The sequence below is a fragment of the Lepidothrix coronata genome, unplaced genomic scaffold, assembly GCF_001604755.1.
Source record: "Lepidothrix coronata isolate B3197 unplaced genomic scaffold, Lepidothrix_coronata-1.0 Scaffold2, whole genome shotgun sequence".
Classification (NCBI taxonomy): Eukaryota; Metazoa; Chordata; class Aves; order Passeriformes; family Pipridae; genus Lepidothrix; species Lepidothrix coronata.
Genome location: NW_016690182.1, coordinates 176833 through 248738, shown reverse-complemented (window position 1 = coordinate 248738; position 71906 = coordinate 176833). Strand labels below are relative to the sequence as shown.

The window sequence follows — 71906 nt, the reverse complement described above, 5'->3', positions numbered from 1 at the left end:
TAACTCTATTCTGCCATTATCAGCAAAGCTGAAGGGGGCAGATAAAGCAGGGGAGAGAAGCATAAAGAAGGCCATACCATTAACTCAGTTATAATGAAAAGTCACTTATGGCACTTTAAACAGTTCTTAAAATTCATGAAAACTTTGGTTATGTGAAGTTTCACTCCTACACAGTCTTCTCTGAATTACACTTCAGTGGGATCTCTTCTGTGATCAGCAGCTCTAATAATCAGGCACCACAAAAAGGTTCCGCTCTACTTGTGCTGGGGTGGTCACGCAGATGCCTGACAGACTGTGTACAGATGAGAGTATGTATGTAATACTGAAAAGGGGCAGGAGATTATTAATCTCTTTTCCATAACCTTTTTGTCCTTTTGCTCCCAATGGGACGATTTTGCAGTGGCATAATGCAGGGTTTGCACACCCCATTATACGAGTCTGGAAGGAGCTCATGGGTTGTTGGGCACCTAATCAGCTTCTCCCAGAGGCAAACAACAGACTTCAAAGGAGGAACAAAAAAGGAAGAGCCCTGCTTAATTAGTGCTCAGCTAAGAAGAGGAGCAGACTTGGGGGAAGACACAAGGGTAACTGCTCCCTGTCAAGAGTCCCCTGGTAGAGAGGCAGGCCTGGCAAAAGCTGTTCCCTTCTTTGGCTGCCAGGGTGCAGCTTCAGCTTGCCTGAGTCATGGCAGCACGGACACTTCTGTGTGAGGGTTGTTCAGAGAGGAGAACAAAGACTCTGCTGTCAATACAACCCAGAAGCAAAACAAAAATAGAACTCTTCTGTATGTTTAGGTCTAATTTTACATACACCAAAAGAAACAGAGGCTGCACAAATCTTAAGCAGAGGGATACATCTGTTCAGTCTGTGGAGCAGGGGAATGACCAAGAGGGAATGCAGGCAGGGAGCAGGTTGCTGCCCACTGGGGGAAGGGAAGGAGGACACAGTCCCAGGCACACTCACTCCCTGCCCAGCTTTAGGGAACAGGGACAACGCAAGAGGCATTTTCATAAATTAACTGTAAGTTGCAAAGGGCTTTTAAGCATTAACTTCATACAGCTTTTGTACTTTTTACTATAAAAGGCATGAAAAGATTTCGTTTTGTCATGACATGTTTTTAGGTTTTTTCCTTTCTTTTTACCAAAGAAATGTCAGAAACTACATCTGGTCTTCAGTGACTTGCCTGTGAGAGTGGACAGTAACCGAGAATAGAACAATGTTCTAAGAGAAACATATGTTCATAATGAGCTCATAAATAAATACTTAATAAAGGACAAACAAAACCTGAATTTCTCTCGCAGAATTCCTACTTCTCAGAATTGTGAATCACAGATACCTCATTTGGCTCTTGGCATGTTATCAATATATTATTCAAAACAATAAACTTAAAAAATTAATAATTTGAGTAATAAAAAAGATAACCAAGATAAATTTTAATTGATTTTTATACCTGCATCTTAACTGCCTTCAGCAGAAAGAGATTACAAGAAAATATTGTTCCATAAAAAAAAGTTTCATAAACAATTTCACTGTCAAACTAGATAGATTTTTTTGCTTAAATGTTTTATGTCTGCATTTGTATACATTAATATATTTAAATAAAAAATTCTGTCCTTTTTTTGTTATGATTAATTTTAAACGTTCTTTCTCAATTTAATTTTTCCCTCTCCAACTGCATCTTGGATCAAAGTTAGGATAAGTAGGTACATGGATATTAACAGAATATACCATTTGAGTATAGAGACCTCCAACATGAATATTTTCTCTCAGAAACCTTTTAATTTCTTGCTTGCATCTTGCTGTGTTGGCAACAAAGTAGATTGATTTCTCATAATACCCAGGAGAATACAAGGCATTGACAGCTGAGGAAAGGGACACAGAAGCTTTGGAGACATTAAAATAACAGAGACAAGAGCTTAAAAACAGCATCCATACAAACTGCTTCACATCCTGTATTATGAAACCTACTCACGTCTAGAGGATACCACTTTGTTTTCAAAGACCAAATGAAGTGCACAGTCAGATTTATTATATGCTTCAAAAAAAGAGAGATATGGTCCCTGAATAAGGAATCCATGCTCTAATGCACAGCAAAACAAATGTACAATTTTCCTACTTCTCATTCTTCATATTGAGTATCATAGAGGTGCACAAGCCTTTCCATGCAGGTTAATTCATGGATGGGAAAATAAAACTCGTGTTAATAACAGAAATCTATAAAAGCTCAAGTCCTTAGAACAGAGGCTTTAAAACCAAGCAGAATTAAGAGTGTCTGTTCACCACAGGGTAACTGAGAGAAAAAAATGTTAGGAATGGATAAACTGTGGTGACAGTGTCTGTTTCTTCTTTATTTTAAGATTAACCAAGTAGGGCATAAGCAAAATATTATAAAGAAATAAAGAATGTGATAGACAATTCTTGAAGTGGAAAGATTAACTGCTAACTCTCCTAATATTTACTATAAGCTCTTGACAATCAAGGACCTTCTGTAAAAATACCCAACTCTTGGTTTTTAAAGCACAATGGATAAATTCTAATTTAGAAACATCTGGGTTTTGTGTAAAAAAAAAAAAACCTAACCAGAAAGTAAGTAGAAAAACATCGTAATCTAAAGAGGTTAAAGAAAGACAGCATGAGGGAAGTACACTAAAACTGAACAATTTACTATCTTTTCATTTAATGAAGATCTAAGTCCATTGTGAAGACTGTCACTAAAACGTTGCCTGAAAGTAAGGGGGAAAGGCAATCTATTATTGTGTTAACTTCAGCTGTTTCAAAGGATGAGGTATCTTTATCATGAAGCTATTAACCAGTATCTATTTTGTATTAACTTTTCACCTTAATCATTGCTTGTATTACATATGTAGCAGCGAAAAATTAGTGATAATATAAAAAATAAAGGTGTTAATTTAACATCTTCTTCTGAAACAGTCTTGTGAATAAGCACATGCAATGCAAAGCTAAAATCTCTGAATTTAAGAATGTCTTTGTTTTGCCACTTAAACAAGATGAGTACAACATCCATAAGGTTATTTCAAGAGATTTCATTAAAAACTAGTACTTTGCTTTCCTAGCTCCGTATTAAGAAGAAACTCATACATTATCACTACTTCAGAACTTGATATAGGGCTAATAAATCAGCTGGAAGAACCTTTAACAGTGAAAATTTTGGCTGCTTTCCTGGCAAGTCCTGCTGGCATTTGACTTCCCTGTATTCCTTGAAATGGACATCCATAAACACAAGAACAAAATGAATAAATATACAGGCAGAAAGAAACACAAAACAGACACAAACCACCCCGCCAAGAACATATGCAATTCTCATTTGGTTGAAACACTCAGACCAATGGGAAATTTCTTTTAACAACTTTTAGATGCATATTACTTCACAGAGGTCACAGAATATTCTGAGTTGGAAGCGACCCACAAGGATCATCAAGTCCAACTCTTAAGTGAGTGGCCCATACAGAGACCTGCAACCTTGGCATTATTAGCACCATGCTTTTAGATTTCAAATGCTATAAGACTGTTGGACCGTTTTCTTTTACACAAAAGTATATTTAAATTCATTCAGAACATCTATTCAAAGGTTTGACATGCTAGATCTACAGTCTGCCTAACCATCAGGAATAATTATTACAACGCAACAACAAATAAAACTCTTTATTGGGAAGGATTCTTATCATACAATTCATTTGATGCCATGGCCTGCTTATAAATAACAAAACGTCCAGTAACTTTAATAGAACCCACCAGAAACACTGTCATTTCACAGCTTTCAACTCCAAATCTTGCCTTTGAAAATCTGGGACAATAAACATTGCAATATGCCTTTATAAAGAACAAAGGCAGTCTCCAGTTTCAGAGCTTGGAACCTTCAGCCATATCACAGCTCAAGTGTCCTCTCTCCTACAAATCACTGCTGCCTAGGGAAATTAAATATTTCAGGTATTGAGTTCAAAATACTCAGAAATCCTAGTCCAAGAGCTCACCAGGTTACACTTCACTAGAACTTAGAGAGAACAAAGGGAACAAAAGGCATCCTTGGCCTCCTGTTGCTGCATGAGTATAATCTTACATAACTAAATGCAACCCAGTAACAAACTGGCAGACCCCCAACTTTTTTTTTCAGAGGAAATTATTATTCAGTTATTTCTTTTGGTTGCTTTCTCCACACAAGGAATATTTCTTCAGGCTTTTCTGAGTGGAAGTTCAATTAGCTCTCCTCTAAATCTCATTATCATTTATAGATCTGTTAATGTGTTAGTCAGGTTGGCTGTCATGAAGACACAGATGTGAACAACAGTTTACTGGGGATATTTTGACACATCCTCTGATTTCTTTTACTACTAATCTGTGGCTATGGAAAGGGAGGGGTGGTAGAAGTGGTTTTATGTTATTATCCAATCTGTAGGCTTTGGGAACAGGTCTGTAACTGTTCAGTAGAATTCTGTGTGATTTCACAGACAAAAAGAAATGAGTCACTCCAAAAAATTTTTCCTGATCCTTTCAAAGGAACAGCAGTGCTACTGGACGTGACAGCACTCAGGCACTACGAGGGGAATAACACATGCCCAGTATCTACAGGAACTGTGCTATGGCTAGTACAGCACCTACATCATGAAAAGATGAAAGAATGAAAGAAATATGAAGACTCCAGGCATTGCCATCTACTCACAAAATCATGTTACTCCCATGCGTGCCACTTCCCAGAGACAATAATCACATAAATCCTCCATCACCAACCAGCAGGGGAAAGCCCTATGGGATTCATCACCCCATCAAAGCAGCACTGCAGGTGTCTGTCACAGCTTCCCTCCATTGATGGTCACATACTTTTAGTCCTTCACAAATCTTAATGCAATATCTTCAACGCAGTTCTCAGATTCTAGGAACCTTTTTCCACCTGCTTTACAATATTGAAAAGCCTTTTGTGACCTTACTACCCTATTACCCTACATTTACTCAAAAATCCAGAAAATTAGTTGAAGTTCAACTTTCCAAGTGACAAAAATGAGGAAGGCAATTAAGGAAGTCATTCTGTGCCACTGTAATTACTACTGGAGCTGGGTGAACACTAGTAAAACGAAAACAGGCTGTTGAGGGATATGATATATAACATAACAACTGAAAGAGCTGTCCAAAGTGCACAAGATGACAACAGTTTCCTACTGTAGCAAAGTACATGGTTTGAAGGCATTCACAGTGGTTCTGCTGCTTGAGCACAAATATTCTTATGCATGTGTGTATCAATTTTCATTGCTGCAAAACCAAGAGCACTTATGTGCTGGTTTTGGCTGGGATCAACAAAATGGTATCCCTTCACAATATGCTTTAGTGTGCAGGCTGGTATTGTGTTGAAGGTTGGACTTGATCCTGGAGGTCTTTTCCAACCTTAATGACTCTGTGCTTCTATAGAATTCATTTTTTTCATAGCAGCTGGTAAGGAACTGTGGTTTGGATCTAGGCTGAAAACAGTGCTGGTAACTCAGGGCTGTTTTCGTCAGCACTGAGCAGTTCTTATGCAGAGCCAAGGCCTTTCCTGCTCCTCATCCCACCCCACCAGCACCCAGGCTAGGGGTGCACAAGGAGTTGGGAGGGGACACGGCCAGGAGAGTTGACCCCAACTGACCCAAGGGATATCCCAGGCCATATGGAATCCTGCTCAGCATATACAGCTGGGGAGAAGGAGAAAGTGGGGGATGTTTGGAGCGATGGTGTTTGCCTTCCCAAGTCACTGCTGTCCTGGGGATGGCTGAACACCTGCCTGCCCTTGGGAAGTGGGCAACGAATTCGGTGGTTTGCTTTGCTTGTGTTTTTTGTGCATGTGTTTTCTGCTTTACCTATTAAACTGCCTTCACCTCAACCCACAAGTTTTCTCATTTTTACCCTTTTGATTCTCTCCTCCAGCAAGCAGCTGCACGGGGCTGAGTTGCCTGCTGGGGTTAAAGCACGACAAGTTACAAATTTATCTAGCTGAGGGTCCTCAGAATTTAATGGTAAGTGATATTATCAGACAATAGTAGCACAGACACTAGAGGCACCATTCTGTGGAAGTTACTATTTACTTAAGAAGCACTGTATGGGACACATAGATCAATAAGCAAAGATGTGAAATATTATTATAATAATACTTCCTCATTATATACTAGAAGACATCTCCCCTCCACATTCAAAATAGCCCCTATTTCCCAAGGATAACTGTAATTCTTAATTATAAAATGATGACTTAGTCAGCACAACTGCCTTTTAAGCATAAAATACCTCCTTTACAAAGTATGTGCCTCTTTTGTGATTTCAAAGAAACTGTAAATGTAGAAGAGTGTGAAGATCAACAGTCAGCAAACAGTCAAAAAGCTTTGTGATGATGAATAACCACCTTTGAAGTGCTCTACTTCAATATTGTTATTTCTGGAATTTCAAGCACGAGCTCTACAAGCAGCCAGACCACACATTTCTATTCAGTAGTAAGAGAAGTCAGCTAATTTGGTACCAAGTACGACAGGATATTATTGTTTATGCATGGCCTTTATCTCATAGTTAAGGACAAATCTGCCAAATTCCACAAGTTATTTCCTTATTAAAGGGAAGTTTAGAAATAGAGGGAGCCACAGTGTTAGCGTGCAGTTCTCTAATTTTTTTTCCATTGACATGAAAATTTCATCCTTGAAAAATAGACTTCAGTACTGAATGTATTTATTAGCCTTTTGTAATTGATCTTGATAACAAAGACATTAAATGGATGTCATAATACAGTAAATGCAGTTTTGACAATGGGTTCACTCATCCATTGTAGTAAATAATAAAAGGTCCTTGTATCAAAACAGCTTAAAATTTTCAAAGAATCATCTCAAGAGGTGATTAACGTACATGATAGCTTAAAAAAAATCCTGTCATGTTCATTTTTATTTTTTTTATTTTTTTCCTTAAAAAGTAATCAAAACACATTTGCATGCTGCAACACCATTGGGTGGCCCCCCTGCAAAATCACAGTGCATAAATTACAATGAAAGCTTTTTCACAGCAAACACAGAGCTGTGCACAAATTATAATAACATCCTCTTAATCCCTAAAGCAGAGCGGAGCTAAATGCATCTTTAATAAGAGCTGTTACTTTTTCCTTTTTTTTTAACCATAGTGCAATGCTATGAGCTTAAATTTCTCTCATTGCATTGCTCCCGGCGGTGATCTCTGAACACACGTGCTTTTATCCTGTGAATATAGGTGAGAGAATAAACCAGTGCCTGTTTTCCACTCTTCAACATAAAGGCATTTGTAGTTACATGAGAATTGTGAGATATCAAACAGGCTAATGAAACCTGACTGCTCTGAAAGGGACTGGCTGAGAGCTTGGCATTCGTTTGTTAAATAAACATCTGAAGTTGTTATCTACTGCAAATGCTTTCACTTGGGGGCCAACAGTAACTTTCTTGTTATAACACTAATATTTAAAGTAATGCCAGAATGCATTGCATGTTAGCTGAGTCATAGTATTTGACTGTCATAACTATGTTAATATTAATTTCAGAAACTTCTAGGCATGGAAAATATAAGCTTCTATAAATCTGTTAGAAAAATATAGGTATAATTCAATGCTTGAATAAAATTTCCTAATAGATGTTCCAATGTCCTACCACACAGCCTAACTAGAAACTGATTATCATCAATGAGAAATGTCTTCCATCCCTTAATAAAATACGTATTTATCTTTCAGTGAAAATGGAGGTGGATTATAAAATACTAAAAGTATTTTTCAGCTGCATTTTGCTTAGGATATCGTCAATGTCTAAGGAAGAAGTAAGGTAAAAAACTTGCTAGAAAGAAGAGGGTTGTCTCCCGTGGCATGTTTCAGAACACATGACTGAGGATGGACCAAGAGGCCACTGTAATACTTTCCATACAATTATTGGTTTCACTGATGTCAATAAGGAAAGAAAGTTGAACTTTCATCTAAACTCCTGTCTCTCAAATATCCTTTCTCACTTTTGAGATACTAGAGGCTTCCAAGGTGGTATCCTCACTGTTACACCTCAGGCAATATAATAATGGAGAGCCACTTCTTCAGACACACTGGCACCTGACTAGGCTGGGAAAAGCCCCCAACACTCCTAACAACATCAGCACGTGCATATAGCAAGAGTAAGGTTCCATGGTAGAATGGCATTTTGAAATTTTCTGGTTTCAACCCATAGCTGAAAAGAACTAGAGAACGTGGAAGTCATCTGCACCTGGGCAACTGGACAGAATTTGAACAGCACACTTGTATACACAGCCTGGGCAGAACTGCTAAGCATCAAGCAGATTCAAGTTTCTGCTTTGGGATTAAGGCCAAACAGCAAATACAAATAGCGTGAGCACAATCAAGAACAAGTGCTTTTTAAAAAAAACAGAACATGAATCCTTTCCTGAATAAAAGATTATAAATTTGTATTTATAAATCATATATTTATTTTTTCAGGTGTTTTCTGAGGCTCATATTGAATCATATACCAACATGAAATCACAGTTTAAAAAAAAAAATCTTATTTTTAAACATGATATAAAATGAATAACAATTCCCAAGAAGAATGCCACAATATAAGTGGAACACCCACATAACTTCTTTTTTTCCATGTACACAGAGACCTATGATTAAAGTCTGAGCTCCCATGGTTTTGATGCATACAAGTATGTGTTACACACACTGTCTCAGCAGGCACTCATTATGCAGTCACAGCAAAGAAACAGTAAATGCCTCACTGAACAAGAAGGAAGGAGGAGATTTTCCACTAGTTCTGTCAAAAGGCAACGACAACTTAGAGAAAAGAGCAATTATGGCATACCCCCTTTTCATCCGTGATTTGGGATAAAACTATTTACTGATAATAAATAGCTAAAACAGTACTTCAGCTAAAAATCATTTCTGGAAGCTATAAGCCTCAAGAATTCCCCACCATTCAAAGAGTAACTACACAAGTATATAAGATTAACTAAGTAATGTAAAACCTGAGTAAATTATTAATTCAACTTAAGCCAGAAACAATAACCTGCCCTTTAATATTTTGGAGGCAAACGATATATGTTCAGTTAGTCAGATGCACACTCACTGAAAGCTCCAGGAGTTACTCCAGGAGATGTGGTGTCATTCTTTATAGTATTTTTGTTCTACAGTGGATGTCAATTAACCCATTGGTTTCAGATACATTAAATAATACAGATTATGTCAATATGCACACTTAAAGAAGGTTACTTCTAAAGTGTGTCCTCAATTCTTTGTGCAAAGCCCACTGCATACACTGCCTTTAAGACATTGTCCCAAAGTCATTATCCCATCTCTCTTGTAGCCCTTTTAGGCACTGGAAGGGGCTATAAGGTCTCACTGGAGCCTTCACTCTAGGCTGAACAACCCCAGCTCTCTCAGCCTGTCTTCTCAGGAGAGGTGCTCCAGCCCTCTGAGCATCTTTATGGACTCTAGACTCAATTCAACAGGTCCACATCCTTCCTGTACTGGGGGCCCCAGAGCTGGGTGCAGTGCTCCAGGTGGGGTGTCAGGAACATGGAGCAGAGGGGGAGAATCATCTCCCTCGACCTGCTGGTCACACATTCTTGTGATGCAGCCCAGGGCACGTTTGGCTTTCTGAAGGGCTGCAAGTGCACATGGCTGGCTCATGTCCAGCCCCTCATCCACCAACACACTCAGATACTTCCCCTCAGGGTTGCTCTCAATCCATTATCTGCCTATCCTGTACTTTTGCCTGGGATTGCTCCGACCCAGGTGCAGCTGCTTACCAAGGAGAGACTGAGGGTGCATTTTCAAAGAGTTGCCCTCTCTCATTTTAACCAGAAATTTCAAACTTGACAAAAAAGTCCCTTACCGGCCTACAATGAGTTCTGGTTTGAAGAAATCTGGCCAATAAAATACCTGGAGTAGTTTTAAAAAGACATTATGGTGACATACTATGGTTAGGACTGTACATCACGCTTTGGTATCTACAGGCAAACCCTACTGACATAAGTGAATGTCATTGATCTATACCTGAGGGAAGAATTTATTTTTAAGAATGCAAATACAGGTTACATATTTAAATTAATGAAGCATGTAATGTAGGTCAAAGACAAATTGGACAGAATTTTTTTTAGTAGTTTTAATGCTATCTGTAGCAGTTTTCACACATACTTAAATTAGTCTGTAGGCATTTTGAAGGTTAAAGAACAATGAACTTTGAGAACATAATCATGAAGTTCAACATGAAGAACAACTTAAATCATATGCTGGAAGGGTGGCATTTCAATTTTGCCAGAGGCAAGGCAAAAAGCATAAAAACAACTGTGTTAAATGGAAACTTGTTAAGTAAAAATGCAGGTAAGAAAGAAATGCACCCCAGAAATGTCCTCTGCAGTTATTATTACACACTGATTGTTCCGTAAGTTCTTCCACTTCTATCTCAACATTACTAGAGGCTTATAGGCAGAACTAAGACGAATACTCCCTCAGAAAAAATAGAAACTGGAATTGCACTACTGTGTCACTGAGCCAAATTCTGAAACTCCAACTACTAAGTTTTAGACTGGTATATAGCCAGCCTTCAGCCCAGCCATGGGAAAGAGGCCCCATATTCAGTGTACAGCCAGTGTGATACCAGAGGTGCCAAAACTCATGTAAAGTTTGTACTCTGAACATGTACATTGAGTCAAGCTTTTAAATAACTTCACTAGTAGTTTTAGGATAACATTTTTTTTTTTTTAACAGATTCAGCTAGATAGAAAATATCTAGCATATCTAATTCCCCTCTAGCCTTTTCTTCCTTGTGGAGGTTGAAATTTTCCCACTTTGTTGCTAGAAGGATTTGTACAGCCAGTCTAAGGCAAAAAACCCTCACCCATCAGAACTATGGGCTTTTTGCTGACTGTTGTTGATGGCTTAAATTTTCTGTTGACTAGAAAACCCAAGTCTTCCTCTTATTACCAGTATAATTGCAGAATTATTTCCTATTATCAGGAAGTTTTGACTCAACCTAGCAAACACTATGGCAGGCACATAGTCTTAAGCCCTTGAGTAACTTCACTGATCTTCATTTATTTAGATTAAGGACTTTACTAAATGTGGATGGATCATAGTCACAGACTAGTTCACAGTTTCAGGATCAATTTGGGCCACATCTATACAACAACATGACATCAGATTTTTTTGGTCAGACTGTACAACACCTAGAGTTGAATGTTAGTGTGTACACATACAAAGACAAGGAATATTCCTCAAAACAGGGATTTGTCCTACTATTTCTTCAGTATTATGGATATGTAACAGATATGTATTTTTACCACACAAATTTGATTATGTATATAGGTAGACATACAAAAGAAATTTAGCCAGTATTGGACTAAATACTACAAAGCTTGCTCATGTAGACTACTTGCAAGAATAAATCAAGGAAGACTTGGCTCATTATTTGTAAACATATTCAATACTACAGTAGAGAAAGACCAGAAATACTGAGTATCCTAAAGCAAATCTATCCTAGCTCTGTAATGAAATTTTAAATTTCTAAGCAGCTAAGGACTGTCAAATGGAAAGAACATAATAAAATTATTAGTTTGTTTCAAGGTGATTAAATTTACATAAAGACTGTGGCTTTGATTAAATGCTAGGGGGAGGGAAGAATAGTGCAAAATACAGAAAGACCTAAGTCTCATCTGATTTTGTCAGTTTTAGACTTCATCCTTACACACTCAGTTATAGTAGTAGTAAAACCTTGGTGTTTTTCATCACTGAAATATGGAACAGCTGTAAATGAAATATATTTGGACTCTGACTGTGTACAAGTTTAATTTTGAAAATCAAATCAGGAAAAAAATTAAATAGAAACAGTAGCTTTAGAAGTGCATTTTTTTGTCTACTGTTTTGTAGGTGGCTTGCTCAAATAACATCACTACCAACAGACAAAATTCCAAGAACTGGAAGACTGCTTTCATGGTCCACATACTATTCATTAACATGGCTGAGGCTTTCTTATGAAGTATGTTTCTCAAAGAATTTCAGTTTACAAACTGCAGGAGAACTCTAACATTCTGAATTTAAGTGAGTAAAAAGAAGGGAGTGGAGCACAATCTAAGAAAAATACACCAATAATATGTAAAATCTATAATACTATGAAATCACAAATTATTATCAAAATAAGGAATCTGAAAATCTTGTTTTGATTAAACAAAGCAAAACCTTCTGAATTATTTGGCTCAATGAGGAGAAAAATGTTTCAAAGAACTTAAGTCCCTTGAAAGGTACTAATAAAACCCATTCTTACCACTTAGGAATGAAACTGGAAGAGAAGAGGATGCAGCATCAGCATATTATCCACCTATTAGTCTAGGTTGCTTTATTCACTGTGAAAGTACTAATTTTGCTGCCATGTTCGAAAAAGAGTGTTTTACTATATGTACTTATGGAAATATGCAGCCTAAGTCCCACCAAGTGCCTTGCATAGATTCCCACCAAAATATGAGCCCTGCTAATGCTCTGCAGGTTTTGCAAGGTAACATCACATCCACTCATCTCCCAAAGACATCCCACTGCTCACTTCCCGACATTCCAAATTTACTGTGAGCCATTTACAGAGATCAAAGGTGGCTGCATCATGCCAAAAGAACTGTATTTTCACATTAAGGAAAATCTCTCACCAGAAACTGTGACTGGTATATCAATGATGTACTTAAAGTGCCTTATTAGTCAGCTATAAGCACTTGCCTACTTGCAATTCAGTAGCTACTTCAGGTAATTTATTAGGACAATACTGAATAGATTCTGTTTCTCTTTCCACTGAAACATCTAAACTTCGAATTTTGAATTTAAATGCTGACTTACCAATTCATGATCTTCAAATCATGACAGAGATGCTTTAAAATGATTTTATTAAAACACATTTTACAAGATAGCCTGCTTTGATTTGTGAGATAGATAACCTAAAAAGTGCTTTCTGTGTTTCCAAACGGTGTAAAACAAGATGATCTTAATTCTTTGATGCTGTCACAAAGAACATAAAGAAAATTCCACTAAGATACTATAATTAAACAAATATGAGCAAGTAAATCTCTACAGTGACTTGTATAAAACCAACAGTATTTCCTTTTTGCTGCAGTCACAGCTTCTAGCAAGGCCACCATTCATCAGCTGAAGGTCTCTCCAACAAGAATCTCAGCTAACAAATTATTAAAACACTGGACCTTGTTTTCATACAATATGAGGGTAATGAGAGCAGTATCAGTTATTTTTTCCTTTTTACCCTTACAGGCACAAACAGCATTGGAAGCACCAGTCAGATTTAGACCACATGTTGGTTCCACAACTGCCACCAATAAATACTTGATTCCAAAACCCCTAATATTAACTTGCTGGTATGAGCAGCTCCAGATCTTCAACTGGGGGCCATATGTGCAGGATGTCTTAGTACTAAAAAAGCTTCAACAGAGTCTGTTGAACCAGCACGTTTTGATTACTATTACAGCTGGATCTTTATGTGCTAATTAGTTTCACAAATTCAACATTTGCCCATTACAGCAGATTCCTACATAGAACAAACAACAAAAGTCACAGGCAGAACAATTAGTTTTGGTTTTCTTGGCTTTTTACTACTGGACTACCCACAATCTCTTTTTCTTGTTCTCAGATAAGTCTATTGTCTTTGAACAGATTATTTTTAAGAATTTGGTAAAAAATCATAAGAATTAATTAAACTTTAATACTTTGACACACCATTCCATGTTACAAATGCTACACACAACTGTATGGCTGGATGGCTACATGCACCACTGCTTAATGAGTTATACACAGCTGTACCAAAGGCCAAAGCATTGACAGCCTCTCGAGGGTGCAGCCAGCTCAGACAGACCCACCGTGCCTGACCAGCACACTGATCTCATCCAGGTGGGCCCCTCTCACTTCTCAGTTCCAAAGATGGGACTTCATGCTGGCTGGATGCAAGGCAGAAGCAAAGAACACAGCTTTGCTTGCTTGGAAACATACTTAACTAGCAAATCCTACTTAAACAAACAAACCAACCTCCTCAAAAACCCCACAACTTCATGTGACTAAGACACTGCGTTAGGAAGATGCACCCCAAGACCTTCTTTTCCTGTGTTTTTGTACCTCCCTTGGGACAAAAGGCCATCATTTCTGGGATAAAGCCACTTGTCTTCTAGTGCCCTCCTTTTCTATCTGTATATTAGCATAGGTCATCTCAGACAAATATGAGTGTTGAAAATATGTTAATTAATGCTTATACCACAGTTTCATAATTAGGTGTTGAAGGATATCTAAGGACTGTGAGAGACCCTGTTATCATTTTTCAGTTAGATCTAATTTCTGTTATCTCCTTTCTTGTGTTTAGTCACCAGGTTATAGCCCCAAAACTATTCTGCTGAGCACTGCTATCTACTTTTTTTGCTCTGTGTTTTAAAATAATCCACTTCAGCTCAGGTCTAGACTGCCACCATCAGCATTGCTACATCTCCCATTAGGAAGCTACAGCAATGATTTATTATTCAATGACAGCAATGTGGCAGAAGTGCTGGCGTTATGCTTCTTAATATCTATTAAGAGTTCAATAAAACAATCTGCTGAAGATCTTTTTGTTTCTCTGATGTGCTAAGACATTTTCTACAGACAACACAGCAGATCACACAGGAGAAAGTATGAATCTCAGTAGGAAACTTGTATGCTTTATTTCAGATCTGTCAACATTTTTCATGTATCTCCAAAGAAACTATTCATTGCAGTTTCCTCCCGCAAATTCTCCAAATTAAATATGCTTAATACAGAAAATACATTCTAAAGACTTTGAATGGAAAAAAAAAATGCAAGTATTAACAAAGTTAGAAAAGCACGTAAGGTTTGTCTACATCTTCTTTCACTCTGCATAAAATAGTGTGCTAAGCTAAGGACATAATTCCAATGGAAGTACATAAACACTGGCATATCAGTTTGCATTCTATATACAGCTCATATACTGTACATGGGTCTAGGAGGCTTCTACCCTCAGGACATATATATTCATAGTCTGCAGCAGCATAAAACACATTAATCAGGTACTACAGACAACATACTCTGATCTAGAAGCCACAGAAGTACTCATGAGGAAATGCACGTTTCTGTCATCCAGGCAGTAACTATAAAAGATGAAATTATCATTCAGCAGTAGGGAAATTCACGATCACAGAACTTAGGACTTCACAGGAGTAAGAGCTACAGCTTTGAACTCAAAGCTGTCTGTCAGCTTTACTACACTCAGAAAAAAAAAATGCAAGAAATACAAGAAAGCCAGTGAAAATAAAAAAACTTAAGCTCCAAATTCTACCCTTTTTAGGTCCAGCTATAATTTTCATGCATCCCAATCAGCCATATGAAAAGAACCCACAACAATCCCAGGAATGAGAATTTTTCTTTGAATATTCATCAGATGTTTGTCATCATAGAAAGCATCTGTGCTTTCTCATTAAAGGAACATCTTTTTACTTACAGATATGTCTTCAAAATGAAAGGGAATTTTCAGATACAAGTGACTTACAATATAGTGCTATTATTCTGTTTTGTGACTTGCAGAGTCACAGTTTTCTGTACCTCAACTTTCCCATGTGTGAAATGAAACCAGTAAAAGATATTCTGCCCAGATAGCAGAAGTGTTATCCTATGAATAACCTGTAATTTAGAATTCTCAAATTCAGAATTCTAAACACAACTTGAGCTCTTGGACAAGGACTGCAATCTAAATAAAAGAGCACTATAATATTCTAAATTTTTAGCAATGACCAGCCAACCCACAAATATAACAGTTACCATGCAAGTTTTGTTCAAAAAATTAAGAGTAAAAGTCCCTCTTTAGGTATGAGAGCATCATTAAAGACTACCAGCAGTTCAGTGAGGAATTAGTCACAATACAAGTCAGTTGTATCAATTGTTTCAATTTTAAAGAAATCCTCAAGATTTGTAGGGAATCAACCATAATATTTCTTTATTCTTTGGCTATTTTAACATAAGAATTTTTAAAACATTTTAGTAACGTGTTTCTCCTTGATTATTTATTCTGACTGCCCTATCCCTTAGCTCACGCATCTTCAAAGAGGGCTATGCACCACTCTGTATTTATATTTTACACATTTAAGTGCACTGTGACAGGCAAAACTTGGTGGGAATTGGGAGATTCTCCCTCTCACACAGGCAAGATGCTGGTGATCACCAGGATCTTGCTTATGTGCAAGGCAGGAGCTTCCAGCTCCAAGCAGGATCAGAGCTCAGCAGGAGCTGGCAGCAGCTGCTTCTCACAGATGCCTCTTCCCAAGGAGCCACAGCCCCCAGCTCTGAGCTGCTGGCCCTCAGCAGGCTCTGCCCTGTGCCCCTCACACAGCACCTGCTTACACAGCACCTCTCATACCTGTGTGGGAGGCTGCTAATCCCTGCTGTACTGCTTTGCACTGGAAATTATATTTTAGGCTTAATTTCCTTGTGACCAGCAATTATAACTACAAGTCAGGAGACAAGCAGAGAACTCTTTTAATCTAAGATTTAGCAACCCTGAAACCATCACAGCTCCCTCTCATGCAACCTCCTCTCCTCTTTCAATATAATACTTCTAACTTAGTGATGAACCATCCAGAAGAAAACACTTCATTCTCTTCTTATTCCTAGTAACCCAGTAACCACAATGCTTTTCTTTCCCTTTTTTTTTTTTTTTTTTTTAATTATTATTATTTTTTTAAGGTACCTACAGCTCTACAGGCAACACAAAAATCATTTCTGGAACTCTGACACCAGGAATTTTCAGCTGAGAGATCCTGGATAAAGCACAGTTTGCCAACAGCTAAGCCATTTTTCTTTATTTGATCATCACTTTTCACAGTAACAGCCAATTTGTCACTAAACAAACAAAGTACCTGTGCACTGAGTTTTGCAGTGACAGCAGTGATGTTCTGAATCCAGAAACAGAGAGTCCCTTGAACTGCAGTATTTTTTTCAGTTTAAATCCTTTTTTAAATTATTATTTTACACTTTGCTTGACTACAACCACATGGGAATAGCTCAGTGCAGTAGCTGATGTTTAGCTTAATAAATTGATTTGGGATATTTCTCTCTCTTTCACATGTACATACATAATAAATGAAAAGACTTGAGAATGATGATTGGGTGGGACAAAAATATTTGAAAAGGGCTCATAAATTTACTTTTTTCTTAATTTGCACTTACTTTCCAAGGGAACATAGCATAGCAGGGTTCTTAAAAAAATCATCCACCGTTGTTATACATTTTAGCGGATTCGTGATGTGAAATACAACTAAACAGTTCACACTAAGGCTGACTCAGATGGCTCAGACATACTGAGCACAGTATTTTACAAACAGTTTTCCAGACTGTGATACACACACATGTAGATTATACACGAGATGTGCTTTTAAAACCTTCTGTTACTGGCGGCTTTCTTTTAATGGCCATCAGGTTTCTCATTCTTTCCATTTTCAATAGCAACTTTAACTACCCAAGGCCAGCTATGTTGTGCCAAATAGTTACCCAGATGAGCATGAAACCAAAATGACAACACTGCACACAGAATATAATAGGGAAGTTGCAATCACAAGGAATTAATAAGTATTTAAATTGCTGAAAATTATGGTTTCTAACATAGCTAAGACAGATATTCAGAAAATAGATAAGCAATCAAGATTTCTTAAGTTGTTTTTGTGTTTGTTTTTTTTTTTAATTTCTTTAGAAAACTTGAAATATTTTGACCAATTTCTTCAGAGCTGTCAGAAGCTCAGCAGCACATAGACTGATCACTGCACAGAGTCTCTCATCTTCAGCTTATGGAACAACTTCAATTCAGGTTGCAAGAATTAGAAAAAAATACTAGAGAGCATGATACACGTTAATAAAAATGTGAAGACTCACTCAGATGAAGAACTGAAAAATCACCCCCGCCTAAAGAAAAGGAAATGTATGTGATCCTACAACAGTGAAGTAAAAAAATTTTCCCAGTGATTCTGAAAAAAAATTGCAAAGGTAAGAGCTCATTATTAACAAGCTGAAGATTACTTATGGTTTGTTGCTCCTCCAGATTGGCTAAAAATTGATGTGTTGCAGAATAAGTTTGGAGTGGGGAAGCATCTACTCTGTAAAAACATACCAGTACTCAGCAGCTATTTGTTTATTCTCTTGTTTCTGAAGCTGCAGAGGAAATTACTACCTGCCTGTGGTAACTGGCAATTAGAAGCAAAAAACCCCAAATTAGCTAAAATAACTGTTACCTTACTAAAATGGAAGGAGGCATTTAACAAAACAAATAGAATAAACTACAGCAATGAGTTCCTTAGGATGCCCAGTTTCTTTATGCAGAACACACTGTATGGGTGACAATGTTTCTGGTAGCTTGTGATATATTGTACAACCATTTTAAACAGAGATACAATATTTCACAGATGATAAATAAGTAAATGCTGTGGTGGCTTCACAGTCCCGCTCTTTCTCATCAACATGATTCCATAGTTCCTGAAGTTAAAAACTGTTGTGGCTTTAGATTTTAAGCACTGGACATAGAAATAATTTATATGTGGGAATCAAAGTTGCAAAACTTTTTTACATTTCATTTGCCCCGTGCCCTTTTCACAGGCACTAACAACACAGGAGGCTCTACTGTCTTCAACACTGCCAAAATTGATATATCAGACTTCAAGTAGGTTTAAATATTTATATCTAGAACTGCTATTTTCAGGCTTTGAACAGATTTAACTGCATTTATTTTTAACTCTGGTGAATTCTATGCACACTTTGAATTCAAGTACGCCAGATGTTTAAATGCCACAGAGGATTATTATTACTCATTTACTTACATATTCCTCATGTAAGCAGATGCTAACAAGAAAGTAAAGACACTTCCAGAGAGGGGCCACACCGTCCTGACTCCCTCTTTCTTTACAAATAATCTGTAGGATTGGGACAGTGGGTATCACGCTGCCTTTCAATTTAACCTTTACTCTCAATAAAACACTAACTGCAAAAGATTCACAACTCCTCTTTATCCAGAACACCTGCTCCTCCTTTGCTATCAGGTATCTCAGAGACATAAGGTTTCTTTTCCCTTTAACAAAACCAGCTTTTCTCTGTTTTCCTCATGATTAAATCCCTATTGCCCTCTACCCCAAAGAAGAACTGGCATGTGTTCTTGATTTTGGGTATGAAGACAAAACGTTTATCGAATGATCACACAGTGTAGTGCTCCACATTAATTATGTGGCTCTTCAGACCATCTGGTTAAATTCTTTTTGCTCAATCTCAGCATGCTTGAGAAGCAGGACTTGCCGTTAGCCCCACAGGTGTTTGAACTTATGGGCTAACGAAACAGTGCAGGAGCTGCAGCAGAGTTGTTGTAATGGTAGTAAAGCGGGACTAAGATTGGAGCTGGGAGAAGGAAACCAAATTAGATCTGAATTAAGCATGTAGTAAATGAAGCTCTATACACACAACCGCAGCTCTTTGTTACCTAAATAAAACACAACTGTGCCACAGACTATTGCAGTGCACAGCATGTCAGCATCTTCCCTCCCTTTAATGTAAAGTAATTCAGTTACCTACATGAGATACTTCCAAGTTGATTTTTCAATTAAATGACAGCTCGTGCTACTAACATAATCTGTTGTCCCTGTTCTAATCGTCAGTATTTCTGACCTGGTATGGAAACAACGCCGTCTCCCAGAAGAAGAACAAGTAGTTAAAGGCAGGCCGAAGGAGGGTTTTTGGAAAGCCGCAGTGCCGGTGTCAGCCCCGGGCTCGGGACCCGCGGGACTGTTCGGTGGGTCCGGGCGCCACCCAGGGACAGCCGGGACAGGCTACAGGGTGTTTTACTGAGTTTATTTGCAACGAAGGGGATATAAGCCCTCAGTTCACACCTACTTTGATAATTAAGATATGCTCAGATTGGGCATAAAATCGATTCAAATTATATTTTTCATATTTCTGCTTGCTGATGGATTAGAAATAAGGCTCGTTTGACATCTTTATTAATGATTAAAACACAATATGGAGTACTGCAGGGTACACTTAGATTAACACTGTAGAAATAACTGATGGCAGACTGCTTTCTCTTGGCAAGTATGCCTATGGAAATGTTACCCTTCATCTAAGTAGGCACATGTGAATAAAATATACTGTATTTGCTAATGGGGATAATAAGGAAGTGGAAAATCAAGACACTTGACAATCAAGAGAGCATTTAAGTCTAAAATATGCAAAAAGTTCCTGAAAACAACCAAACCAAACAAACAAAAAAAACCAAAACAAAAACCCCAAACAAACAAACAAAAATGGAGAAAGTATGAGATAGTGTACCTCAAAACATATGGTGTACCTAAAATTTCAATACATACATATATAAGAAAAAAATATATAAAACTAATAATAACACACAGTTATTACTGCAGTGAAACCCACAAAAGTCACTAAAGTAATATTAGGAATATTAGTATTACTAGGAAGAGCAAGCCAGAAGTTAACTATTTTTAAATCTTATGCAGAATGCCAAAAGCAGTTTTAACAACCTGTATCAGCTAGAAGCGACATCTTTCTTAAGTTCTTTAATAATATTCTTCCCAGTAATATAACAACCTATTTATTGGTACCTTCTCTAACACAGACTATACAGACACTAAGAATCTGAAAACAATCAAACAAAAATGACAAAAAAATGCCCCAAAACACAACTCAAAAAAACCTTCCCACTGAAAAGCACCAACCAAAAAAGCCAAGAAGAAACAGAACTGAACTGACCCCTGATATGGAGGCATTTCTCTCAGGGAAGATGCTCAGAGAGGAAGATAATTCAGAGGAAAACTGCTAGTGTTTTATCAATAGTCAAAAAGTAATGTTTTAGTTATAAAAGAACATAAGGTTAGAAAATGCATTTGCTTCTGCACATGAATCCTTTTTTGTAGTTCTTGTCAGGAATATCTTTTGTGGCTAAATTCAAAATGGTGAGGCAATTCATTTTCTCTTCTTCCTTTAAGTGTCTCCTGATTAGATGGAATGAAAAGGTACTTAGCCAAACACAGTAGAAATTTTTGAAGAATTCCTAAGCATTGTAACTGTCATATCAAGTAGATTTTACTAAGGAAATTAAGGAAGTTGTCCATATTTTACTTTAGTAGTGCAAACTTTCCATCTATTAGAAACAGCTCTAAATGATTTTTTAAAACTTGCAGTAACACCTTGCATCTGAAAACAGATTAAAACCTGAAATAATTATAAAACTGGACAGACAGCATCAATTAGATGAAGTAATAAAACCTACTCCCTTTATAGCAGGAGTGCAGATTAATTTAAAAGTAGTTTTCAGCATTTCAGAGGGCATGAACCCTGCTTATGGACTCATGGCCATAAAAAGGTGTTGATCAGTCTTATCTTTAAAAATGTTTTATGCAGCCACATACTGCAGAGTTGCCTGTGGATTGGACATAATAATCAGCAGGGGAAGGAGAGCTCATTACTACAAGCTCTCCTTCCCCTGCAGATTACCTCAGCATGGAGCCACGTATCTCAATCAAAAAAGATTGCTACAGAGAGCTACACAAGATGTTTCTAAATCAGCTAGCTTGGTGTTCAGCCTATAGCTACAACCTTCTTTTAACCTTCAGAAAAGCAGAAAGACCAGGATGGTCTCTGAATATTAGTAACCTATAAGTTTGGAAATGAATCACTAAGCAGATAAAAACTCACCAGCAGACCTGGCCTGTCCCATGCTCACACAACCAATGCCCAGTTCAAATACATGGAAAATTCAGCAGCAAGATCTAATGGAAAAGGGACAAGGCAGGATATTGCATGTGTTGGGAGTAATAAAGGTTTAGGGATGTCCAGCACATTGTGTAGTACCAAGAACATTTACTGGGGGAAAAAAAATGCACATATTGTTTCCTTATATACATATTTAGCTGCTTTAAATAACACAGAAAAATAAGCATAGCTGCAGGAAGCATAAATATTTGCCTATCAGAAAATTTTGGACCCTACTCACATAAGAGCTCCAACTCATAACATCAGTGTTTAGAAAACCCTTTAATTGCAATGTAATATTCTGGAAAGAAGCAACAACGTTTGCTCCTTGTCCCCAACAAGTAAGAAAATCAGGCACTTGTGGCAATTTTAGAGGACTAAAGGTGCCATAAATGTAGAGACTGGAATGCAACATGAATATCACCGAAATAATGTTCTAAATACACAGACTCATCCAGGTATTACGTACGTCCTATTTATTTCTGAGATAAATTATCATAAATAAATTATTCAAAAAGCCCAGTAATTGGCAATGAAAGGGAAGACAAAAACTCATCTATGATGGAAGCTTAGGAGTTCAGCTCCCCTGTTAATAAGATCCCTGTTGCTACTTTGCATCACATCTTGTCTGTCTGGGTGCATGGGAATTGCTGACTCTTTATTCCACTGCACACCTGCAAAGCTGTACAGACCAGGTGTGCAGCCTCAGGTGCATCCTCAGTGCAATGGGACTAAACACTTGTCCCTTTACCAAAAACTCATACCTATATGCTTCAAAGAAGTTAATGTCTCCAAAAATTAGAAGCTCTTTCACTTGGCTATAAGAACAATATGAGGCTGGTTTTCCAGCATGTACTGAAGCTTCACAAATTATAATATTAGAATGAGAGGCAGAGTAAAATTAAGGCAAAGGAGGCAAAACACAGAAGGCTGGTAGAAGTCCTTAAGATGGAACTCTTGCCAAAAGAATAGAGTCACAGCATCACATTTCGCAGTTTGATATTCTAAAATGTAGTAAAATGCAATGTATGTTCATTTGTCAACACAGTCCAGCTTCTTGTGAATGTAAACTATTAAACAGTGACCACTCACTACAAATAATTGTATTGAATTGTATTTCGTGGCTTATTACCAGCCGAAATTTCAGTTTTGACCTCCATATCGTGGAACATCCTGCACTGCATCTGTCCCTGCTTCTGAAATGAACTGCAGCTGATCAAGTCCCTTGACCTGATTTTGACCCAAGATATCCCAGCCCCTATTGCTGTGCACTGAGTCCTGTAAAATCAGCTACTAAGTGGATGTGACAAGCAACACAGCAATGCTTGCCTATCTAGATGAGATCAGACCTGCCTCCTTAAAAACAGTGTACCAGGCATTGTTTTAGCTCCCCAGAAAGCAGTAACACGTTCTGTAATGGGAATTACGCAGTCTTTATTCTATCAAAATTAAACTTAGGGACGTGCTAAGAAGAGCTAATACAGAAACACAGAAAGGAAGAATATGTTACAGGAGTAGATACACAAATTGCAGAATTTCCTGTTGCTGAGATTATAATCATGTGAGGTACTGCACCAAGAGTAGATAATTTGGGATTGGTGTTAGCACTTGAAAGCCACAATGACTAAGAAACAATGATGTGCATCTAAGATGTTAAGCATAAGCCAATCACCTGCTAAGATCAGAATGAATTTTCTTCATCATATTCAGTGCTGTACACCTCAAATCATTATCTTCTATCCTGAGAAAACCTACGAAAGTCAGTTTACCACGCATCACACAAAAGGCTGAACACAAACACAAAGACTGCTAATTTTAGGACCTTTTTTAGGTGCTGCTAGAAATTGTTTTTAAGTCTCCCGGTGAGTATCACAATATGTGGGACAAGGTTTCTACAAACCAAGTAAGCTAGTTTTGTGACAGGAGATTTTAAGCATAATATTTATACACTTTGGCAGAAGCAAACAAGTCTTCTGCTATTTACATTTTATTTAGAACTCTGAGATTTGAGATTTTAAGCACCTTGGAGATTTTTCCTTAAATCAAGAAAAAAAAAATCTATTTTTTTTCATGTGATGAAACATGATACAAAATCCTGCTGTAAGTTACATGAGCATAAAACAAAGCTACTTATACAACATGAAAACATTTTGGCCTATATTTTCCCCAAAATAAATAAACCTCACATAAACTAGAATTATATAGTGGAAAAATACCCAAAGCAAATACCAAAACCCCCATGAAAGCTTATTACTTACTTGCAACTCTAAACAAATTCAACAGGTTCTTCAACTAACCATGAACATCTAGTAAGATGGGAATAGCTTAAAGCAAAAAAAAACCCCATTCAAAATAATAACCCTGTAAAAGCTACAGTGACTTCAAATTCAGGTCATCTATTAATTTATCTATTTATTATGGCATTATATAAAGGACTGGAATTACTCCATTTGGAACATTTTGAACAAAATATTGGAAATATTCAGGGGAAAAAGGGATAATGAAGCAGAAATTTCAGAAAATGGTAATAAGAAAAACTATGTCTCAACAGTTAAAGTCTATCAGCCATAAAACACTTCAGAACACAAAACATTCACTGAATGTATACTTAAAGTGTACACCAAAACTGGCTCTCAGAAAAGCAATGTGAAGGTCTTATCGTCAGAAAAGAATCATCTAACCCTGCCGTTATAAAATACCTGTTATTCACAATGTCACAGATCTGGACAAAAAACATCATTAATCTTACCTTTTGCTGTATGAAGTTTCTCTGCCCTTCTTAAAGGAACAGCCCACCTCTCTCCCAGTGGAATTCCAGCACGTCACTTTTGTCTTTCCATCTCTGAGTTCCTGTTAAAGTAATTTTGAGATTTCTCATGGTTGAAAAATGTGGTTCAACAGAGCAAAAGACAAAACAAAGGTCATCATCACCCATCCCTTTGTAAATACTACCATTTTTTCTTTTCCTTCTCTCCTAGTTTTCCTCTTTTTTTCCTCTTGCCTGTCTCTCCTAACTTCTACTGCAAACTCACTCCTTTTGGTCAATGTTCTCCCCTCCCTGCTTTCTTACTTGCAGATGCTGCGTGTGTGGAAAAGCTCCCCAAATACTTCTCACATTTATAGCCCTCAGCTGTTATATATGGCTCTCCAGGAAAGATGGCATCTCCTGTGATTTCTATTTCGATACAGATATATCTGGGGGTTTTTTTATCTTCTATACCTGCAGAAATTCAAGCAGGACTCAACTCTTCAACTTGTTGCATCAGTAGCCATTGTCAGTATTAGTGTCTGCCTGAATGAGGTCACTTTTATTTATATACACTGGAAACTGACTTTGTAAAAACACGTGTTTACTGACATAGAATATATCTGTATTGGTTGCCCATTAAAACTGAGCACACAGAGAATAGCAAATCTATTTTAACTCCCTATATATCCAAATTATCCTTTACTGTAAGGTCACTGATTTTTACTGTGCTCACTAGGCCTTCACACATCGCTCCCTGCTGCCACGGTCCACAACGGGACCGGCACAGACAAAACCTGATGTCAGTAAGTATCCTCTTTGCTCAAAATATTTGTATTAGAAAGGCAAAGCCTTGATGCCGAACACAGGACTGAACAGCCGCAGGACACAGACGAGATGCTCCCCAAGCAGCAGGGCCGGATGAGAGCACTTGGGAAAATTCTCTCCCAAACCAACCAGTGGCTAAAGAAAGCGGGGAGGAAAGCGGCCGGCCCGTGACCCCACCCGGCCTCCAGGGACGGCCGAGAGCCCGCAGGGACCGAGAACACGCGGTGCCCCGGGCGGGACCCGCAGCACCGCCGGGCCCGGCAACCCGCCCCCGGGGCCGCCACCGCCTCCCGCCCGCCCCGCCCCGCCGCCCGCCCGCACCCACCGTCCCGCCGCGGCCCCGGCGAGCGCAGCGGAGGGCGCGGAGCCGCTGCCTCAGGTAAGCGGCGGCCCCGGGGCCTCCATGGCCGTGCGGCGGCCGAGCGCTCCCCGCGGGAGGCGGCGGGGCCGGGCCGGGCCGTGGGGCTCGGCAGCTCCCGCCGCGGTGCCGGGGCGGTGCCGGGGCCGTGCTCGGGTTCGGGCGGCGCGGGCAGAGCGCGGCCCGCGGTGCGGACCCGCCCCCGGGGGAGGCCGCGCAGCTCCGGGCCCGGGAGCTCGTCACGGGCATCGGCCGCTCGCAGGGACTCATCTCCGGCTGTCTGTGTGTTTACAGGAAATAAACACACAGGGCTCTGATGCGGGCAACGCGATGAAATTCGGGTGCCTTTCCTTCCGACAGCCCTACGCGGGGTTGCTTCTGAACCAGATCAAAACAGTGGAGACTCGCTGGCGTCCCTTGCTAGCAGGCTACAAGAACTGCACCATTGCTATTCATATCGCTGTTAAGGACTGGGAAGATCAATCATGGAGAGACATTCTTTTGAATAGGTTTGGTATGACAGAAAAACAAGTGCAGGATTTGTTGGATGAAGGGGAAAAATTCGGCAGAGGAGTTATTGCAGGTAAGCAACCTGAGGTTTTATTTTCCTAGCAAGCTTTCAGTTTGTTAACATTCAAATACACATGTGCTTCACGTGGTTCTCATTATGACTTTTTTTAGCAGTCTGAAGGAGTGGAGCCTGAATTGTGATGGGGGGGTCTATTTCAGTTCCTGTAGGCTGAGTACAGCAAGGGAAGTTGTCAGTAAAATTTGTACTATTTCATTGTGTTGGAAATGTGAGGTATTTTTGACCTTTAGGTTGAAGAATTTTAGTCAGGCCTCTGTCTTCTAAAAACACTCGCTCTACTTAAAACTTCAGGCTACAAAGTCAGTACAAGAAATAAATGGATTTGTGCTAACTCATCACAGTAGGATAACATAGGCTGCACGTTATTTTGTTTCAAGATAATAAATGTCAATTCCACACTTTTTGCATTTTGAGCTGAAGAACTCTTGCAGTACTCATGTTCAAGTGAAGTCATGACATTGCAGCGCTTTACATGTCATTTTAGAGTATTACATAAGTAATTACATAAATCCTATTTCAGTTTTACTGACACACAGTGTTTGGGCAGCGAAGAAGTTTGTTTCTGTAACAGTCAGGATGGAGTGGTGTTTCATTGTGTACATTGTGCTGACATACAGTGGATGTTGCTGCACTGTACACTTACAAAGTTTTTATCCAGCAGTCATTTTGCACTGTTTCTGTGTAGGTATATTTGTTAAACCATCTGTCTTTCATTGTCATTTGAATATTTGTAGCTATTCCGGTACAACAGATTACTTCTATCACACTGAAAAATTGTTGTGGTTCTTCGGTGCTGAAAACTGTAGGTCCTACATTATATGCAGATTTGGAGCCTTGGCATAAATTGCACACTCAGTTGCAGAATAGGTATCAAAGCTTCTTTGATCTTTATTTAACATTTTTAATCATTAAGCAATATAGAAATTCCCTTTTGTGACATGAAGATGTTTCCAGACAGCAGGAATTTCCGTATAGTTTAATGATTTTAAAATGTTAATAGAATAGTGCCCTGAGAGGGGCAGAGAGGTTTTTTTTTTATGCTTTAATGAATCTGCTTCAAGGCCAAATGTAGCTCAGGAGTTTTGGTAGCAGGTGTATCTCCTTAGCTGCAGGCTGCTTTTCACAGAATTCTCTGTCACTGAGTTGTGGTGATTATAACTGGGTGCTTCTCCTGTTCTTCACCCATCTGAGGTCAGTCACCTGGGCCATCTTCTGCAGCAAAAGGCACAGGCTGGAGGTGTGCATCCCTCTGACTGTGTGCCTCTGGTAACAAAGTGGCTGTTCTGTGTGTCCTCAGGGAGGGTAACTCCTGGAAAACTTTTCTCTTGGAGATCAAACAGGCAACTAATTTTGTATTTTAATTTTACAATACAGGATTAATTGACGTTGGAGAAACATCACTCTATCCAGAAAACCTGCCTCCTGAAGAGATTCTGGAGCTGGAAAACAAAGCTGTCCTCAGTAATCTAGAAGAGAAATACTTGACTGTTGTTTCAAATCCAAGATGGCTCCTGGAACCAATTCCTGCCAGAGGGAGGACAGGTGTGTGGCAGGTGGACATCCCTGAAGAACTGATCCCTTCAGAAGCATAGGTGTTGCCCCTTACTACTGTCTTTCCTGCCCCCCAAAAAAATTGTAATTCACAAGTCAGCATCTTGTTTAGGATTCCCTTCCAAAACTGAAATGGCAAATACCTTTGAAGAAGTGCTCTTTTGAGGCAAAACAAATGTGATTTTTATGACTATTACTGGAAATTATTAATGTTTTTTTCTAGATTTTTCCTATATATAAACAACTAAGTAAATGCCATTTTTTTAAACACATCGTTTTGTATTGTGTGCCAATTTAAAATGTGAGTAAATAAAACCGTATTAAATGATGCTTGCATCACTGATTATAGGAAAATAGTGCTTAAAAGCAGGCTGCCATCATTAATAGGGTATCTGTGTCACAGCCCACTCCTAATCCTACTTTAAGGATAGATTGTTTTCACTCACAGGGAAGTACACAAGATACACATCTAAAGGATACAGCTCTGTGACCTGACAGAAGTTGTAAGAAGGCCATTATGAGAAAGAAGGTGCTTGTTAAAAATGAAATGAAGCAAGTATTACATTTCTTTCTCTCATTTAAGATGAAAAATACCAGTAATCTTTCAAAAACATACAAACTGATCTAGAAACCCAACCACCATTGTCAGCCACTTTAGCATGGAATGATATGATGCTGACACATACCTTCTCAGCCACAAGAAAACTGCGCATCAGGTACAGCAAGACTCACAGCAAATTTTAAAAAATCCCATTGAGAATATTCTTTTCATTTTATGCGTTTAAAGTACTTGGAAATAACCAATGTATATTCTGTCAGCATTTCTGTTACTCAGAAATGGTACCTCAGGAGTAGAGAAACAAATGACAGAAAGTTTACTGCCATGCTCATCTCCCATGTAGTAAAGGCTTATTTCACTGGACCAATAACCTGTCCCATCAGAATATTCTGAGTTAGTTTGCACATAGAGGACCCAACGTACCTCCCTAGCTGTTCCTCCTGCTGGCAAGTCATTGCACCACCATTCCTTTGAACTATTCTTCATGAATCACTACACACATCCCCTTGTCACCCCACCAAAGGGACTCAAACCAATTGCTCTCAACACCATCCCAGAGCTGCTTTGGAAAGCTGAGGAATGTGGAGGCATTGCTTTGGCTAGAGCTCTCCTCAGGTGAATTCAGATGCTCTCTTCTTCACCAGTGTTGCTCAGTTGGTTTGTAGAGACTTTCCTTCTATTGGAGATCCAAAGGCAGAGTCACTAGCTGTTCTTTTATCACATGCTGGATGAAGTCAAGCTTGACTCAAATCCATTGGCCAGAATCACATGAAGTTTCCAATGAGGAAAGCTCCATTTTAAATTCTTTTTTCTTGGTTTGAGCAAATTTTTCAGTTGAAGCCATTTACCTTAGCAGTCAGATGGCCCTGCAGACAGCCAGCTGAAAGGAAGTGACCAGCTTGACTGAGAATCCCAAGGGAAAGTTCTCAGTCATCACTAGGACACCCAAGCTGTGCTGCTGGGACATCAGAGCAGCATCCAGTGTCCCAGTGACATGAAACAGCAGCAGCAAACGTTAAATACCACTTGTTGGTTTTCATTTACAGATTTTTTTTTTACTTGAGCCACAAAACAAATAAAACTGCAACAAAATAAGGTATGGGATAGGACAGTGCTGGGCTGGGTTTCAGCCAGTAGCTGCTCCACAGGCAGGAAGAGGGAGCTCTGCAGCATCAAGGATGGAAGCACCATATCCAAGTTTTAAGGTGTGCACTTTGCACACATGCAGAAATGTCCATACACTCCCTTCTCTTATTGCCATGCTAACACTAGGGAAACATAACCTATGGTATTTCAACTACCAAAACTGGGGGTTACTTAAACACAGAGAGCAGCTGCAAGGATCTGGGAATACCAGACATCCATTTTTGTAAGCTACAGGACTACAGATTTCATAGACTCAGTTTCTCCAAAGCACCTGTAAGTCCAAGATGCTGTCAAAGCAGGTCTTTCTTCAGACAAGAAAATGCTATAGCAACACCAGTGAGTTCCTGTCTTGAAAAGTTTAATCATTTACACCAACCAACACAAAGTTGGTAACAAAGACCAAGGTATGATATTTATACCTAACCAACAGCTGTGAGACCTACAACAAACGTTTCTGGCACAGACTGCACACAATGCAATGGGGAACAGCTTATTAAACAGCCAGTCTAGTGGGAGAATGGTGTACATGCTGCTCAGGAAGTATCAAAATGTGAAACTGGTAAAACAACAAAAGCAACATGTGACTCCCAAGACAGTGCAAAAGTTGAAATACTTACATGAAAATTTACATGGCTAACTCAAAAGCATCATGGAAGTTGCCATATATTCTACTTCTCCCCCCCAAAAAAGCTTTCCAGTGTTGCATGAGAAGAGCAACACTCTTGTGCCTCTGTGGTTGAGACAATGATTGTGGCTGAACAGAAAAAGCAGTAAAGAGGTACTATGCTAAGGCATCCCCAAAGCATTTAAAGGAGACACAAAAATCAAGTGTATATTTAGGACCTAAAAGACACCTGGAATAGCATAGGCATTTCATACAGGGTTTTTAAAAAAATACTTTTAGATAATACTTATACTGTACACAACAAGACTTTTAAACAATATATTACACTGCTAAAAATGTTCATATAAATACTATACAGGCAAGCGTGCAACCAACCCGTTAGGAAGGTTCACAAATTAGACAACCACAATCCTCTGGAAAAACTCTCAGATTATCTTCGAGATCTCTGATTTGTGTAATCCAAGCCACTGATTCAGCAATACCTATTTTAAAGGAATTTGGACAAGGCATGAGATGAAATACATTTGTCTGCTGATGACCAGTTCAAGTTTAATATGCTACTGTCATCTTAATCTGGCATATCAATGTTTAACTTGGGAGGTGGAATCACATATTTTCCAGGACTCTGTGTAATGACCACTCCAGTCTTTTTTCGAAACATTGGTGCAATTTTTGGCGGTTCAGGCAGTGGTGTTTCTTCTGTCTCTTCATTATCTTCATGATGAAGATCATAAGAAATATTTCCATATTCTCGTAGGAATGGGAAAATTTCAAGTAGGAACTGGCAAAAGTCTTTGCGAATTCCAAACCACCCTAAAGAAAAAGGGAAAATTATTTCATGTTACTGCAGAACAGAATGAACACATAATTAAGCAGGCAGACTATGCAATCTCATTTAAGTTCTCTTGATTGTTTGCATGTGAATAATATAAAATTTGTTAGTGCTGCTTCTCAGTGTTTCTTACCCTTGCAGTTCAGGTTACATACACATAGATATACATCCAGAATAGGGACATGCATTTGCACACGTTACACAGTGTCAGGCCACATCAGTACAGAGAAAGAACACAAAAGGACTTTGCATCTCAACCAAAGCAAGTAGTGCCACATGGGATGACACTGTAAGCACAGAAAACTTACTGCAGTCACCTGAAAACAACAGTCTAACAAATATGTGAATTATTTCATGAGAATATACATAGAAAAGCCCTTTTTCAAAATACAAATCTTAATAGAATACATTTTAGCATTGATTTTCGATCTGTTTCCAGGATTTTGAAAATACTTACAGTGATTTCCACCTTTCTGACCAAATGTTGTTGCCATTAACGTTATCAGTGAAAGCCAGAGAGGAACAAATATGGGTATGAAGGAAAAAGAATTATGTCCATCCAGTCTGTGTACTAGCAAGATCTAAATGGAAAAAAAAATATAGTGTCAGTTTAATTGCAATACTCACTTTCAAACTGCTTAAAGCATAGGCTGATTTCAGATCTTTAACTTCACACATCTGTGGGGGAAAAATGGTCTCCACAGAAGCATGTAGTTACAGTTCCAATGCAATGCAGATTTTACTAAAAAAAACTTTAAAGAACACATTTGCTGTTAATATTTTATTCCAAACCAAAAAGTAGCATTCTCATTTCAGTAAGTTAAAAAACCCAGTATTCATCACTCCCTGAAAAAAAGAACAAGACACAAACTCATTATGCTTTTCCAACCTCAAATGTGAGCAGTGGAACCACAATTGTCATCCAGCTGACAGCCATCGTGATGTGTGTCCTCCTCTGCTCAGCAATCACATCCATAGAGCGCAGGAACAGAACGGACCACACAATGTAATAGAGCACTACCAGGCACAGGAAGGACATCAAGATCCACAGTGGAACACAAACAACCTGAGGGAGAGAGAGATTTGATTTGTTTCAGGTGTGGTTCTTTCAAATGAAGCATGTCTACATATTAAGTCTAAACAAGAAAAAGAAATTTAAGTCTTTAACTATAATCTCTAACAGGAGAGCATCAATTCAAGCATGCTGTTATGAGCCATATCAGCTCTCTGAGGTTCCCCAGCTTTTTAAACCCCATGAAGATGAAACAATTTAAAATTAGGTCAATGTAGTTCAACTTTAGTAAGACATTCATGATTTTACATGGGCTCAAATTGTACTTGAAATTGATTTTAGCAAGTATTTCCTACAGTGGACACCTTATTTGGAAGGGTTTCAATCCTTTCTCAAAATTTTAGGAAAAGAGAAAGGACAGACATAACCACGCCAGATTGTCAGTTTTATGGCAGTTTGCAAAAATCCAGACACAGAAAGAGCACTTTTGTATTCTAAAGGCATTTGGGACAGGACATCTCAGCAGTTTACAGTGACCAGTTGTACAATAAATGGACTTACACGCATGGTAACACAACAAATAAAACTAGTTATTTACCACACCATGTTTACCAACACATTCTCTAACTCACCAATCATTTTCATGGCTAGTTTACTGTTCCCATTGGAAACTTTGGTTAAGATTTCTCTTTCAACTACTGCTCAGGGATTAACTGCAGTTGGTGGCACATTCCTCTCCCTCAAAGGGTGAAATGCCCAAAGAACAGCCTCCAATTACCACTGAATGAAATGCCAGACCCTCAGTGAAGGATTGCTAAGCAAGCAAGAATGTTATCATGGACTAATCACATATTAACTGTTCCCTAGAGTAAATATCTTTATGAAATTCAGCATTTAAACAAAGAAGAAAACACTTGTTACGTACAAGCCATGGCCATCTGATGATCTCGTCTAGTCTGAGTGCAATAAATATGAACTGTAGAATATTGACTGAACACAAGATTTCCAGCTAGAAAAAGAAAAAACATTAGTTAACTCTTAGCATAATAAAGCTATTACCAAGATAACCAAGTCAAAGGACTTCTCTGACTCCATGTTCATCACTGCAATGAGCAGGCAATAGTTCAGATTAAATACTTCTGAAAATAATAATAAATTAACAACTACTTTGATTACTCATGTCAAAAATTAATGTCCCGGATTAAAGACAGGCCCCTCTTATGTTTCTAGCAAATCAAAGGGAAATAATGAAATCTTCATGGAATAAAAAGAAAAGAAAGTAGAACAGCACTAACTGAAGATGATAAAAGACTAAAAAAAAAAAACATTATAAAAGTGAGTAGAGACAGCTGTTGCCTTTTATGGATTCCACTTTCTTCTGCCAGTACTTAGCAGCTGTGCAGTCATCTGTAAATCAATGGGCAATCAAGCATCATCCAGTAGAAGGCAAATACTTCTACACAAGTTTTACTTTTAGGAATGGTTAACTGTGAATAGAATCCTGCAAAATAAAATTCTATAGCCAACTGTTTTAAAATGAGCAACTTAAAATATCAGTTTACCAGCCATCCTAACAATCACTTACTATTAATGTTTCTCTCTCTAGTGATAAACTCACCCTAGGCTACTGTTAGAGAAACAGTCCCTTAAAATTAAAATACCTTAAAAAGCTGAACCTCATCTAAAAATCAGATTTTTAATGGGGTAGTTCAAGGACATAGCAAAACAAAAAATTCCTTAAACAAAATAAATTCAGGAAGAATTCTAAGTTCATTGCAAAACGCCAGAACCATGGGAATATCTTGAGAATCCTTCCAAAACCAAAAGGAGTTAGAGAAGATAGAGGCAGAAAGCAAAACCTTACTGTTTTATGCCTACCATCCACACTCCCAAATTAAAGATTAAACACAGAGATTGGGATATTAAGACATTTTCAGCCCTGATTACCAAGAGCTCTGGAAGTTCAGTTCTGCCTAGGGACTGGGCTTGCTATCAGTGGAATTGTTTTCAGTTGTTTTCATGTAAATGTCCAGTGTTAGTCCGTATTGCAGAGTTCCTGGTGAGTTCTTTTAACATACAATAATAAAAAAGCAGGTTCAACACATGCTGCAATTTGGTAGTTGAAAAAAATTAGAAGATACTAGAAAAAGTTATATTATTCCTGATCATGATTTTCATTCACACTTGCAGGTGAGTGCAAACAATTAACTGGATTGATGCAGTCCTCCATATCACACTTTCTTGAGAGTCAAACTGTCACAGAATTGGTCCTGCACTGCCACGAGTTTGACACACCACAAATGAAGCCTCACCTCCAGGGACCTGTCGTGTCGGAATCCCCACACACACGCTGCGACTGACACCGGAGACACAAAGAACAAGGGCATGAAGACCAGAAGCCAGAAATGGGTTCCTCTTTCGATCCTGTCACACACCAGGACTTCAAACATCAGCAGTAGCAGGTGGATGCCTACTGCAATTAACATAGCTTTGAACTCCACACAGGTTTCTCCTTCTGCTCTGAAGAGAGGATAAGGAAGCATTCAATTTACTTGCCAAAAAGAAAACACACTATCTTGCAATCATTCCAAGACACTTGGTAAGTTGATGATAATTATTTTTAAAATGTTGGAAACAAATGTTCTAGATGCTCTTATGCTGTTAAAAAACCCATTTGTGAACTGAATTCAGTACAGAGCATACATCCTATTCCCTTTGTTCTGCCAAATAAACATCCTCAACTTACCGGTACTGCGGGTTCCGAGCCCATACTCCTGTTCCCACTGAGGCACCAACAATCACCATCAACTTCCACAGCCATATCGGAGCAAACACAGCCCAGTAACTCCACTGAATCTTGTCATCCAGACGTAGAGACAGCAACACAGAGAAGAGCAGCAGGCAGGCATAAATAAGGAATTTGCTATTGAATAAAACAAGCAAACAAACAAAAAAAAGAGTCAGAAATCACGGCAGGCAACTTCCCATGAACTTTGTACAGAACAAAATCAGTCATAGCTGAAATTTAACTGGGATACTTCCTAACAGAAAACGTGTGTCAAACTTCTTTGCAAGGAATCCAGTATTTCATTATAAATATAGCACCTCTTTCACTTATAAAACCATTGCTTCGAGGGAATGCATCAAAAGCATTCTTGCATGACAATCTCAATGAATGGACAGCTATAAATAGTTCCCTCCCACAAGGATCCAGTCGGGAGCTGTATTATTCGAGGCTCAGAAATATACCAGCTGTACGTGTTTGTAGACAATGTGTTCTGTCCCACGAATCAAATAACATGGTTTCGAACATCAAAAACTAAATTATGTAATTTACGAAATTTTATCCTCACCGCTTTTAACTAGAGGTTATAAGCTACTACAAACTGTAATAGGGCAGACTCCAGATATTTTTTCTTAATATTTACATTCAGTTAGAAAAGCAACACTATGGAAAAAAACAACAGGTTAAACTTTGTTAAAAGTTATTGATTGCAGACTTAAGTTTCTAACTGGAATACTGATGATGGTGCTTATTAGTTTTAAGTAGCTATATTGACATATTTTATGATTTAGTCAATTTAAGAAGGAATAAATGTATCTGGAATACATGAGCAGTGGTACAGCAATTGATTTCACCATCAAATATCAAACAAAATAATTACATAGTAGGCAATTTCCTCACCAGACAGGAAGGGAAAAGTAACCCACCCATTCACCAAAAGCTCACAGACTGCCTTATAAAAAACGTAATTAGGCTTCAACACCACTTTAGTGAAGTAATTATATGTATTTTAAAACATGGATAACCTAAGGAACAGAGTAAAGCAGCAACAGTCAGGGATACAACCCTCTCTCCACCAGCACAACTCCAACTATCCACTTCCCATTCTCATCAAATAACAAAGCCTTCCTCAGAACAGCATTCCTACCCTTATATCAAGCTGTTTTGTCTCTACTCAGGACAAGTGTCTCATCTGCCCCTTCATAAGGAAAAGCAGATTTATTGTGTCAGCATTTCTTCACGTGCTTGATAAAGCTACCTCGGGATGGGATGATATAAACCAGTCACTCTTTACAGCAACAGAGAGATGTCTCAGCTTCCTCAACTAGTCATCCTTTAATATTCAATATTCGTGTAATTTGTATCTTCCCTGGCTCCTCAATAAATACAGCAGTAAAATGCCATGTGATAAAGCACCACTGCTCCCCGAGTGTTCCAGCAGCATCAAAACACTCGAGATGAAGATTTCTGCAGAAGTGCAACATTCAGCTTGCTCATTCACCACTCAGCACCCAAATAAGCTGCAAGCATCGCTCTCATAACAAAACTTCATAAAGCTTCTGGGACTTCTGCTCCTACTTTTCCATTACTTCCAACCACACATATTTCAATAGTTTACTTCAGCCTCTACAACAATGCGTTTCCCGGAGCGCTGGTTACCCTTTTGTTTGTCTAAACAACCGACTGAACACAGCTCGCTGTAACTGCCATCACGTAAGGCCTCTTTCACATGCAAGGCTTTTCCAGGACTCTCAGCGTCTCAAGCCACCTTGCACAAGTTACTTGGACAGCTTTATTCCGTGGTCTTAAAAATACCCGGTAACAGCAAAAAATTCAACTCATTCTCTCAGTTTAACAGTTTCATGTGTGAGTACTCGCTTGGCGAGCCAGCCAGAATCCCAGGCAGCAGTGACTTGATAATTTTAGGAGAGCCAGGATGCAGACTTGCCCCCTGGGATGCTCCCTGTCCATCCCAGGACTGCTCAGCCTGCCAACACCGAGCCTGAGGGGGGGGCGTGGGGCAGCTCCGCACCCCAGAGCACCACGGCGAGCACTCAAACACCACAACGAGCCTTGGAATCATTTGAAAAAGTTACACAATAAACAAAAAAAAAAGAAGACTGGAAATCGGGCTGGGAACCAGGTGAGGAGCGCCGGGGAGCATACACCGACCCCCGCGGCGCCGGGAGGGCTGGACTCCATGATCTCAGAGGTCTCTTCCACCCTGGCTGATCCCGTGAAGGAAACCGGGAACGGCGTGTTCCCGGCGCCGCCCGAGCCCGCGGTGCGGAAGCGCCGCCCGAGGCCGCGCTCCGCTCGGACGCTGAGGGTCCCGCACCCTGCGCCTCTCCTGGCCGGGCTGACCCTGCCGGGCCGGCCGTGCCCGCGCCGCCCTCACCTGGGGTTGAAGTCCTGGAAGAAGCCGCGCAGGTTCATCGCGGCCGCTCTACCAGGCGCTCATGGCGCGGCCACCGCTCTCGGGCCTGGCCGGGCCGGGCCTCGCCGCTTTCGCGCGTGCGCACGACCCGCCGCCGGGAACCGGGCGGTGCGCGCCGCCGGCCTTCCCGGGAGGGCACCGCGCATGCGCGGGGCGGGGCCGGGGCGGGGCTATGAGGGGCGGGGCTATGAGGGCGGGGCTATGAGGGGCGGTCCCGCCGGTCCCGCCTCAGAGCAGGATTCCTTCCTCATCTGAGCAAAATCAGCCGGATTCCAGCGGGAAGCCCTTCCCTCTTGTCCTGTCACTCCATGCCCTCGTAGAAAGTCCCTCACCGGCTCTCCTGGAGCCCCTTGGGATACTGGAAGTTGCTATAGGGTCTCCCTTCAGTCTCTTCTCCAGGCTGAATAGAATTTGGTTGACTATTACACCTCTCTGGGCAACTCTGAGGCATTTAAATCTCTGGGACAATTAAATCACTGAGCATTTAGGGTCAGCTCTACGAAAATTTGTCATAATCCAGTATTCACTGAGAAATGTTTCAAATACAAATTCAAACAAACAAACAAAACCCCAAACCAACCAACCATCCAACCAACCCTGTTAACTTTGTTTTAGGGAATCAGGATGGTCTTTTTCAACGTCTGTTAAAATTTTTTCGATGGCCTAGCACAATTCTGCAGCCTTTGCTGCAATAAATCCCCCACCCATACACTTGGTCACTACACGGTGGTGTTCCCCCCTTTTCCTTTGTAGGCTGGAGCTTGTGTTTCCTTTGTGCCTCCAAAGCCTGGCTGCTCATTCCCCTTGTCAGGGGACTTTCTGCAGGGACATGTAAAGGAACACCCTCCTCTTGCAGCCCCAGAGTCATGCCAGCAGCATTTGCCTCAAGTTGTGTTATTTCTGCTTAAATATGCGACTGCTTTTCAGAAGTTATGCACAGAGCTTGGTTATTTTAAAAATATGGGCTTAGATCACTTGTTCTAAATCTGTTCAAAATGTCTTATGTGTTACCTGTTCATTTGTGTTTCATCTCACACTTGGGTAAGCTTATAATGCCTTGTATGTGTTAATGGAAATCCTCATCAGACATTCTTCAAACTATTAGTGAAGATGAGCCCAGAGGATCTGGAGATAGGTTTTGTTTCTCATTTGGTCACTTAGTTTCTGCTGCAATTTGTGACATGGCTGTTTTCATATTCTGCCCAATATATTCATCTGATAAAGCAAGGCTACAAGAAAGCAAGGACATGTCAGCACAAATAACGGCAATGGGGAGGCGTGAGGAGATTGGTGAGAATTCAGGATAAGAGAGAAACAAGAAAACACAATAGAAGAAAGGGAAAGAAAGGAAAGGATGAGGGTTAGGCAGTCTTCAGAGACTGATAAGATGGAAAGTGCCCGTATGATAGGACCTGTGCCAGGGCAGTACGAAAACTTGTAAGGAATCAAAGAATTAACAGGCTTAAAAAATTGGAAACTAGAACCTTGATCTTCATTTGGCTTTTGAAAAAGTTGAGCTTCATCAGTTTTAGAAAGAGAACAATTATGCATAATGTATTTATCCAAGATAAAATACATCTACTGCAACACATAAAGAAGGTACTAGACAAGACAGTACCTGTAAGAATTATCTGCAGCCAGATGCAAACATAAAACAAAGTCAAAATATTAATAACAAGGAATTAACTTGAGAACTTTTAATAATTCAGAAGGCTAATAAAGCAGCTTGCCATTTCTAAGAATAGTCATGAAGGTCTGTAGAAGTAAATCAAGAAAGATTTCTTCTGCAGCTACAATGTTTGGCTGACTGCCCAGGCAGCAAAATAGTTCCTACAAGGGAAAGAACTAGGAAAGAAATCCCTAGTTACAGAAATGAAATCTCAGGGGACATACTTTCTACTGGTACCTCAGGAAAGCTACAGCTAAATTTTTTGTCTTGAAGTCAAGTAACTGGGAATTTTAGGAGCTTTCTTAGATCTTTTGGTGGTCTCAGGTTTCTTGAATGCTATGGTTTGATACTACACATGTGAGGGTGATACTGAGGAGAGTTGGACAGCAAAGAAAACCCAAACTGTTTTCTGAACTTAAAAGACTTAAAAGATTTATCTTCAGTTTACATTTTATAGTGCTGATGGAGACTTGAAAACTGGGAATTCCCTGAGACAGTTTATGCTACAGACCAAACACACATTTTGGTTTTATTCCATTTATCTATTTCCTCAAATTAGTTCAAAAAGTCATGTATAGTGTCTTTATTACAGTGACTGCCATGACTGCTCTCATAAGCCATCTTGTATTCTTATTCTGCTTAAAAAGCACAAACCAGGAGGATCTCTATCCTTGACAGGCCAACGTTAAGTGCAGGAAACAAAACCTGAACCAGCTTTTTAATTTGTGAAGATTGCTTTTCTGTTGACAGTCAGCCTTGACTCCTTTCTAACATACCATATAATCCATGTTTGCTTTACAGACTCTCAAAGTGTCACTGTTAGATGACTGGAACGTTTAAAGGGAGGACAGCAGTTCAGTAATAACAGACTGATGTGGCTGACAGCACAGCCATGAACTGTTTCTAGGATCATCTGTCATGGTTTATGACAGAACATCAAATTGTTTACAAACCCAAATCTCCAGGTTTGAAAATCCCCATTTGAATTTCATCTGATTTCACTGTAGGCCTTACTATGAACATTTATTCACAGAATAAACAGAGATTGACTGGTAATTGACAAAGAAGGGATTGTTCCATCCGTTTTAGAATCTTTAGACCAGCCAGTAATTTTGCACAGTTAAAAACAGTAGTGATCTGATATCCACACAGATGTGTTGTCATTGGCATTACACAGCTGCTTGGTTTTGAAATTAGGGCCTCCAGTTTCAATGAAAATGTCAATAATTTCTGCAATAATATTGTTTTGTGTCCCATTTGGGAAGTTAGTTCAAGGGCAACAGCTCTAAATCATTCTATTTGCTTCTGTATACTGGATGCTAAAATAATATCCTCCAGCCTGAAACCTATTTGTAGAGTTGTATTTCTGCAAGCTGCTGTTTATATTAATGCCAACTATGATTGTGATGTGAAGCAAATTATACTACTAAGCCACTATGAATTTCATAGGCTGTTCTGCCAGTTGGACTCTAGAAAATGCATTGTTGCACAGCTGCTTGGCCAAAGCAGGATTTGACATAATGATCTGCTATCACCTGCAAAAGCTGTGTCTAGTTATACTTTACTTTTCCATCTGTTCAGCTGGTTTTACTCATTACTTGTTTTCCTGTTGAAAAGAAGCTCATTTAAACGAGTCATGTTCCATGCCTCTTTTCTTAGGGAATCTGTTTTATTCCTGCCTCCCCACAGCTTCAAATTATTCATTTTTTATGTTGCTCTATGCCTGAGCTTTCTTGCACAACTTTCCCTTCCACTGTGTTTAGGAGCTGTTGAAGATAAACCATGAAAAGAAGGCATTGGGTCATTGCTCTATAAATAAATTCTACCAATTTCCTAGTTGTAATGATTCATCAGAGCTGATGCTTTCCTTCAAGGTCTTCTTAATTCCTTCTTAATTTCTTCCTTTTTAATATCCTCCAATATTTTGGTAAAAATAAGTGGTGGTGGCATCCTTATTGACTCAGGTGAAGTCAAAGTGAGGTCTGTTTTGTGTTAACTGGAAGACACAGGTCAACCTGACCCAGGTTTAGATTTCCTTATTTTGACCAGTGTGCTATATTCATCAAGTATTTTAGGTAAAATTTTCTTTATTAATTAAAAGCAAACAGATCCAAAACTAGTGAGGTTTGGTTTTTGTTTCCCTTAATGGCTTTTTCAAACACTGTTACTATGTGACTTCTTCATTGAAATTCCTGTCACATCCCTGGGATATTTTGGGGGTTTTTTAATAGTCACTGAACTTTGTTCAAGTTAGTACAGTGCTGATTTTCATATTTTCTTTCAGCTCATACTTTGTTCTTGTTTAATTGCCAAAAGTAATAGTCATCCAGATTCTAAACACAACTCACCAAAGTGCAAATTTTCAGCCCTGCAGTAGTTTATTCTTTGACTAAAGTTTACCAAATAGGGTTTTTAAAATAGCAAAGCATCACATTTCTTTGTTATTTTTAAAAGTTTTTTCATGCTTGTCATTAACCAGAAGAATATCTGCAGCATAAATGTCCTTATATAAATAGAAAATAACAATTAATTTACATTAATTATTAAAAAGAGATTGTATGAATTTAAAAATTGGGAAAAAGTGCATTAAGTAGTTTATATAATGGAAATACAGCATCTCTTTGGTTTACCTTTAAATGTTAATTTAAATAATTAACAATTTATTTTCAATAAATTTATTTTCAATACAGTAAAGTAAGACTGAAGGTAGAATATTTGATACCAAATTCCCATGGTTTTGCTATAAAATTCATTATGTGTTGACTAATACCTTAGTCCAACCCAAAGTAATTTAATTCTGATTTGTGTTCGTATTACTGAAAAATATAGAGGTGTTTAATGTGAGGTTTCTAAGGAATTCAAAAATTGCAGTACAATTCTCCTTGTGTTTTTGCTAAATTTGCTATGATTTTTGTTAACTTCACCTCTACTTGATCAGTCCTGCCCATTATGAAGGGAAGGCAGTTTGAGCTTTCCCTTGACCTGGTAATTCATGTGAAAAGACCGACCTGTCAGCTGTTATGAAAAATAGGAACTCTTGTCTTCACTAAACATTTGTATTTTACTGAAGGAAATTGCAGTAGGAATGGGACCTTTCACCAAGGACAGACTGTGAGTTAAAGGAACTGATTGTGCCTATCATGTCATGGCTTGAAAGGGATGGGAGTTCTGCATGAAACACGAAGCTTCCAACTATTTAAGTTCCTCCTTTTTGTAAGTAAAGGCACCTCGTAATTTTACCTAAAGCGTCATTCAGATTAAGAACTTTAGTGCTGGCACAGGTCAGGCATTCCAAGAGTCTCAAGGATCTGCGTGTCTGGATAACACAGACTTCAAATGAGATTGCTGTCCATGACTCCTCTGGGCTGCTCTCAGAAGTCAAGCGAGATAGCACAAGATAAATGCTTAAATGCCACCAAATCAAATAACAGGTTTCAGATGTTGGACACAAGAAGTGAGTTCCACATGCCTTGCAGCAGTGAAATAATTTGCAGCAGTGTAGCACGTGGGCTACTATACTGCACCCTGATGTACTAACACTGTGCAACATATACTTTAGCCAGTGATGCAGGACAGTGATAAATCAGGTTTCACCTTATCAGTAATTGGATATAAAACAGCTCCTTTTGCAATGCATTCAAGGAAGAGAGACAGGTTAAATGTCAATATGATTGTTGCAAATTTACATAGCTTTTACAGAGATAAAACACTTAACCAAATACTTGCTGCATTTTATTCTGTGACAAGGACTTACTTATATCTCACCATGCTGAAAAGGCACACAAAGATACCTAAAAATAATACAGCTCACTTGGGTCTCTGATGTTTCAGCCATGAAGTAAAAAAAACAATTGCTAACAAAACTGGATGGGAGACAGGGAATAAAAGTGAAAAAGATCAAAGGGGGTTAGCTTCTTTTTTTTACCTTGGCTTCAGGACTGAGGTTTAGCAAGATGACATTTTGGAATCATCTAGGAGCTGTCAAAATTAAACATAAGAGAAAATCAGAAAGCTTAAGCTCAGTGGTCCAACAGGAGCGTTGGATTACCAACTCCGAGCTCACAAAGAAGAGACAAAACACACTTCTGTGCTCAAAGTATTGAAATAGCGTGGTACCTTCACCCCCAGTTGGCTCCCCTCTCCCTGGCCTGCTTCCAAAGGCAGATGGGACCATGGCCCATGAGGCAGCACTGCAGAAGGTGTAACCAGATCACAACTGCTCACTTCTTACCAGCTTGGTACCGTGCCTCCCTTGTGATTGCCTGGACCAGTGGAAAATACTGCTCAGCTGAGGCTGGAGTTTCTGCTGAGCATGGGCAAAGTGGTTTCTATTTATTTATTTTTAAAAGAAGGCTTATAATATTATCATGTTCATGAAAGTTGACAGCAAGATCAATACTTATTTTTGGTTGCTCATGTTATAAAGTTACAATTTATGTTCAGTTTCACCTTTTAAGACCTGCAAGGGCTTTGTCTTTATTTTACTCCCCTTGTTTTCCATTTAATTTCTGATAGATATTTGGAGTTTTCATATCCTGCTGCTCTCTGCTATCACTATGGCTACCTCCTCCCAGCAAATCTGTTTTCCAAAGCTTGTTGCCACTAGAGCATTTCACGGTACATGTGAAAGTCCTTTGTTTTAAAAGTGATCAGAGATATTATTTGACTTGAACCAACACATACTAGAACACCTTTGTGCCTTTGTGGTTTTTACCTGAACCTTTTGAACCATAGAATACTGTTGACAAATTATGGGAAAAAGAATGTTTGGAAAGGGCAAACAGCTCCTGAAAAACACTTTGAGTCTCACTGACTCAAGGGAAAAGATGGTATCCAGAACAGATAAGTTACTTTGCTGAAGTGTCATGCTTAAAAGCACTGAGTAAACTCAGCACGGGGCCTTTGGGATCCAGTACACTACAGCTATTGTAGGAGATCAAGGAACACATTACACAGAAATAATCTTTGCGTTTTTCTGCTTTTACACTAACAAAAAGAATGAAATGCACAATAACTATTTCAGTAACCACACAGAAGCTATTCCATCCTACAGTCGTCCTCAGGGTAGTACCAATTCCCGAATACATTGTGGATTGTATCTTGATCTGTTACATATTGAATTGGGAAAATGTGGTGGAAATGTGCTTCTCAAGAACCAGAAGGCCTGCTGTGGAGCTTACTGTGTGCTGGGATCATACCTGGCAGGCTGATGGGATGCTCCTGGAGGTATTTTTCAGCACATGAACCAGCATTACTCGTGGGTAGCTGTATGGTCTTGTGAAATAGAATTTGGAACCTACTGGTGTAGTAAGAGAACCAGTCTCCTACTGCGTACACAGTAAACTCAGAGCAGTGCCAGAAATGTCTACAATGGCTGTGGGAAAAAATGCTTTTGTAGTTCTTAATCTTCTACGTCAAGGATTAGTTCCCTAAGGTGAACTGTGAAGAAAGGAGACAGTAGATAGTCTGATCTTCTCAAAAGACACTGTTACACACTATTACAATTGTTAGTGCTATGTCTCTTGGTCTTACTACTGTTGTTTTAGTGAAGAATGTTATCATGTGTCATTAAAGGAATTCTAAGGAGTCCTTGCTAATTTCTAAAAGACTTTATCCTAACCTTGAGCAATCTTTAATTCTACCTTGCTCTGCCTAATTACAGATCCCTGTTTATCCTCTCCTGTGCTTCCACCTTCATGACGCTTCCTTTGTATCCCACAGTTTGCACATATATGAGAGGCAGGATCTGCCCCTTCGCAGGAATCACTCCTCTTATGCTTTGTAAGTAGAATTACAATACAGAAAACATCACCTTAGTCAGAGCAAAGTAGTCATGTACTTTGGTGTCCTTGTCAAATTACTAATTGCAAGGTTTTAATGTTTGAAATGGAGAGTTGCTTAACAGAAGAAGGTGACCTTCCTGTTAGCAATACCTGAATACTGATGAGCTTATTCACTTCCCCTCTAAGGGAGTTGTAGAAAGGGGAATAGAGGGTCGGTTAGATTTTATTATTAACAATAAATGGGAGCCAGATTATTTTGGGGTTTTTAACAACTGTATGTTGTAACTACACTGTGAATGCCATTCCAAACACCCTCTAAAATCTGCAGCAACTATTAATCTCAAATAAAAACAAAACACAGTGTGCAGATGTTTAAGTAATAGACCAGCCCTTGACAGCCATCCACATTAAAGAATTCAGTAGCCTTATATGACATCTTGTTTACACAGGCTTTCCTGTTTGGAGGCCTTATCTCCTTATTGTATTTACCCTGTAACTTGAGGAATTGTCTGTGTCAATGCTCATGTGCATGAAAGTTATTTCTTAGGGGCAACATTGCACTGTTCTTATCTGCCCTCACTAAGCACTTGGAACAGTGTGATTTCTTTGAGCAGTACCTCAGCTGTAGGCACATTTCCTAAAATGGGCGAAGGGAGGGTCAGGAAGAACTCCAGTTCCTCAATCCACCCATCTCTTTTCTGGCCAGCACATCAGAGATGGAGGTGCCAGTGTCTAATTTGCCATGTTTATAGGCCAAACAGGAAATGGGAGAAACCATGACTGAGGTGTGCCTTTGATTCATTGCTTTTGGTGGTGATAACAGCACCTGCCTTACCTATTGCCCAGTACTCTGAAGTCAGTCTAAATAGTATCTTAGAAATGGCTCTCATGTGCACCACATGTGCTTGGGAGAACTCATGGTGTGAGATCACTGACTCAGGGCTTGGGGAGAGAGGGAGCGTGCTGCAGGTGAACAGATCTGCTTGACTCACTTCAGCCATAGAGAAATGACTGTATATGAAATGAAGGCTTATAATGAGCATTTTTGGATTAGGAATATTTTTAACTAAGATCTACAATGTATTTTCTAGTGCACAGCTCTGCAGGTCAGACTGCAAGGATGGACTACAGTGGCATCTTATCATTTATCATAACAATGTTAACAAACTGAAAGTCTGTGCAGATGCCTCTGAATGATGTTTAGCTTACCCTTGAGTGCTAATGTTCACAGATGATTTAAAAGTATGATTGCTTTGATTCTGAAAGTACAACTATGAAATTCTTTAAGAATAAAAATGCTGTTTAGAGATTTGTCAGCAGTATGACTCAGGGGCTCATGTTTGCTATAGGTATTTCACTTATCACCATATGTGCCATAGGAGGCTACAGATATTAATGCAGGTGTTAATATTTTTAACAGGTCTCTCTCATTTTCTTCATAGCAGCTTGTACAGGAATAAATTTAATCTGTCCATAAAATAAAAAGGAAAACAGTGCTTTTTTGATATGATCTGTTTAGGGATAAATAAAATTGCCAATCAGAAGCTTCCTGTAATGATTAGTCACTTTCTATAATGCGTGAGAAATAAATGATAGTGGACTTGGGATTAGTTTTATTGATTCATTGAAAACTGCTTTGCTCTTTTTGAGTTTGAGTAAACTGATCACAGTGCCCAACCAATTGTTTGTGAAAACATGGTTTGTTAGAATCACAGAGTGATGCACAAAAATTCCTTAGATTGGCTTTTGTGCCAAATGCAACTTCTGATGTAATCCCTGGAGGTCATGTGCAAGGGCAGGTTACATATATGAAGTCAAGACATCCTTCCCAGGCAGAGCTCAACACCTGGGGTATTTTATATTGCCTGATCATATTCACTTAGTCGTAAAAGCACACTTTATCTTCCTTCTCAGAGGAAACTTTCTTGGAGACCATACCCAGGCATGGAAATGCTACTTTATGAGATCTGCTATGGGTCTGATAGTACAGCCATTTCTTACAGAGTCCCATGAATAGTATTTTTCCCACTAAAAATATTGCTGTGCTGAATTTTTACCATGCCCTAATGTGAGTCTGTCATAGAAAATAGTTGACTTTAAGATATTTAGCTGTTATGTTGGTGGCCTCATCTACATTACTAACACTTGTGCAAGCACTGCTGTGGACCTCCAAACCTTCAGCATATGCCTCAGCATATTGCTAAGCTATCAAACTGACAGATTTGGTGCTCAGTTGTAGGTGGGGGAGACTGATATTCATAGAGGCTGCCGGGACTTCTAGCAGAGTGACTAAGGAGGAGTGTTGTACAAGGTATCACCAGTTCAGCCAAGGTTTAGGTTTAACTCTTCCTGTGACATCCTTGACTCATCACAGCTAATACAGCAGTGGTTTAGTTCAGGAGCTGAACGACAGGCTGCTCAAAGGCCCATAGACATCCGGGGTGGAGTGGACATCTGAGCTGTGAGACCAGTTTGTCCAAGATACACTATTAGGGCTGTGATTTCAGTGTCTGCAATCATTCATTGGCATCATCCCAACTTGCTTTTTAGCTTCAGAATTTGTGTGCTGTTTGAAAAAGAACTTTACTTGTGTCATTTGTTCTTCTAGTGGACTGAACTTAAGATGATTGCTACATACTCATGTTAGGCAAACCAGGAAATCCATATCAAGTACCACTTAATGTATTTGCATTTGAAAGAGGCAAGCGTTATGGTAATTAAATGCATGTGCAATAGCAAAATAATTCCTTGGCTTTTTGCATAAAAAGTCTCCAGATGAAGAGAAGTGTCACTTGGGGATTCAATGTTCAATACTTTTCCAGCAGCTGATCTGTGCTAGGAGAGTTGCTAATACCTGTGAGATACACTGCTTATGCACAACATTAATTCCAAAATATGCAGTCATCAAATACACTGAATAGCATTCATGAGCTGCTTGCATATCCTGTGTTCTGTAGTAACTGAACTCATAGTAACAGTGTTCTTGATTTGATTCAAGCTTTTCCAGCATGTGCAGAAAGGAAGTACAAGACCCACATAAAAATAAACTTCACTGTAATAGTTTAGAGAAAGTACATGTGGTTGAATGTGTATGCACACACTGTGTAATACACAATATACTGGACTTTTGAGTCACACGTCCCATGGAACAGTAGGGTTGTCACAGGTCATTTTAGCTAATGTTCCTGGTAAGCTTATGGTGAGTGCATACACAGTGTATTTGAGGTCACAGGTATGATTCCTTATAGAGCAAAGCAAAGCAGTTATGGGAAACTAAGGCATTCTGTACTGTTTGAAGACATCTGAAAATGCTTAACTCTGATGAATTGTATGTTTAATTGGCTTACCCTTCCTCAGCCCTATAGTTTTTTTCCAGTAAATCTGCTCTCTTCTGAAGTATTCCTACAGATATTTTAACAAAATAGCTATCATGCATTGCAAAAATTTTTAGATTGAATTCAGTTTTATAGTTTTGTCAGCTTTTCCAGTGATGAGAAAAAAGTTCTTCTGGCTCTGAGGTGGGTCTGTTTTAGCATTGGTACCCTCTCCAGTGAAAGAAGCCAGCAATTTGGGGAACACTGATAGGAATTCCTTGGCGGTTTTAGGGCAAAGTTGCTATATTTCAGTTTCAGATTCTCCAGACACACAGTTTCCTACATTTCTGCCTCCTGTTTTCCATCGCACGTGTAGTTTAATGCCTGGTCAGAACACCATTGACTGTTCCCTTTCCCAGGGGAGCTGCGGCGAGTGCAAGGAGTAAACGTGGGCAAGGAACCCGCAGGAGCAGCGCTGCGAGCTCAACGCCCCGCGGGTGCGGCGGGTCCCGCTTCTCCCGGCCGGGCCGAGCCCGCCGATCGCGGGGCCGCGGCGCCACCGCGCGGGGTGCGGGGGAACGGCGGCACCGGGCGGGGTTACGGCTCGGGAACGCCCCGGGACCGCCCCGGGACCGCCCCGGGACGCCTCGCCGGGACATGGCGGCGGCTGCCCGGCCCTACTTGGGCCTGCTCCTGTCCCTGTTCCTGCTGCAGCTGCCCCCAGGAGCCGTCGCGGCCGCCCGGGCGGGGCCCGGAGGTGGGCGCGGCCGCGGGGGGCTCGTTCTCGGGGGGAGCCGGCGATGCTCCGGGGGGAGCCGGCGATGCTCCGTGGGGAGCCGGGGATGCTCCGGGAGAAGCCGGGGATGCTCCGGGAGAAGCCGGGGATGCTCCGGGAGAAGCCTGGGATGCTCCGAGGGGAGCCTGGGATGCTCCGGGGGGAGCCGGGGATGCTCCGGGGGGAGCCGGCGATGCTCCAGCTGAGCCGGGGTTGCTCCGGGGGAGCCGCGGGTGCAGCGGGACGGAGGGAAGCGGCCGGCGGGCGCTGCAGGGCTGGGCTGGGCTGGGGGCTCCATGTATCCGGGAGGGCGGTTTAAGAAATACGCATGTAATTAATTTAAGAAAAAAAAAAAAAAAGTGATTTTTATCTCTTCGGAGCAACATTATACGGCATGAGACTGTTTTTTTACCTGTGGCTTAACACCCCCTCTCAGAGCTTGCAGGCTGTAGTAGGGGTTAAACCATAAAGTACGCTCTTTATTTTGCACCACCTTTCTGTAGCCAGCTGAAGAAAATATCTGTAGCAGCTAGAGAAAACGGGAATAAGCAATGAAACGGGAAGGGAAATGAAAACCACTGTAGTTCTGTCTAGGCCAAATAAGAGTTTCTACCTGTAGAAGAATTAATCCTGTTGTTTACATTTCCTTACAAAGATACTGATTCTATGATATTCAATATTCTTGCCCATCTAATTAATTTTTTTTTTCTTATATGCACTTCAGGGTTAAAACCAGCATAAAGTACCCTCTGCTTACTGCAGCTCAAGTTAATTTATTCTTAATTGTGTTTCTTCATAGATGGCATGAATATCCTGTTTATTGTTGTGGATGATCTCCGTCCTGTTTTGGGCTGTTATGGAGATAAGCTTGTTAAATCTCCCAACATTGATCAGCTTGCTTCTCGAAGTATTGTGTTCAGCAATGCATATGCCCAGGTGAGATAAATTACTTAAGCATATTTTCTCTATGCAAAATAATTAATGGTTTTGTCACAGTAGGTGTTAGTCAGACCAGTGGAAAAAGCAAGTATTTAATAACTTTAAGTATTTACAGTAGGAAATAAATGGTTAGCCTGAACTGTGGTATGTGAACCTATCTTTACTAAGGTTAAAAAAATGAAAACAGGACATTTAAATTACAGTACTTATGTAGCCCTTGGAGGAGTGTAATGCCACTCAAGCATTTTCACTGTTACCAGTCAAGTGTTGCTTAGAAATGCTGTTTTACTAAATTAGAATTATTTTTTTCTACTGCTTATAAAAGAGTATATTTTACTTTTTAATCTTTTGAGGAAATTGATTGAATAGGCTGCTGTGGAGGGGCAGCTTGTGTGGTAAGCATGACTTAGATAGAAGACAAAAAATCTCACTAATTGCTCTTCACTTGGATGCTCTGCATAGGATGCCTACAGTCCCACGTTTTGCTCTGCTGAGAAATTAGAAGTTTGAGTCTAATTCTGGCTGGGGAATAGGACTTCAAAGCAATAACTCTTGGTTCTTGTCAGTCTGAAGCAGAATTGGTGAGGCCTTTGGACCGTAACCCAGACCTTATGTGTTTATCCTTTCATTATTCTTAAGGCAGTCCAGATCAACTAGACTTTGGGTTTTTATCAGCACAGTCCACCTGCCACTGCTGCTTAATTCCAGGTGATGTGAGCAACCAGATTTCAAAAGCACTGCCTTTATGGAACCTGACTTTTTTTTTTTTTTTCCTCTTTTGTGCTACTAGCTCCATAACCAAAGTTTTTAGTGCTTAGGAATTGGCTATTTGATATGATGAAAAATTATAGATAGTTAGGTGTCTACCTTGGTAAAAGTTTGCAATTGGGAATTGATGTGGTTAATAAGGATGCTGTTCATTCCAGCCTGAAGTGGATTGAAACATTCTCCCTGCAGTTCCGGAGCCTTCTCAGATGTTCTGCCCAGCCAGGCCTCAGTCAGTTTGTACTTGTGTTTTGCTTTCTGTTCCAAACTGATTCTCTCTTTGGCTGGCTCTCTCCCCAGCAAGCCCTGTGTGCTCCCAGCAGGGTGTCCTTTCTCACTGGCCGCAGACCTGACACCACCCGGCTGTATGATTTCTACTCCTACTGGAGGGTACACGCAGGAAACTATTCCACAATGCCCCAGTATTTCAAGGAAAATGGCTACGTGACCTTATCTGTGGGGAAAGTTTTTCATCCTGGTATGGTTTGAATTGTCATTTGCTTTACATACAAATGCTTAACGTGTGTAGCCTCATGAACAGACTTATATGACTATCAATGTGTTGTTCCTGTCTATATTGAGAACCTAAATCTCAGCCACAAGCCAGATTTTACAGTGATTGGAGGTTGATTTTAAATCCTAAGTCCTCAGGCATTAGAGATGACTGTATTAGATGACTCTTACCTAGTGAATATTTTCATATCTTGTCTAGGAATTGTGGAAATAAATGCCTGCATTCTAAAAATACATCTGGAAGTGAGGTATTTGCTGAACATGAAATTACTGAACACCCTCCTTGGCTTAGTTCTGCCTGCATGTGCTTCATGTTGTGGTTGTGAGTGTGGATCAGGACATATAGAATGTATGATAATGCTACAAGTTCAGTAGGAAATCAGTTCACTAGTTAAAAAGCAGTAACGCTACTGAGTTGGAAAATACTGTAATACTGACCCTCTTTTTGGTAGTTTTTTATCCTAGAATTAAACTTGTGTGGATATATGAACTTTCAGTTGATAGTAAAGCTAATCAAGGGTGTGCATGAAGACTGTGATTAATCCTGGGGTTTTGGGGAGGGTTTTTTGTTGCTGTTCCCTGAAGTAATTTCCCTGAGGAATTACTCCCATTTAGTAAGGCTCTTCAACAGGCTTGAGTCTTCCTCACCAGTAAAAAGTGTATTCTGGGGAAAAATGTCTGTCTTAAAGGTTTTTACTTTTATTTCTTGGTTTTCTTTTTCTCTGTTGTCAAAGATTATTTGAAATGTTTCTTCATTTGCATATTAAAAAAAGACCTCAAAACTGAACACAAGTTAAACTTGTGTTTGAGCTCTTCCTGGTTCAGTGAACTATTAGAGAACTTCCAGTATCTTTTTCCTTTTCAGGGGTTTCGTCCAATCACAGTGATGACTATCCATACAGTTGGTCCATTCCACCCTTTCATCCTTCAACTGAAAAGTATGAAAATCATAAGGTAAGGATGATCTGTGGGACTCTCACAGGAGAGTTTTCAGGATATAACCATCCTGCAGATGTTTTAAGTATTTCTGAATTGGTACTTGGAAACTTAAGTTACTGAGATATAAGCAAGAGTGATCTTAATTTGTGTATATGTCATTAATTCCTTTATCTGAAAAGTGCAGTTGTCAACTTGCACACTGGTATGGCTTTGCTTAGTAAGTGACAAAACATTGTCAATAGTCTTAGTGAACCTAATGCAATAAAGAGCCCAGGACTGAGTGAGTGGTGATCATAATTAAAGTAATCTTTAAATAATCTGAAACTTTACGATCTGATTCGGTTTTCTAGAATGTTTGTTACTTTTAAGTGTAACCAAAACAATGTTTATGCAAACATTGCATTAGCATCATGTGTTGGAGTCTGTGCACGGCCCAGCAGGAGCTGCAGCCATGAGGGCACAGGGAGCCTCAGCAGTGCTTTGGTCTTGTGTTTATTGCAGGAAAGGACTGGTTTTAACGACAATATTTGCATCCATGACATAAAGAAAAGTATGTTCATTTAGCAACTCTCCCAAACACCCTGCTGAGACCACCTTTCCCTGACAACTGTTTAGTCCAGTTTATCTCTCTTCACTGATTACACATCAGCCACTGCTGGCATTTGCTCAGAAACTAAGTCAGTAGCTTCCAGGCAGCTTTCTGTGAACTCTTGGGATCAGGAGTTTAAATGCATGTGTATGGCATAACTGAATACTGCTGCATTGCCAATAAGTCAGAGATTCTATTCATCGTAGAAGCTGTGGGTTTTTCCCCTGTATGACCATGTTTAATCTTCTACCCAGCTTTAGAGAGGATTTCTGCTTTTCCATAGACATGAATGTTGGATTCTTTTGTTGGTGGAAGGATTGAGAAACAAATTGGTTTAAAAGTTATGGAGCAGAGGATTTCGTCTTTGCTTTTATGGAAGTTACTTAACTAATTTTTTTTTTTTTTTTTAAATAAAGACTTGCAGGGGAAAAGATGGAAAACTTTATGCAAACTTGGTGTGCCCAGTGGATGTGTCAGAAATGCCCAAGGGTACTCTGCCTGATATTCAGAGCACTGAAGAGGCCATACGTTTACTGAACGTTATGAAAGCCAACAAGCAAAAATTCTTCCTGGCTGTTGGTTACCACAAGCCACATATCCCACTGAGGTACCCCCAGGTGAGGAGATGGGAACCTGCAGGAAAAGGAACTTGGACAATCGTTGCTTTCGCTTTGCAGAGCTGTTTCCACAAATGCTTTGTTGCTGTTGTTTCTGGGAAGCGAGCTGAAAACCAGCCTTGGTTTGGTGTAACTTCAGGAGTCATCTGTGGTGCTTTTCAGAATGTTTAATGAGAATGAATTGTGACTCCTCAAACAAAAGCCAGGCTTCTACCACCATAACAGTGACTGCTACTGCATGGAGATGGGGCTCAGCTTGATGGAGTATGACATAATGAGGCCTTACAAGATCTTGTATTCCATTCCCTGTTTGAGTTGGTGGCAAAATTCCTACTGATTTCAGTGAAAGTGCTGTTGGACCTTTTATTGCAATGTTATTTTGAGATACAGGAGGCTGGGTTTGGGTACTTACTAACTCAGTATTTTTCAGGAATTGGTTGGAGATGACTAGTATTGCTACATTTTACACTGTGAGGGAAGGGGAATGAAGCCCTGTAAATTGTAACATTTAAGGGTCATGCAAGGGGAAATAATTGCTGTTTTACAACACAGAGTTTACAGTAAATCTGAGGTGAGGACAGTCTTTATATGTGTTTTGTATTGTAAAGGAATTTCTCAAGTTGTACCCGTTGGAAAATATCCCATTAGCCCCAGATCCCTGGGTGCCTGAGAAACTACCTTCTGTGGCCTACAACCCCTGGACAGATATCAGACAGAGGGATGATGTGGAAGCATTAAATGTTAGTTTCCCTTATGGACCACTTCCAGAGGAATTCCAGGTAAGCTGTCAACACAATGCACTGAAGTCAAACTACCTCCACTTGTTCAAGTGCAAGGGAGGAGTCGGCTGTTCTTGGATGTTCCCAGTTATTCAGCAGTTGTCAATTTGCAAATATGAATTCCCTGCCTTGCATACTGTCACCTCTATAGACAAACCTTCTCTGTCACTGCAGTTTGGTTGGCATACAAGGGAATGTATGTAGCAGGTTTAGCAGTGTTGTGTTTGTGCTCGTTATCTGAGTCTGTTTATCTGTTTCAAGCAAGCACAAAGGGTATCTTTTGCAAGCTTTTCCTTGGCTTTCCAGTGCTTATGCTAAAACAAGGTGCACTGGCTGGATCAAGGGAATGGATTGGTTTGCAGTGTTTTGCTTGAAAGCACTTCAGGGAGATAGAATTTTCAGACTGCCCCCTCCCCATTTACCTTTTCTGGGACATTAATCAGGCTACAGACACTCAAAAAATAAAGCTTTAAAAGTAAAATCCCTTAGTTCTTTTACACAACCACCCAGTGGTTCTCCTGTGTTTGTGTCTGGGGAAAAACTAACTTTTTTTCCCCTCTCTCCTGTTTTCTTGACTTGCAGCGGCAGATCCGTCAGAGTTACTATGCAGCAGTTTCTTACCTGGATGTGCAGGTTGGCCTGCTCCTGAATGCTTTGGATAATGTAGGACTCTCAAATAACACAATGGTAGTTTTTACCGCTGACCATGGTAAACATTTAAATCTTTCACCAGCTCACTTAATAACTTCATGGTCCAACTAAAGGCTGGCACCTTAATCCGGTGTGTGTTTCTGTGACATACAGCGGAGCTGCCATACCTTGTATCTCTGGTTGGTCTCTCTCTGATTGAAGGGACTGGCTCTGGCTTCTGTGGCTGCACAGTTCTGTCCCCACAGACACCTCCTTAATCAGCTTGAGGGTTTGCTGGTGAGGGATGAGGCTGCCTGCCAGGACTGGGGCTGAGCTTCCTGTATTCCCAACCCCTACCCAAGGAGTGACTCTTGCTGGGAACAGTCCTGTGAAAGGAGAGCGACCATTCCTCCCCCCTTACCATTTGCAGAGAGCTATCTGGTGCAGTGGGTGCACCACAAGCTTTCTCATTAATGGCTCAAGTGTGTTTTCTTGCACTTGTCATTGCTGCTTGCAGAGCATCTAAACTGGTAGTGATATGGTTCCCCCTCATAACTGAGGTCTTGTACTCTCTGGATCCTGGTGGTAAAAAAAATGAATTTGATCTGTGGGACAAATACATCAAGCATTTAATGGTTGTTTCAGTACTCTAATATTCTTTAAAATAACCCTCTCATGATCCCATTAATGGGGAAATGGCTTAGCTGACTTAAACCACTTAGGATGTGACTTAACAACATTGATTTATAGTCACAAATTTAGTTAATTTGGGTTGATTTTTCGTATAAACAAACCCTCGTGAGTTGTAGAGCAATGGGGTTGATATTTTTGGTACTAAAGTGACTCTAGAAGTTCCTACTGACTTGCCACTTGACTTGGACTTTCCATTTTAAACTGAATTCTTCTTTCCCTTGTGTGGATAACTGTGAATAATTGGTGTTTCCAGTGCCATGGCTGGCAAAGTGATTAAAAATATCATGTGTTAACACAGCTGTCATAGAGTTCCTTTGTCTTCCCCCAAGTGAAGTTGGCAGTAAATCTGCCTAGAAGGAAGTCATGTTGTCATCTCTTTCAAGAGGAAGAGGAGAGCTAAAAAGTTTTATCTCTGTTGCTTCCTCCGGAGTAACATCCTGATATGGCAGTCTGGCATGGATAGCAGCCTTGGCTCCAAGGGATGTTCAGTTACAGTGTTAACAGGAGTATTGGAGAGCTGGCAGCTGCCCAAAACTTAAATGAGTGCTTTGTGGCATTGATCTGGAGACTCTTGCAGGAGCTGTGACACATTCCAGTTCCTCTTTTCTGCTGTTGTAATGCTAATTGCCTAATTCTAATCTAGAGTAGGGGAAATAAGGAAAGGTGTAATTTTTTCCTTAATAAAGAGTATCAAGTTGCAAGACTGAGGTGGCTGTTGAAATAGCTTTTGCATTAGTGAAAAATCTTATATGTAGGTACAGATTATTTACCTTTTAATATAACCTTTATAAACAGACTAGTGGCCCCAACAGCCAGAGTCAATTTACAGCGAAAAAGAAATGACTACTAAATTACAGCCCAGTATCTGCTCTGAATTGTGTTTTTTGTCACCTAGGATGGTCCCTGGGAGAACATGGTGAATGGGCAAAATACAGCAATTTTGATGTTGCTACCCGTGTGCCGCTGATGTTTTATGTACCAGGAATGACAACTTCCTCTGTCAGTCAAGGAATGAGGGTCTTCCCCTACCTCGACCCTTTCAGCCATGTTGTAGGCTCAGGACCTCAAGGTAAATTTCCAGTGTTTATGTTTTGTTTGCAGTGGATATATACAAAGCAGAGGTGGTGATGTAATGACACTTTGCCTACAGGAACCTTGTGAATTTGCTTTGTCTTTTTGAAGAGTTCTTTTACAAAGTGATGGATATTCTTGTCTTTAAGGCTGCACATTTGAGAAACATAAGTGGAAAATTTTCTTGTTTAAAATACATCATAAATGCATAGACTGGCATCTTCAGAGCTAACTGCCACCCCTTAATTGCCTTGATTTTGGTACCCCACAAATCCAGTACAAAGTACTTTTGATAAAACACCAACTGAATTATCAGAGTAAGTTTCCTAGAGCGTTCTACCAATGTCGTCAAACCATCACGTTCTGTAACTTGTATTTTGATATTTTTTTCTTCTAGGGCAAAGCAAAAAAGTGGTGGAGCTGGTGTCTCTGTTTCCAACACTTGCTGAACTCGCTGGCCTGCAGGTTCCTCCCACATGCCCCGAGACGTCGTTCCACGTTGCCCTGTGCACGGAGGGGACAAGCATCGTCCGCTACTTCAATGCCTCTGAGGAGAAGGTGCAGGAAGGGAAGGAGGGCTGTGGTGACACTGCCAGGTGTTTTAATGAAGAACCTGTTGCTCTCAGCCAGTATCCCCGGCCTGCAGACACTCCCCAGTGGAACTCTGACAAGCCGAAGCTGAAAGACATCAGGATCATGGGCTATTCCATGCGCACCATTGACTACAGGTACACGGTGTGGGTTCAGTTTAATCCCGACAACTTCAGCGCTGACTTTGAGGATGTCCATGCAGGAGAGCTGTACGTGATGGAGACTGACCCAAACCAGGATTACAACATCTATAACGCCACCTCACATGGTTGGTTTTTCAAAAGGATTCTTGGCTTTCTGAAGCACTAGGGTTTGGGAACGTCTCTGTGCCTGTTCTTGCAGCTGAATTCATGCTTCCCTCTTTTGTGTAAAACCTTTCTGTTGTACAGAAAACACTTGGATTGAATTAAAATCCTGTCTGTATCAAAACACTAGCTATTGCCTTTTTCTTGTTACAGCCCTTACTGCACTGAAGGTAGTCAGAGGGAATTTCTGCAATTATGTTTTCAATCACAAGCTCACAACACTTTTGAAAAGGCCACACAGAGTATGCAGGCCCATACTATGAAACATCTCTGTGATCTTCTGTAGCAAGCGAAGAATTAAATTTCATTATCTGTGCTGAAACCGTTGATATGAAAGGTGGAAAACCAGAAACTTCTGTGTTTGAAAGGCTATGCAGAGAATGAGTGCCTCTACATAGGTCCTGTCCCGTTTACTTAGGAGGCTTGAGGCTGGAGTGGTCAAGGAGACATTTGGTGGTGGTGAAGGGCTGGGGTGTCTGCTGTCGTCAGCCTTACCTCTGTCTAGAGCTAAAAGAGAAACTTCATGTGTTTCATTCAAAATTCAATTATTTTAAATAAAAGCTTTAATTTGGAAATTCATACTTCTTATCATAGAGCAGGAGAATCTGAACTTTTGATTAACGTGTGTGAAATGAGTGCTTTCATCACTGAAACACTAAATAAGACTGGAGGCTTAAGATAACACCAATATGCTCTTCTGGATATTTTCCTGAGGATTGGTCTAATTGGTCTCCACAGGTGAAAGGAGGTGGAAACCTTTAGCTCCTGTACCTTCCTGGTTGTTGAACTGCTCAGTGCACTTGAGGGTTGTTATATCCAGGGGCAGAAACCTGGATGTTTGCATTCTTCAGTGCTAACTGGGGCTTGGCAGTCTCTGTTTTGGACTAGGATAGCTAAAACCTTCCCATTTAGTTTTAAGTTTTTAGTGTGGCATTTATCAACACAGGATGTGGAGCATTAGTTGTCCCAAGCTGTGCTGTAAGTAATTTCCAGATGGACAAATACATTAAGGTAAATATGTTTGGGAGCTTGTATCTGAGAAAAACGGGTTTGCTGAGTATTTTATTTGAGTGCTGTCTGTACCATGTGCTCACAGCCACAAGGTACACAGTGCTTTAGTGTGAGGGCAGTAATTTGTGTTGTGTTCTATCAGCCTGCTGGATTTCTGCAGTTCTGTCTTGGTAATCGAGGGTCTCGGAATTTGGGCCTTAGCAAATAACAGCTTGTTCGGATGGTGTTAACTCCTGCTACCTTCCTTAATGAACTGCTCCAGTTCCTACAAAAAGCCAGCCATTACTTGTCTTCCTCAGATAAATTGCCTTTAATATCCTAGAGGAGCCACAGACATAACTTTATTTCATTAAAATCCACGTGACAGTCTTATTCCTAATTAATGTGGAGATACCCACCAAGAATCTGTTTCTCTCTTAGAAGACAGCAATTATTTAGTGCCTTTAAACTCAATTAGAAGAATATATTTCTTATGAACTTGTCATTTGTTTTACTGAACCCAAGATCCCGTGTGTTCTGCAGCATTATTATTCCAAGTGAAAACATATTTTCCCCTCTTTTATGCATGTATACTTAGATCCTCAGCTGGTGTGAAGTGCTTCAATTGCAGGTAGCAGATTCAATGTAGCTGTACCAATTTCACACTGGCTGAAGGTGTGTTTTACTGAGAGCAGTGCCAGACAGAGTTTTGGAGTCTGCAGCTAGGGCTAATTATAGCTCTGACACACTTCCCTTCAAAGGAAAATTAAATATTGGGAAAGTTATTTTGGGGCATGTATCGAAGCGTTAAGGATTATTCTAAATCTCTGGTGTGCTGGGTCAGTAATACAGTGTACATTTAAAATTGATCTGGCAAATGGGTATTATCTGAGATTTGGCTACGTGAGCTTTGTGTTTTGTTGTGCTAAGACACCTGTAAAATAACCGAACAAACCCCACTTTTTGGGAGGATGTACAATTATAGCATGTAGATAAATTATTTAGGAATTTATTTGCATGAAAAAATTCCTCTGCATACCATACCCTAAGCCTCCCATCACCTCAGGCAATTTAATTTTTCAAGTGGAGATAAAAGTCCTGGTGGTAGGTGATGAGTATTTTTTTCCTCAAGTCATTCCCTTTATATTGAATGGGAAAAGCTGCCCTTGACCTTTCTTAATCAAAATCCAGTAATCTTTTGGGGAGACATGAAACAGAATTGTCTCTGACAGCCAGTGAATCAAGATGTATCCGTGAGCTGAGGGCAAGGACGTTCTTGAGTAATTGCAGAAGTCCCTGGGCAGGACTCTGCAGTCCACCTGGAGAGCTGGGCCCTCCTGCCTGCTTCTGAGTTGGGACCTAGCGTTTTGGGGGAAGAGTGAGGCACAGAGGTGAAAAAAAACTGCTCTTACAAGTGCCAGGCGATAGTTTGTTATTGAATAGGTAAAAACATAAATCCAGAAGAAACAAAGGGAGAAGGCCCGTTTTTTTTCCAAAGGAACCAAAACGCTGCTTCTGCTGGAGAGCCTGAGCCGTGGGTCTTGCTGGAGAACTGAAGAACAAAAGAGCTTAACAGGAGCAATAAAAGTAAAGTGCTCTTGTGAGCCTGCTCTCTCTAGAGGGAAGAGGATGCAAGCCAAGCATCAGGAAATAAATGAGATGCCAGTGTTGACCCTATTTCTCAGGATGGCACCAGAACAGCTGGAAGAACAGCATGATGCTGCCTCAGCAGGAATTGTTACCTGTGGTACATGTATGGAGAGAGTCCACTGGGGACCCTGGAGTAGCCGCCGTAAGCACTTGGCAGAAAGTGGAGTCAATAAACAGGCCTTTGTTAATAAGCTAATGCACAGGAGTGATTAAGCAATGGAATTAAGATTTTGGTCCCTAAACAGCTGTACATTAGTCAGTCATAACTCTTGATGTTGTTTCAAGTGTATAGATGTACAACACCCTAAATCAAAGTTTTTGAAGCAAAAGTAAAAAATTCACTGTTTACCAAGTAGAAACAATAGGAACTTAAAAAGATGGAGGTGGCTGTGTATTTGGGTGTTCTTTGTAACACTAAGTGAATGTTTACAGCATGCTGTTTGCAAAGAAAAGATTTGGGTTTAATTTCAGGCATGCTGTGCACACTGGAGTATGTGCAAATGCTGTAGCTACACACTGTGCTGTGCAACAGATTGGAATCCACCCTTTGGCCTGTGCTTGCTGGGGGAAATGGGGTATGTTTTGCATTAATGGGAGAGTTGCAAATGTGTTTCTGTGGTGAAGCAGGCAAAGGCAGCTGAGTGCCCCAGCTATTGGTCAGATGTTACCTAATTAATCACCACTGCATGTTAATTACGTATTAGTGACTCGCTGCTGTGTTGTATTGGTCAAGTGGAGTCCCCTGCTGGAACGAGTGTTCCACAGCATGAAAGATGGGATATGGACGTGATGGTTCAATATCAGGGATATTTCCTAATTCCTGGTGCTAACGTGTATTTTCTGTGATAAGCAGCAATATCACCAGTAGCAAAAGGGCCATAAAGTCATGGTCAGCACCCAGGATTGCAGGGCACTGTGCACAGTTTATGTTTCAAACTATATTTGGGAAGTGCCTGGTAGTTGCAGCTGAGATCCTTTGTTGAATGTGTAATTCTTCTTTTTATTTTTTTCCTCCAGTGGTTACTTAGCATTCAAATGTGAAACGCTACATAAAGAATGAAATTGCCCTCTTGGTAACTAGGTTTTCTGGTGCTTTACAGTTTTCTAGGCTATAGAACTTCTTGCTTTTCACATCAGAAACTCCCAGCCAAGTTAAGATGACTCTGTGTCAAAACTTTTTATGTCTCTTTGTTTGACTTCCTAGCTAATGAAAATTATCTTCAGATCTGCATGGGTGGATCTCAACTCCAATGTTCTTCTCTGCCTAAATGTACAGGTCTCCTTTTAAAGTCTGTGGGAGTTCTGCTTATGAAAGAAGTTAGACTACCAATGTCAAGATCCACCATATGAAGCAGCAAAAAGAGCTTTTTGCCCTCTGTCTCTAACACTTGGCTTGGTACTGAGTAGCAGAAGAACATTTCTATCCAGCAGTGTGTGAAGGCCCAAACTATAATGGAGCTTTGACTAAGCAAGAGGAAATGGCAAAGTCTGAGATATTTCTGTAGGTGCAGTTGGACATGGAGTGGGGATAATAGGCTGAAGCAGCAGAGAGGAAAGGAACAGTAAGATGTAATGAACAGTGAAATCAGATGTAAAGTCGTGATCTGAAAGATTAGGATCCAGCAAGAAAATAGAACAGAAATCTAAAGAGAGCAAGATTGGAAAGGCAAATATTTTGTATCTCTGGTTTTAGGCTCTGCACGCATCTAGGGGTATTCAGATCTTCATTCAGATGTTTCTGCTCTATTTTTTTCCTGTGTTTAGGTATAAAATCCATAAGATTTGCCCATGTTGTGATTGTATAAGTTCTTTGAATTTATCTCAGAGGCACTTCTGAAAATCTACCTCAGTATGTTTGGGGTTTTGTCCCAGGTATACTCAGTCTGGCATTATCCATGTATTCAAAACCCTTGCTCTTTTCTTTTGGTCCCAGTGCTGTAGGAGAATCAAAATCTGTAATTTCTAGTATGTTTTACACCTGTGCTGAAGGTTCCATGTTTCCTGTGTAACTGAAGAGCAGTTACCTGTGGGTTACACACCCCTAATAGTTTGACTTGCTCCGTGGCCAACCTGCACTAAATGTCTGGCAGACCTTGGGGCTGGATTCCACTGAGGCTGCTCAGTGAGGTGGGGACAAGTGGCATCAGTCTGGTTGTGCTTCAGTGCTGTGTTGGGCTGCAAGTCTCCTGAAAAAAAGTCTTGATTATGCATCTTTTGTAGACATTATAAGAGCTGGCTGAGTATCATCTGACTGCAGCCTTTTTTTTTTATTTATTTCTGTCAGGAAAGCATTTATTTGATTAAATCAAACTGTCTTATGTAGAGATATTGCTTTGGTGACAGTTATATTGAAAAGTTTTGCTTTGATAAGATACGGGACCTTCACTTCAATTTTATTTCAATTTTTCATTTATATTGCATAATTTTGACATAATATAAAAGGGTATTATAACAAATGAGAATGCAATTACTTTGTGAAAATAATAAAGTCAAAACCAAAATGTTGATCTCAGAAGGAGAGTGTTCACCTCTATGAAAATGAAGCAGCTCACTTCATGTGTCAATTCGAGTTTTTGAACCAGATTTTTTTGTAATTTTTGTCTTGTGGGAAGACTTTGAAATGTTAGCAACAAGAAAGTGGTGATAAATCCCAGTTCCTGCAGCTCCTTATGGTATTGAAATGCCAATTCTAACCTGGCTTCACAAATAATTATTCACATTAGCAGAGTGTTGAGGGCTGGATTTGAGTTTAGACTGTTTGTGTTTGCAGTGCTCTGGAAAGAGCTCTGGAAAGAGTGGACCAGGAGTTGGACTGGATGGTCCTTGTGGATCCCTTCCAACTCAGGATTCTAATTCTTGTCTGAAAAATGGAGCAGCAGTTTTTTCTTCCAATTCCCATCTCACCCCCACCATCAAGCTTTGTTGCTCTCAGGCTCACCCCACTCTGCTGTCAGATGCTTCTCCTTCTCCTGCTTCCAGGAAAGCCAGGCTACACAGCCCCTGCACAGACAAAGAAATGCTTCCCCTGGCCAGAGAGCTGCAGTGAATTTTAAGCAGGGCTTTTTTTTTTTTTTCCCTCAACAAATTGCCTAATAAGAGGGCAAATATTAATCACATGTCTGGAAAAAGTTTGTTTTGATCTCTGTGCCTGCTATTCCAGCTTTAAAGAACAGAGCCTTTTCTGAAACATTTTCCTGGTAACAGAATTAGGATATAATTCCTAGAAGACAAATCTTGGCAGGTATGAAGTGTATAATACCTATCCTTGACTGAACCTACAACCTAGCCTAATACTTCCCACATTTTCTTGGTTTCAAAGTGAGTTTGATCTTGTGCTGAAGGAAATTATTCTCTTTACTTGAGGCCTCTCAAATATTTCACAGTAAGAAGGATGTGATCCATTACTTCAGGAGCCCTCATTATGTGCAGCTGTGGGATACTCATCTTTTTCCCTTATCTTCTCTGCTGGAAAACTTGGATACCTTGTTTTACTAAACAAAATCAAGATCAGGGACGTTAAAAATAGATTGACTTATTGAACTTGATAGTATAATAATTTTCTTGTTGCCAGCTCTAGCTTTTCTTCACTGAAATAAGATTAGCAGAGATTAAAGCTATTTATTTTGGAGGTATTCTGGACAAGAAAGCTGTGATGTGTTTGCTTTAAAAGGGTTTTCATATTTTAAGAATTTGCAAACCTGCTTTTCTTTTGAGGGTTATTTGTTTCTGTAACTGCTACTCTTGCCTGCAATTACTCTTTTCCAGGAATGTGCTTGGTGGAAACATCTCGAGTATCCTCCGTATTTGTTCTGTGTTGCTCTATTAAAGCAAAGACATTCTTTACAATATAAAGCCATGCAAATGAGATGCAAATTTTTCACCGCCTTTTAAAGGTATGGTTTGTCTAAGGATTCTTCAAATATTCGCTTTCTGAAAGAAATAAACGCTAACATTCATTTACCTTTACCAAATCCAGTGAGGCCCTGACCTAGTAAAGCACTAACCCATGCACTTAAATACCTTCCTAGTCAGTAAAACACTTAAGTGTGTTGGCTGAGTGTGTGTTTAAAATGCTCTGCTGAACCAGACCCAGGAGTCTGTGGCACAACCATCCCAGGGCCACCAAAGGAACCAGTGGGCTGAAGAGACCTGCCTGGGTGAGAACTGAGTATTAATTAGTAGGATTTAATTTCTGCTAGAAAAGAAAGTATCTTGGTGCTCTAAGGTGTGTTTTAAGGTCCGTTTCACTTTTCAGGAATATGTTGGGTGGATGTGGCAAGGTTTTGGTAGCACAGGATGGAATGTCTGTGCTCACTGGGCTTCATAAGGCTCCCACATCTCTCTTGCATCTCTCCTTTCTCAAATGTGTTAGTTTGAAACAGGGTCTGGGTCTGGATTCCTCAAAATGTCTTGTACCCTTGATTGCAGATCAATAGCATTTCACTTTGACTGAGAGGTTTAAAAAGACATTAAAGCTAAAAACTAGGAAGTGCAAACACACAATGATCCTACATAAAATCTCACACACCCTTCCCTCTGTTTTGTAGACAGTACTTCGTGGCTATGCTGGGCATGTTCCTCGAGACCACAGCTGGGAAGAGGAAAGAGTCCTCCAGCTTTGCCCTGCTTTGTTAGGATTTAGAACTACTTCAGATGCCATCCACAAATGTGGGAGCGGCTCTGCTCTGCAGTTCCAGAGCTCCTCGACTAGAGGTCAGTAACACATCAAAGAACAGCAGACAGAAAACCAGAAACTGTGGGATATCAGCTGCCACTAGACATTTCATTTTGAAATGAAGACTTGTGATCTGGTTAATCAGTAGCAGCCACAAGTCCTATTTGTCATGTCCTTACAACTTCATAGGGTGTAGAATAGATCAGTCACTATTTAATAAAGGGTAAGTTTAGGAATGCTTAAAGGTAAAATAAGAGATATGATTGTTTGTTTCAATTTACTTTAAAAATACTGCTTATTGTTCTGTAATCGTTCCATTCTATTCTTTTTTTCCCTGTTGAGCTGTTCCTGTTTGGTGATAGAGGAACTGGTCATCTGGACAATTAAAAAGCAATTTATGGAGCAGCTCTTTCTATTCCAGATGCATTTCTTTCTGCCATTTTAGCAGCAAGTTGGTCAAATTCATATTCTGAATCATTTCTTCATAGAAGCAGACACAAAGGATTCTGTTTGTATTCCTTGAATATGTTCTGTCCTGAAAATACTGATTTTCTTTATCATGACTAATGCCATTACTGAGTGGTTTTGCTGAGACATTTGGTTCAGTTGTGTTCATGACTGTGATTAGTGCATTTGTCTCCAGCTAAAATGCTGATTCTTATTAGAATGCTGCACTCCTAAGAGCTGTGCTCTAAGTCTTTATGAAGGAGAAATCGCTGTTTCCCAGCATTTTTGTGTCAGCTAAGTTGATTTTTTTTTTTCCCTGCAGAAAGAAACACAGGCCAAGGCATTTTGATAGTCTTCTTACTCAAGTCCTATTTCCTGCCCTCACACCACTTTTACACTTGCCAGCTACATTGTGATTTATGCCAGTTAGTAGGAGTGCAACCAAGCGTAGTTTTCCAAAAAAGTAAAATATTAGCAACAATTAGAATGACTGGTGTAATTCTAATCAACAACATCAAGATGAGAGATGCAAGCCTTTGTCAATGTAATGGCAACCAAGAGTGACAGACCTGCCAACAGTCCAGAGCCTCAGGACTTCGCCAAGCTCATTGCACTCCAAAAATCCCTTACTGAAATAAGTGAGTAAAGGTGCTTATGCTATCTAACACAGGTTTATTAACTCTCTGGCTCAAAACTGAGCCAAATACTTAATTTCATCTGAATTCTACACTTTGGTTCTGGTTTTTTTTTTTTCTTTTCTTCTTCCTCCTCCCCCCCTTTAAATTCAGCAGAAAAATAAAACCAAGTCTCCAAGATGTGTCTTCTCAGTGTAGCTGGTGACTATCGGTACAGACAAGTTCATAGGAACCTGTGGAATAGGGGTAATATGCAGTCATGTTTGCATTAAAAAAGTCTCAGTGTACCTTGAACTGAAAATTTAAAGAAATAAAACAAGGTGAGTGAGGCTCCTGTAGTAAACTGCAAACCCAGGTACCTCTTGTGCTGGAGCAGCAAAATGTTTAAGTCTGAAAGTTTTAAGGAATGATTATGCCTTGGAAATGTAATGGGCAGGACATGGAGATGAGTTTGAGGGTTGGTATTTAGTTTTGTAAGGATGTTACTGACAATAGTTATGCTTAGAAGAGGGATCAGGCTGTAAAGCTGTGTCCTTTTCCTCAGTTCTCTTCTCCAGGAGCCTTCAGGCTGCACAGTAGTTTCACTCCTGTGGACAGCCTGCACTTTCATGATTTCTACCTCATGGTCAGTTTGGTGCCGTACCAGCACCTCCCTCTTTAGCACCAGCAAGGCAAAAAGCTCTTCACAGCCAGCAGTCACTGACTGGGGGTTGAACAGTATAAATGCTTTTAAAAGCCCAGTGCAGTCATCTCTTTGGGTCTGGCATCTCTTTTCTTGAGCTTGTATGTTGGCAGAGCTCTCCACTCCAGCCTGCCAGCTCCAGAAGTGAACGGTGACAGGCCGTCATCATCTGTTAGAGCCTGTCATTCCATCAGCTTTAAAATGGAAACCCGAGCTTGCGGGGCAGAATTGAGGACTCTCATGCGTTTGATCATTGAATGAGTAGGGGAAATGAAATGTAATGGGAACTCTGCTTTTTTTAGTCTCTTTCATAAAGCAAATCAAGTTCTCTGCTGGTGTGCCTGCATGAAAACCACTGGGATTAGCAGATTTGCATTGTTTCACTCGAATGACAGAGGTAGGTTTCTAGTTTAAGTGGTGCCGTATGTTGGGGTTTTTTTCCTAGAAAATGTTCAGTGTTTCAAATCTCCTGTTCTTAGTGACAGACACCTTGCAAACCATCATGGGGGGAGGTTTGAGCTGTGGCTGAGTTGGCTGCCAACAACAGGGACAGTCCCACCTCCGAGCTGCTGTTCACAGCTGGCTGGCTCTGCCCTCGTCCTTCTGTCGGTGTTTGTCTGGTTCCCTGGAAACTGGTTCAGCTTGATAACCCAAAAAAACCCCACTTTTTTCCCCTCCTCCTGTTGATTTACCTCACCAAGAAGTCAGAGAAAGGCCAAAGCAGGAAGAAATACATGACCTAAGAAGCAGCTCCTGCCTTGCAGAACTTGGTACCTACGTGAAAAAGATGGATGAAAGCAATGTGATTGCCGTTCCCTTTCCTAGTAATGTGTTTGAACTTTTCCTGTGGCTTTGTAAGGAGTGTGGTGGTTGTAGGGAGGCAGCAGTGCAATTAGGGGATGTGCATTTGTATGTTGTTGCAAGGGTGAAGGTGGTAGCCTGGCCAGATTCCAGAAGGGGATGAGCACCAGGTGGGAACTGGATGAGATGAGTTCATGTTGTGAACAGCAGTTTAATGAATAATATAACTAGGGGGATCTGATACTATCACCTTCCAAAGTGGGCAGTCCCAAGATCCTGAAACAGCCTTTTTTGTCTGGTACAGAGAACCTTTAAACACCAGTGTTTGCTTTAGGGTGAATGAGTTGCTCCAACTCCAGCTGAAGTGTGTAAGTTGGAACTTAGCAGATTTCTTCTCCTTTTCCCTGAAACTCCAGTCTGCTGTTACAGTCCACTGTCTTGGACTAGTGAAAAAGGTCTTTTAGCTCTGTGGTGGGACACTGTCTCAGAAAGCCCAGCTTCAGTCCTATTATTGTTTTATTTCCATAGACAATTTTGTGATTGTTTTGAAAATGGGCTTATTGCCAATGTGAAAACAAAGAAGGAAATTTTCTCTGTGACAATTTTCATACATCTGGTATCATGATAAATATTTTATATTATTAATAATAAATAGCAGTTTTATAGAAATGGTTCCCTTTTATGGGCAATGGTAGGACATCTGTCTAGTTTGTACTTTTATAATTTGTCCTACTGGCAATTTTGTGCTTATGGCATATTGACTTCGATAGGGAATTCTGCTTAAAACCTTATGGCACAACAGATCACTCTCTGTTTCCATGAAGGCAGGTGTAGGTGTTTGTGTTTCCACTGCCAGTCCCTAGGTGCCTCTTTGGAGACGCTTTGGAGGAAGAAATCAGTGAACTTTCCAGGTGTGTCCTGCATGTGAAAGGTGAACTTGCTGGGAACAATTACAATGATCCCTGGTGTGAGTTGGAAAGTTACCTGCCCTCCCCTTAAGAATTGTTCTAATCTCCTCAGAATACACTGGGCCTTTGTCATTAGGAGCAGGATCACAACTTGGATAAATGTTACTGAAATTGCAGAAGCACCTCAAAGGTTTATCCAGAAAAGCCACATCATGTTGATACTGTGCAAGTACAAAAGGCCTCTTTTTAGGTTTTCTGATGTGTGCTTGAAGACATGTCTATCCCCATCGGTAGTCCTTGTGTTTTAGGGGGACTTGCTGTGGGATAGAGATTATTGCCTCTATCTGAAGAATATCCTGATTCATTTAAGGGGCAGTAGAACAGCTACTGACCCTTAGAAAGGCTGATTGTACTTAGCAGAGCTCTCCAGTTCTTGTGAGCTGAGCTAAGCTGCTGTCCTGCAGGTGAATCAAAAAGCTCAAAAGCAGTTAAGGATCTGGAAGAGTTGCTGCCTTCCCCTAACAAGACCCTGACTGGCAAGTTGGGTTTAATAGTTCTAACATTAATAGCAAAACTGCTGCAATCTACAGACTAGTTCTCAGACACAAACCAGATACCTGGGATCCAGTATACAAAGTCTTAATCCCCAAGGCTATTGGGCCATTTTTTCACCCTTTCAAATAACCTTGCCTCTCATAAATCTGTTGCTCATTTAAAGCAAACTTTCTGCTTGCATCAGAAATTACTTCCAGCACTGGATATGAAGCATTTTTCAATATGTTATAAAGTGAGGGCTGGATTCGCTGCTTAAATAAAGAAAGCCAGTTTGCTTCAAACGGATCATTTATTGCTACCTTCATGCTTTATATTTATTGTGAGGATATTGTCACATTTCTTTCAGTTTTGAAAATGTAAGTTGGATTTTCTCTTTCAGGTTGCCATCTGGTGTATTGCGAACAGTCTCAGAGAGTAAGAGGCCATCTGTTAATACTTTTTCAGGAAGCTTTTTATAGAGCAGTGAAGTGGCAAATCTCAAAAACACGTTGTAATGACTTACAAGATCTTGGGTATGTGTACAAGTAAAGGCTGATATTTTATTCCTATCAACAATATAGTTATCAAGCTGGGGAGGAAAGGAAGAGAAGAAAGAGAACTTGCACACAAATGCACATGCATTTTAATGGCTCTGTTGCATATATTACTTCTTCTATTTTTACATAAAATGTAAAGTGAGTTTCTGAAGCTCTGATTCAGTTTATGCTTATGTACTTTAGCAAGACTGATTGCCTCTTTGAGAAGCTGTTTCCTTCTTTAACCATTAATAGAGATCAAATTACCCAGGATTTTGCTTGATAATACTAAGAATGTAACTTGTGTTCCCATAGCATGTGAGTTTACATCTCTAGATGCTGATTTGTCTGCTGCAAGATGTAGGAAGACCTCCAGTTCAGACCTGCTGCTTTGAGTGCCAACAACTTTGGGTCAATATCTGGTGTGTTTCTATGGCAAAAGGTTATTTCCACATTCAGCTCCACAAGTAGAGGTATTTTCAACCCAAATTTCATATGCTCACTTGGTCATTAATGGTGGCAGTGGAGGATATGACTGACAGAAGTGTTGTCTGATCAGCCCCTGAAATATTCTGGTTGTTGTGGAACAACCAAGATAGGGAATGAGGTAGATATGAGCATCAGCAGTTAAATGCAGTGATCTCCCTGCAGAGCAGTGCAGGAGCAGGTGGGTTAGCACTGCCCTCTCTGTGTGTCCCACAGAGTGTCTCTGGTCTCTGCCCGTGGCTGCCTTGTGCAGAGGGAGGGAGCAGGTAAATCCTTGTAAGGTGCCATGATACTGGTGATGGTTTAAAAACAAAATTCGTGCTGATGATTTGTGCTATCATTTCACAGTGAGATAACTTGAAGACCTGAGGAAGAGAAGAGGGTGACCTTTGTGAGGTTGTCCACGAGGTCTTTGGTACAACCTGGAGTAGGTACTGGGTTTCTTGAGAGCCTCTCTGTGGGCTGCATATGTTGAGCCATTTTTTTTTTCCACTTGGATTGACTTCCTTGTAATTTTGTGGTACAGCAGAAGCAAATAGAGCTACATTATGTACCTGCTGTGTGCAGTGCTGATGTTTACTCTCTTCTGGTCTCTCTGAGAGAAGACGCTGCTTTCAGGCTCAGATGCTTTGAAAGCACTCAGAGGAGCATCAGATGACTGATTTCTTTGTAAGCCTGACATGCAGAGGAAAAAGGGCAAGTGCTGATTATCTGGGCAGGTGACTGGAGTTTGATGAGGTGGTTTTTTGGGTGCTCTTATAAATTCTCTATGAATGTTGTGTTCCACTTCCACCTGTGCATCATCTGAAGTGTCCCGGTCAAGGACATTTTTCTATATTTTAATGCTGTAATAATTTTCTGTGCTTTGTGTTCTGCAGTGACAAGACACTGTGGTGATGTTCTCTGTGGAACCAATCCTGCTTCAATTAAGAGCAATAGCTAGATCTTTTTCTCTTCAGTGGTTCCAAATTTGATAGTGAGACATCAAAAATATCATCCAGGTATCACTAGTGTTAAATGTCAGTGCTGCTGCTTGTCAAGGTCATGTAAACCTGTAGTAAGGGGTTGTTCAAACTGGCATTGTGCTTAAACACTCTCATCATTTAAACAAAACTTGGCAGCTCTAAAAGCAAAGGCAGCGTGAATATAACCATAAAATTAAGCCCACTAGCCACTGGAGAGAAAATCTGAGACCTGTATGTTGGAAGAGTTTTAAAAGCAATACAGGTTGGTTTTTTCAGTGCTAGCAACCCTTAGAAATAGAGAAATAAGTGACCCCAGCTGTGTTCAATGTAATGCAAGTCAATTCTGCATAATGGTATCTAGCAGTGGTCAGAGTATCTTCTAAAAGTTTTATTTATAAAAAAGGTATTTTCTTCCAAATTATTTTTAGAGGCATTTTTTTTATTGAACGAAGAAAAACTAACCTTTGTCTTGTTCCTATGTTTTTAATGTAAAAGCAATATAAAGAGTGAAAGCTAAAAATTGGGGACAGGCTTTTTTGTTGTCCAAAAAGGTACAGTATCACAATTTTTAGTTAAGAAATACGAGGGTTTTTTAGCTATGTTGTTGAATGATTGTTTCTTAATCAAAAGTAATAGGCAGTAATAGTTTTGTTACTGCATTATTTGAGAATGCTATTAGAAAGACCTTGAATCCAGAGAAGAATTGACAGAAATTAGTTTTGTTATCTCTATTCTTTCATCTCAAAACAAACCTAAGCATTCTTGACTGGGCTCCAGCATCTTCCTTTCTTTGTTAAACTCCAGAAACTGCTGAGAGGTCTCCTGAGATGTCAGGAAGTTAAGTGCTGGTATGAAGATGTGCGTTGTGTCCTTTATCTGTTCCATGTCTATTAAGCCAGGTCAGCATGTGGGCAAAAAAGCTCATGGTTCCCCAGAGGTAGAGGCTTATATGAGTGCCCCTAAAAGCCAACAGCTCAGCACTGAGAATTATGTCTTATTGGACCACTATAGAGCAGGTTACTACACTCTCTACAGAAGAGCGACTGAATTAGCAGGGCATCCCTGATGAATCTTCAAGTGCCTTAGCATATGGGATACTGCACTGTGCCATCAGAACTGAGATGCCACCAAAACATCTGTGAGCTACACCTGAGTTGTGCTGGTGTAGTCTGGAGCCCAGGCCTCTCCAAGTGTCAGGAACAGAACTTTCCTGTGTTGTGGCTTGTCTTGCGTTGCCGTGCGTCGCATCTGTGAGCTGGTGTTGTGAGGATTTACTGGGGTAATGAAATATGAAAGATTGAATCTAGTCCTATTTAGGGTTAAGAGTCTGTAAATCCACGGTGCTTGCGGAGACCAGGAATAATTTAAACACTGCT

General features: G+C 40.0%; 3 protein-coding genes across 3 annotated transcripts; 2 read left to right on the top strand and 1 right to left on the bottom strand.

Moving 5' to 3' along the window:
• Positions 1 to 25671: 25671 nt before the first annotated feature.
• On the top strand, positions 25672 to 28181 carry CUNHXorf40B (chromosome unknown CXorf40B homolog). Its single transcript, XM_017818882.1, has 3 exons — positions 25672 to 25734; positions 26008 to 26296; positions 27677 to 28181. Exons 2-3 carry the CDS (start codon positions 26044 to 26046, stop codon positions 27892 to 27894), a joined length of 471 nt encoding a protein of 156 aa, XP_017674371.1. The 5' UTR covers positions 25672 to 25734; positions 26008 to 26043; the 3' UTR covers positions 27895 to 28181.
• Positions 28182 to 29895: 1714 nt separating this feature from the next.
• Positions 29896 to 37377, bottom strand: TMEM185A (transmembrane protein 185A). Its single transcript, XM_017818869.1, has 7 exons — positions 37211 to 37377; positions 34774 to 34950; positions 34340 to 34547; positions 32953 to 33036; positions 31905 to 32081; positions 31473 to 31596; positions 29896 to 30996 (listed from the first exon to the last, which is right to left on the bottom strand). The coding sequence occupies exons 1-7, from the start codon at positions 37246 to 37248 to the stop codon at positions 30752 to 30754; spliced, it is 1053 nt and encodes a 350-aa protein (XP_017674358.1). The 5' UTR covers positions 37249 to 37377; the 3' UTR covers positions 29896 to 30751.
• Positions 37378 to 48653: 11276 nt separating this feature from the next.
• IDS (iduronate 2-sulfatase) lies at positions 48654 to 57587 on the top strand. Its single transcript, XM_017819754.1, has 9 exons — positions 48654 to 48772; positions 49590 to 49726; positions 50795 to 50972; positions 51873 to 51961; positions 52952 to 53152; positions 53761 to 53931; positions 54514 to 54640; positions 56150 to 56323; positions 56723 to 57587. The coding sequence occupies exons 1-9, from the start codon at positions 48673 to 48675 to the stop codon at positions 57223 to 57225; spliced, it is 1680 nt and encodes a 559-aa protein (XP_017675243.1). The 5' UTR covers positions 48654 to 48672; the 3' UTR covers positions 57226 to 57587.
• The last annotated feature ends 14319 nt before the right edge of the window (positions 57588 to 71906 follow it).

Bases quoted from the DNA above. Each gene is read 5' to 3' on its own strand.
- CUNHXorf40B (XM_017818882.1), top strand. From the start codon at position 26,044: ATGAAATTCGGGTGCCTTTCCTTCCGACAGCCCTACGCGGGGTTGCTT. The intron at 26,297-27,676 runs GTAAGCAACCTG...TTTACAATACAG, and splicing joins CGGCAGAGGAGTTATTGCAG to GATTAATTGACGTTGGAGAA.
- TMEM185A (XM_017818869.1), bottom strand. From the start codon at position 37,248: ATGAACCTGCGCGGCTTCTTCCAGGACTTCAACCCCAG. The intron at 34,548-34,773 runs GTAAGTTGAGGA...TCCTCTCTTCAG, and splicing joins GCTCGGAACCCGCAGTACCG to AGCAGAAGGAGAAACCTGTG. The intron at 32,082-32,952 runs GTACGTAACAAG...TCTCTCCCTCAG, and splicing joins TCATCAGATGGCCATGGCTT to GTTGTTTGTGTTCCACTGTG.
- IDS (XM_017819754.1), top strand. From the start codon at position 48,673: ATGGCGGCGGCTGCCCGGCCCTACTTGGGCCTGCTCCTGTCCCTGTTC. The intron at 49,727-50,794 runs GTGAGATAAATT...CTCTCTCCCCAG, and splicing joins TCAGCAATGCATATGCCCAG to CAAGCCCTGTGTGCTCCCAG. The intron at 56,324-56,722 runs GTAAATTTCCAG...TTTTTCTTCTAG, and splicing joins TGTAGGCTCAGGACCTCAAG to GGCAAAGCAAAAAAGTGGTG.